The following is a 58,756-nucleotide window of genomic DNA, read 5'->3' on the forward strand; positions in this document are numbered from 1 at the left end:
TAAAACTAGAGAAGAGGTCCAAATCCTGCTCCTGGCTTTTGTGGGGGTGGAGAAAAGCAGAGTGCCTAGGGAGAGGTTGTTACAAGCAACAAAGTGGTAATTTCTTCCCCAGGGTGAGGAACGTTTTTTCCCATCCCTGCCTCTAGCTGCAGTAGTGCAGTCTGTTACCTTGGACACCAGCTAACACTTCGCGACAGGGCAAGCTTCACTGTTGCTTGGAGGAACTAGAAGCGGGAACCAGGAAAAACAGAGTGCTGGAATGACCAGGGCCCTTCTCCCAAAGTTGGAGAAATAGAGAAATGCAGGTGAGGTTGAGAGTCTCAAGTATTGATAGGGTGGTAAGAGAGAGGGTGAGGGAGGCCCAGACACGAAGCTCTGGGCTGAGTGAGAGAGACTCAGGGAGCCTGGGTCTTAAGCACCTGCTGTCTACATGCCAGGCATTGTGCTAGAGGCTGGGGGTACAACAGTAAAAAAGAGAATAATGGGAGAACTGTGACAGTTTGATAGGAGACAGCCAGAGGGCAGGACTAGTAGGAAATTATTTCCTCCTTAGGGGTTGGGGGCAGCAAATGGGGTTCAGGAAAAACTTCTTGGGTTTTCTTATCAAACTTTTGTTGCAAAGGCATTTCTAGAAGTAGATCCAACTTGAGCCAAGAAGGGAATGAATTAGCAAAGTGTATAAGTGAGGTTATCAGGGTGCACAAAAGGATGCAAGATGAGGTAGAGAGGTGAGTAAAGAATAGAGGCAAAAGGAGTGAAAAGTCTTTGAAGAAGATCTGGTCTGCTTGTCTACAGTACTGAGGAGCCACGGCAAGGTTCTAAACAGGTAATAATACAGACAGTTCTGCATATCAGAAAATCATTCTGGCAGCAGATTGTAAAATGGATCGGATCGGGACAAGACTAGAGGTTACTTGGCAGTTAAAAATACAAACCCTGGGTGTGGCTTTATCCTGGATAGTTAGGAGAATCCTAGATCCAGATGTTAGCACATCAGGAACTTAGCTGAAGATTTTCTTTTATCTGCTAATCAGGGCTACCTCTCTCCCTTTGACAAGATGTCGTTTCCTAAGGACCTGTTTTGCATGTTCTCTTCCCCTCCTGTGACCAGTCTCCCAAGGTAACGTGGCCCACATTTGTCTAAACTCTGGACCTGCCCTGAGTACATTTATTCAACAAATGTTTGGGGGGCAATGTTTTTGTAGGCAATGATTACAAAGAACCATTCTAACTTAGTTATGTTAACTAAGTCCCTGCCCTCAAGGATCCTACTTTTAGTGGACTGATGGGTAGGGGAGAGTGGAGCAGAGACATAATAAATATATAGAACATCAGATGATGAAATGTGCTGCAGAGGAAACTAAACAGGGCAGAGGAGGTCCTGTCTGAGGAGGGGCAATCAAAGAAGACGTCTCTGAGGTTTCATTGAGCAAAGGCCTAAGGGCAAGGGCTGTCCAGCTCTGCCTCCCCAGTACCAGGTCTCTCCTGCTCTGAATAGGCACTCTATAAATGTACACAGATGGATGAGTGCTTGAGTCACATGCTGAAGTGCTTGAAGATGTGGCAGGTTTTAAAATGGTATTCCTCATTCATATAGTACTTTGTATTTTACAAAGCTCTTATATATTCTCAGTTTCATCTGAGCCTCTTGATGGAGTTGAAGTTACTATTATCCCCATGCCCTTCTGCCGATGGAGAAACCAAAGGTCCAGTGCTCCTTTTAGCACGCCACATTGTTATGTTAGTTTTATGCAGCCCAAATACCCCTCCATCAGCCAACACAAGTCACCCCAGAATCCAGTTGTGCAAGCCTCTGAGTTCATTAGGTTGTTAGAAAAGAGGGAACTGAGCCTGATGGGGCATCCAGTGTTCACGAGGCCTTTCTATTCCAACAGGCTCAGCCACCGAGAGTTTCCCGGCTAACTGTAAGTAGAGCCAGCTGTGGTTCGAGATATTGCCACACTATCTTGGTGCTTCCCAGAAAAGAAAACTCTTCTGAATAAAAGATTAAAGACCCAAAGGAGAAAAACAAGTTGCTGAACCATCATTATGTTGCTATGTGTGTGCTTAGTCGTGTCTGACTCTTTACAACCCCATGGACTGTAGCCTACCAGGCTCCTCAGTCCATGGAATTTTCCAGGCAAGAGTACTGGAATGGGTTGCCATTTCCTTCTCCAGGGGATCTTCCCAACCCAAGGATTGAATCCGGGTGTCCCACAGTGCAGACAGATGCTTTACCATCTGAGCCACCAGGGAAGCCCCTTTACCACTGAGCCACCTGGAAAGTCCCTGAACCATCATTAAACTATTTAATGTTTGTATGAGAACACCCACTCCGATATTAACCTTCAACTCCATCTGGAGATTCCCACTGGCTGTGTTTTAGGCAATTTTTGTTTGTTTGTTTGTTGTTTGTTTGTTTCAAATAACAAGAAACCTAAATGAAGTTGCCAGGCAGTGCTAGTGATATGGGTTTGATCCCTGGGTTGGGAAGTGGAGTGCAACCCAGTCCTGTATTCTTGCCTGGAGTATCCCACAGACAGAGGAGCCTGGCAGGCAACAGTCCAAGGGGTCACAAAGAGTCGAACACGACTGAAGCAACTTAGCACGCAGAAAGCAAAAAGGGAGGAATTAGAAGGAATTCCTACAAAAAGGGAGGAATTAGGAGGAACAAGTATCTAATGGAACCCAAGAACAGGAAGTGAGGTCAGTTCTTCAAAAACCAAGGTTTACTTCCCCTCCTCAAAATATTTACTGTCTACCAGTCCCTGCTCTCATGTAATTTATAATCTCACGGGAGAAAGATGCCAATTTTAAAAAAATCACACTAATGAATGTATTGTTCTAAATTAAGTACTTTCAAAGAAAGGAGCACAGTTCTGTGATAGTTTACATAACACAAGAAACCTGGAATAGAGTAGGATGGTGGGGAAGACTTCGCAGAAGAAGTGAAATGTGAGCTGAAGAGTCAAGGATGAGTAACTGGGGGCAAGGAGGGGAAGAGAATGTTCAGAGCAAAGCCAGCCCATGAAAAAGTCCTGTGACTAAAGGAAATGTGCAGCATTGCGGGGTCTGAAGGGGAAGGGGAGCTGTGGGACACAGACATGGTGAAGGGAGGTAGGGTGGGAAAGCTGGAGAGGTCAGTGGACAGCGGCCAGAGCCTGTGAGCCTCAAATGCCATTGTTATTATCTTAATCTTTATTCTAGAAATAAAGGGAAGACTTTGAACAGTTTTCATCAAGAGGCAGAAGAGGGGGTGTGACTTTGGGTCTGTGGGGTTTTTTGGCTGCAATTTATGGCTTGTGGGATGTTAGTTCCCTGATCAGGGATTGAACCCAGACATGGCAGTGAGCACACAGTATCCTAACTACTAGTTCACCAGAGACTGCCCTGAATTTCTGTTTTTAAAAAGTCACTCCGACTTCAGTGAGAAGAGATTAGATGGGAGAACTGAGGGGATATAGGGAAGCCACTTAGGATCTACTGCAGTCATCTATGGCAGAGGTGACAGCAGCCTCAATGCGAGAAATGTCAGTGGAGACAAGTGGTGAGATTTGAGAGAGGTAAAATGTACAAGGTTAGCGACTTCCCTGGCAGTCCAGTGGTTAGGACTCTGGCTTCCACTGCAGGGGGCACAGGTTCGATCTCTGGTGGCAGAAGTAAGATCCCGCATGTGGCACAGCGTGGCCAAAAAAAAAAAAGCAAGATTAGATGATAGAGTGGATATGGGGAATGAGGTTTTCAAGAATAATTCATTTCTGACTCATATAATTAGATGGATGGTGGTTCTTTTCTCTAAGTTAGAGAACAAAGACCAGAGGTTAGTGTGTAGGAAATTCGAATTCAGTCTTGGACGTGCTGAGTCCAAGTTGCTCCAGGTGGAAATATCCAGTGTAATTGAACACATAGGTCTGGAGTCAGAGTGAGAGGTCTGGGCTTTTGACATGCAACTGGGAGTCACTGATGTACAGATGACAGTTGAAGTCAAGGACAAGGATATTTGCCTAGGAAAAGAGAAGAAAGTGAGAGGAGAACTGTGTGCATGATTTAGCCTTGAGGAACACCAACTTAAAATGCTCAGGTAGAAAAGGCGAGCCTGCAAAAGAGACTAGGAAGGGGCAGAGAGAGGAGGGAGCCGGGAGAGAAAGGTCCCAGGGAAACCAAGGCCGGGAATGGCCCTGCCCTCAACTTGGCTCTGAAGATAGCCTTTCCCTGCTTCTGAATGTACATGGTGGCCTCACAGCTCTTCATTCTGAATTCCCAAAGGGAGGATCTGATTGATCTGTCAGGCCCGCGTGTACCACTAACCCCATAAGCTGCAAGCAGTAGCTACACGGACCCACCCTCTGAGTGCAGAGGCAGTTATCAGAGGAAAAACTCGGCCTCATCTTAATGTTTTCCCTGTCCACTCCCCCATCCTCTAAGTCGTTATGGGCACTTGCTGTCTTCTCTGCCTACTTCACTTGCTGTCCCCTCTGCCAGACTTTTCATCGGCTACCTCCTTTTCATCCTTCAAGAAAGCCTAAGCTCAGGCCTCCCCTGGTGGTCCAGGGGTTGACTCCACCTTCCAGTTCAGGGAGCATGAGTCAGATCCCTGGTTGGTGAGCTAAGGGACCACATGCCATGGGGTGTGGCCAAAATTAACAACAACAAAAAGGTCTAAGCTCAAAAGACACCTTCACTGACCACCCTACCTATGCAAAGGAGATTCCTGATTACTCTCTATCCTTCCTTCATAACACGTTCCACAGTTTGTTATTACTATATTTAATTTTTAAATTTTATTTATTTTTTTGGCTGCCCTGAGTCTTCACTGCTGCACAGGCTTTCTCTAGTTTGGGTGAGTGTGGGGGACCTACTCTAGTTGCCGTGCGAGGGCTTCTCATTGCAATAGCTTCTCTTGTTTGGAGCACAGGCTCTCAGGCTCGAGAGCTCAGTAGTTGTGGCTCCTGGGCTCTAGAGCACAGGCTTAGTAGTTGTGGCGCATGGGTTTGGTTGTTTCATGGCATGTGGGAATTTCCTGGACTGGGGGTTGAACCTGTGTCTTCTGCATTGGCAGGCAGATTCTTTACCACTGAGCCACAAGGGAAGCCCCTACTATATTTAATTTTTAACATCAGTCTCTCCTTCTGGCAGGACAAGGACAATGTCTAGCTCCATGATTGTCAGCTGGGGATGACTGTGCTCCCCAGAGACATTAGGCCACGCTTAGAGACATTATTAGTTGTTACAACCTGAAGGGCAGGGATGCTCCTGGCATCTGATAGGTAGAGCATTCTTCAGTGCACGGGACAACCCCACGACAAATAATCATCCAAAATGTCAGAAGCCCTGAAGTTGAGAACACTTTTGTCATCTTCTTCACCATTGTATCCGCAGCATCAAGTAGGCGTTCAATAAGGACTTACTGAATGAATGAATTATAGAGTTGAGCTGAATATATATGCCCTCCAAGGCCATTGCCTACATGTTGCACTCATCCCTTTCTGGTATTATTTTGCTCCCTAGGGAAATAAGCACTGGATGTTTTTATAATGGCCACACAAATTAGTGATGTCTTCCATAGTCAAGACAGTACATTTCTGGAAAATCACTGGTAAGCATCTTCTCTGATTTTTCCAAATGAAATCAACAACAGTAACATTTTTTTTCTTTTCGTGAGAGTTGAGGGGGAAATACGTGCCTTTAAGTGAGACTGGGTAAATGATAATTGCATCATCTTACACCTGAGGGCTTCAGTTACCTAACAACCAAAACAATAAAATAAAATGCCTTATGAACTTGGAGCCCACATTTTATCAAGATGTACACAAGAAACTTCCCCTGTTACTACACAGAAATAAAAATGCTTCTGGAGGCCCTGACAGTGTGGCATCAATGTCTGGCACCAGGGCATTGATCAAATGACTTTGTGTTTTGTAGCATGAGGAGAAACAATGACAGAGATCCGAAGAAGCAGTTGAACCAGAAGAATATCAATGAACGTGGCCAAAAGCTAGACAATGGACTCCTGGTTACGCATGTTAACCAGACACAGGACTTACTGGTAAAAACCATAAGTGCTTCTACTGAGCAGCCGTGTTCACAAATCATAGCTGGGAATGCAGAATGTATTTCTTTCTTCATGTAGGATCTCAGGACTAGTTAAGAATTCATCTCTAATCTCCTGTCTTTAAAAATTACTAAAGAATCTCTATGCTATTTATAGAAATAGTATAGCCTTCTTGGCCATATCATCAAATATTCAGGAGGGTGTGAAGATGCTGTCCTTGTTATCAAAGCTTGTAGACTAAGGAATTTAATTCTAAGATTCTCCTTCCTGAGATTTGTTTTTCTTGTAGGATTTCCTAAAAAATCTAAATCCAAAAATCAGTTTCGGGAAGTGCTATTGGAGTGAGAGAGTTATGGCAGGAGAATTAACCTCTAGAATAACCAGAACTGTGGTCTTAGGCTGACTCCCAGCATGTTGATGAGCTGTCTTCTCATGGTGTTGAGTGGATTGTCTAGAACTCACAGCTCACTCTACCGTAGAAATAATTGTCATCGGCGGCTGTCAGCGCAAGCCTGGCCCATAACTCTCTACCTATACTAGAGTTTAACAAAAATCTTTTGAAATGATAATCAGTCAAAAACAATACAATTTTAATGCTGGTGATTAAAAATCAGGAAAATAGTTGTGTTTTACTTTTCTCAAATATTGGCACTAACAGGAAAGCAAGTTTAATTACAAGAAAATGAGCAAAGGTCAGTAGTGTCTGGAGATTCTGAAGCATTCTCTCAGTGACCTTAGATGTTGATACTAAGAGTATCTATTTCACCTAATTTCTTATCAAATACATGACTTCCCAGGTGTACAAGGACCACTCTTACTTATCAGCCACAACCGGGGCCTCATTTACATCACAAACAAATTGCAGTGAGAAAGAGAGAATGGATTGCCCCAACAAAGATCATACTCTTCTGTATGTCAAGCACTTCCTTTAGCGTGTCATCAGTATGTCTACAGTCAAAATCCATAATGTGTTTAATGGTGCTCGGTCGCTCATTCGTGTCCAGCCCTTTGCCACTCCATGGCTCCTCTGTACTTGGAATATCCCAGGCAAGAATACTGGAGTGCGTTGTCATTCCCTTCTGCAGGGGATCTTCCCTATCCAGGGACTGAACCCGAGTCTCCTGTATTGGCAGGTGGGTTCTTTTCCACTGAGCCACCAGGGAAGCCTGTGTCTAATAGTAACTCTTCAAACATCAGCAATACAAAATCCATGTCCTAAAGCATGATGGAACATTTCAAATGCAAGTAAAATGGAAGAAAAAGGGGAATGAGAAGTCTACCTATTTCTGTTACAAACTAGGGAGGTGGTTGTCCTGAAAGATGAGAAGAGTGACATCTAGTGGTTATATGATGTACAGCAGCAGCTCCCTAAGTGTGGGGCTAAGATTACAGGCAACATTAATTAGCAGAGAGAAATAATGAGAAAATTGTCTTTTCAGTCAGTTCTCTCTCAATCCTTCACAAAGACAGTCAGAGTTTGGTGGTAAATTTAAAGGCCATATAGTATGTGTGATTGTGAGCATGACTCAAGCTATACTGCTTGGCTCTGAATCCCATTTCCACCTCTTACTAGCTATATGACTTTGAACAAATTACTTAATCCTCAGTACTTCAGTTTCCTTGTTGGTTAAATGAGGTTAACAATGATGAAACCTGTTTCACAGACATAAATAATATATGTGAAGTGCTTGTCACGTTAAAGCAGCGCTATTAAGTGTTGCTCTAATTATTAGCGTTTTTCACACTTTAGCAGTTGCTAATTTCCTTTTGAAACAGAGGGTGAGCAGGCCTCAGGCACAGATGTAAGGCACCCAATGCTGTCTAGCTGGAATAGGGCAGCAGCCGTTTATTTTCACTGTCCATTTGTTCGTTACCTTCTCTGTGTGTGTGTTGCTCACTCAGTCAAGTTCAACTCCTTGAGATTCCATGAACTGTAGTCTTCTGTCCACCAAATATGAGGGGAAACAAGAGTCATTGTTAAGCACTGTTTGGTGTAGGAGATGCATGGCTTGCCCAGCATCACAAAGCTAGTAAGTGGGGGGCCCAGGACTGCACTCCCTTCTTTCCTCTCTTTCTTCCTCTGCCCGTTCCTCCTTCAGAATCCTCTGTCAGATCTAATTCTGTCTAAGGCAGCTTGGTCAGCCACAGCAGGTAATTTCATCCCCTTGTCCACCACCTCACCCTCTGCAGTGACAGCCCGACAAAGACAAGCCCAAGCAGGACCCACTCAGGGTTTCAGCAGGTGCACAGGAGACGGGCAAAGCCATCCTTGGGTGTAGACAGGGCCGTGGTGGGCTAAGCAGCGCAGGTCCTTTCCACAGTCATCGGACACTGCAGGGTGGTTTCTCACTGTGGGTCTGAGCCAGCCTCCCCTGACGATGGGATTCCTCACCCCGAGTCATGGCCAACCCTGGCAGCATGTAAGGCCCATTGACTCATTCAGACAATGGTGCTTGTGCTGGAAGCTCTCGCAGAATCCCTGTCTGAGCCAGGCCTTGCACCTTTCCAGGCTCCTCTCGTGTCACACACACCCTGTGTTCACTACACACTCGTCACCGTGGCCACCCTTCTGTTCTGGAAGAACCCTGACCCAGCCCCAAGTCTGCCTCTGCCTGGAATGTGCATTCCCAGGGTCGCACAGGGCTGCCTCCTGGACTTTCAGGAGGACCTTCTCTGACCCCCATCTCAGCTAAAGTGACTCCCCATCTCCACCCTAGTCATTTTCTGTCACATTCTCTTGCCCCACTTTCTTAATATAACTGTTCCTTGCTAAAATTATATACATTGATTTTGCTTTTCTTTACTAACCCTCTATCCACACTAGAATGTGAGCTCCAAAAAGACAGGAACATTTCTATCTTGTTCACACTGTAGCCCTAGCACCTCAAAACAGGGCTCAAAACAAGGAAAATGGGCTCAGAGCCTTATGTCAGCTCTCTCCCACCTTCTGGCTCCCAGAACATATCAGCGATGTTGAATGCTTGCTGGCAATGACTTCAGCTCTATCACCAAGGCCACCACCCACATCCTGCGCTTAGCATTATGTAAGGGACACAAGCACCACTAGGCACAAGCAAGGGGGTTTGTTCATTTCATGGCCAGACTCCTGTGAATTCTAGGAAATTCTTCCACTAAAACTTTTACCCTCTGCTCTTGTTTCTGGCCTCTGGAACAGACAGGGAAACTTATTCCCTCTTCTATTAGTCAACAAATATTTGTGGAGGATCCCTCAGACTGAGAGGGAGGCAGAACTCTTATATCTGAAAAGATACAGAGAATGCAAATACAGAAATAAACAAACACACCACCGTCACTTGTGTTTGGCAAAGACTCAAAGGCAGGCAGGGAAATAGGTAAACTTTAGAGTGAAAAGAATGAGGAAGCTTCAGGTGTGCCCTGAAGGAGCAGGCACACAGAAGCCAGAGATGAGCTAACTAGAAGCTGGGCATCTCCTGTGACTGGTTTGGGAGCATGCTTGGCTTTCTCTGGCTGGTCCTGAGCTGGAAAAGGGGATGAAATAGGAAAGGTGGCAGCCCCGTCACAGTCCTGACCTCCTGATCCAGTTGCTGGAGAGGTTATGGTTTGGCTCCATGGACTGGTTGCTACAGAGGATGTGGGTCAGAGTCCTGAAGTCATGCAGGGTCTAGCCACTGTGTGTTTGTATATTCAGTCTCTCACAAGGCAGGATGTGGTGAGTGACCCTTGACTCCTCTGGGGACATACTGGGCATGAGGTGAGGGATGGGAACCAGTATCATCGGGGGCAGGTGGCCCACAGCAGGCCTCTCTGCACATGTCTGTTGCCTCAGCAAGGCGAGTTCCTGAACAGACTCTCTTGGGTAGGACCAGTCAGGCTGGCACCCCCGGGGCTCCCCATGGAGAGACCTAAAACACTCTGAGCTTTGCCTTCTCTTTTCCCTGTTTTTGCCTTGACTCTGGCTTCTGTTTCACAGAGGCTGCAGGGGGATGAGACCCAGCCTTCAGTCTGGGAGAATTCAGAAGACTGGCTTTCAATGCACAGTTTAAAGTCTAAGAAACTCACTTTTGCTGACCTGATATGCCAGAGCACATCCGTGCTGTAAGTCCGAAGCCACTCCCCTCCCCAAAGCCTGTGAGACACGTCCAGCCCCCTGAGCCCAAGAGACCCTTTCATGAGACTTTGCTTCTTCAGGGAGGAGGCCAGCAGTGTCACAAAGAAAATGCACTTCCCCACCCAGACCGTCCACCAATTTGAAGCCAAGCTTTCTGAGTAAGTATGTTTCTCGTGTCCTCCCAACAAGCCCAGAGCTCAAGAATTACCTGGTTTCAGCTCTCTGAAAGTGACTGTGTTCAAAAGACAGGCTCTGTTGGACCCGTGGGCAGTTCTCTTCCCAGTTCTGGCTTCAATGTCTTCTTTTGTCAAATAAAGAAGGTTGAACTATATCAGTTTTTCTCACCCTCTTAAAACCCATGGCCCCTTTGGATGAAACCTCACTGCCTCATCTGATGTGTAACGATTAAGAGTGACAGATTGATTGGGTTCATATCTTTATAGATATATGTTAAAAATATTCAGGTCCCCCCACTTCCAAACCAGTGTTGTTGTTGTTGTTTTAATGTGGACCATTTTTAAAGTCTTTATTGAATTTGTTACAATATTACTTCTGTTTGCGTTTTGGTTTTGGGGTCATAAGGCATATGGGATCTTAATTCCCCAACCAGAGGTTGAACTCTCAGCCCTTGCATTGGAAGGCTAAGTCTTAACCACTGGACCATCAGGGAAGTCCCTGAACCAGATTTTTTTTAAAGCTTCTTTTTACTTTTTTTGGCTTCACTTCACAGCCTGTGGCATCCTAGTTCCCCGACCAGGAATCGAACCCAGGCCCTAAGCAGTGAAAGAGCAGTGTCCTAACTCCTGGACCACCATGGAATTCCCCCAAACTAGATTTTGTTAGCACCATCCCCTGTGTAGCAATTGCTTGCTTGATTACTGCTTGCCTGAGATTTCTTCAAAGGTTAGAATAATAAAGAACCAACATTTATTCATGTGTCAGGAATTCTGCTAAAGGCTGCACACATTATCTTATTTAATCATCACAACTCAAAAAATAACATTATTCTCAAGACAGTTAATGGAAAATCAATTGCTAAATGACCAATTTGTCAAATTTATCAAAGCACTTTAACTGTAACCTTTATAGCAAATTTTATTGAGTTGGAAGTTTAAACAGATTTTAAAGATTTCTGTAGTATTTTTGGTTGATTGGTTTTAATTGTGAATCCAGCATTTTAAGGAATGTTCTATTCAGTTAACTGGTCATTTGGCAAATTGATTTTCAGAGAATTCGTTTCAAGTAGACTAAATTTCAGCAAACTGACTTGAATAAAGTCTTATTATTATCTTCACATTGGAGATGTTGAAACTGTAGAGTTTACCATAGCTGTCCAAGTCACACAGCTAGTAAACAACACAGCTGGGTCTCAAAGACAAGCACATCTCATCATGGAGCCCATGCTTTTTGCCTGCACCTACTTGTGTGTCTTATGACTCTGCCCACTGCCCCTCATCCATGAGTTCATGACCAGAGGCCCATTTCTGGGCCCCCCAAATCCCACCTACCTCAATGAGGTCAATTCAGTTAAATTCAGATGACTGAGCCCTTCACTTGAGCACGTGTTACAGGCTGATCTCCAAATAGCCATAGGAATAGTCTGCGATGAGGGAAACTCTAGAAGTTCCCCTGGCCACTTACTATTCAAAACCAGTTTTTTGTTCATCAATCCACTGAGAAACTAACGCTGAGCAGCCTCAGTTGTGCACTTATTATTATGTCCAGGTGACTAGAAGTCTAACCTGAGAAGACAGATTTGAGAAGAGCAAGAATGTTCTTCCATCTTCCTCATGAGAACCTTCCCCCATCCTGCACAGACTGACCCTCCCTTGAAGCACTAATCCTTTCCACAATCCCCTCCATAATTTGCCCCAGCAAACAAAGACCTTCAGTTTTTTCTGGGCTAGATTTTGCCATATATTCTCCCAGTGCCTTAAACACATTAAAAGAAATAAATTCCCACTGCATTTTCCTTTGGTATGTGAGTGGGCATTGCTCGGTGCTGGAACTCACCTTGGGTGACAAGTCTTCCTTGTGTTTTAACAGAGCTATTGAACTCTATCAACAGAGAATTCAGTGGCTCACAGAAAACAGCAAGAAGGTAATAGATTTTTTTCTTTGCCTCCTTTCAGTCATTGCATCTGTATTTGTTGGAACCCTTTCTGTTGCAAGTAATAGACCTCCAATTTACATTAACCAAACCCAAAAAAGGAATCTCTAGACCTACAGAAATGAAAAGCCCAAACACAGCTGTATCCTAGGGTTCAAATGACGTTATTCTTTGTCTCTGAGCTCTGCTTTCCTCTGAGTTGGTTTTACCCTCCGTAAGACTCTCCCCAGTCTTGGGAAGATGCGGGTCACCAGCAGCTCTCAGCTTACATGTCACTGAAGTGGTGGCCTTCCTTTCCCAGTGCGCCCTCCCAAGTCCTGGGACTGACTCTCTCTGGGCCAATTTAGACCAATCCACCATAGCCAACAGGGTGAGATACACTGACTACTTAGGCCCGGAACTAGTGCTCACTCCTGGGGAAAGACAGGGGTCAGGGTAGTTGGGGAGAATGGGTGAGATCTCCCCAAACAGACTGAGAAAGGGAGACAGATTGGTACACTTGGAAAGCCAGAGAGCTGTTACCAAAAGAGGAAACATCCTGGGTGAGAACTGCTGAAGCTCCCCTGGACCATTTAAGCTCAGACCTTTAGTGAGATTTACAACTAAGGCTGATCATCCAGAAGTAACTTTTGAAAGTTTGATTAAATGTTTCCCTCAGACCTAAAGGGTAGAAGAGTGTTCATAACAAATTAACCTTGATTTTGCTTCCCTATTTGTTTTAGCCTATGTTCTTCCAATTGATGCCTTTCTGGCCCACCGTTTGCTTTCACCTTAGGCAATCCTTAGCCACCTTGTGGCTTCCCTGGTCACTCAGATGGTAAAAAATCTGCCTGCAATGTGGGAGACCCAGGTTCAGTCCCTAGGTCAGGAAGATCCCCTGGAGAAGGAACCAGCAACCTACTCCAGTATTCTTGCCTGGAAAATCCCAGGAGTCTGGCGAGCACTGAGGTGGCCAAGAGTCGGACATGACTGAGTAACTACATGATATGATGATGTGATAGGCAATCCTCAACTCTTTATTTATTTATTTACTTCTAATTTACTTTTGGTTGTGCTGGGTCTTTGTTGCTGTGCACAGGTTTTCTCTAGCTGCGGCTAATGGGGGCTATTCTTGAGTTGCAGTATGTAAGCTTCTCTTATTGCAGACTTCAGTAGTTGCTGTTGTGGATTTCAGTAGTTGTGGTGCACAGGCTTAATTGCCCCGCAGCATGTGAAATCTTCCCACACCAGGGATTGAACCCAAGTCCCCTGCCTTGGTAGGCAGATTCCTAACCACTGGACCACCAGGGAAGTCCAATCCCAAACTTTTGTTTTAAAGCCTGAGATAGGTGAGTGCTGAAATTCATGCTCCCCAACCCCAGCCCCCACCTGTACACAAGCCCAGTAGGTGACAATACAGTGCTAAGGCTAGCTGCCTGAGCCGATTCCAGGGTGCCGTCTACATCTCAGATCCAGAACCCTCTTCTCTCGCTTAAGACAGGTCAACAGATGCACATCTCCAGCTGTAGTACGCCCCCTCTGGTCGGTCACGGTAACACAGGCAGAGAGGGACGACAGCCTCACCTCCTCTGTAAACATCAGTTCAGGGAACGCAGCTCTCTCACCCGGTTACGCCCATCACACTTGTCCTGGCACGTTCGACAGAGGCGCAGGGATTGCTGGTTGGGTCCTTCTTCCCCTTATCCTTTTCTGATGGAGTTATTGAGGAGCCAGGAAAATAAGCCCCAGTTGGATTCCAGGGAAGGAATCACTTGTAAGTGAACTCACGAATTCTTTTGGGTGCTTCCGCGCCTGACGTGATGCATAGTCCATCACTTGACCCAATTCTGGACTCTGCTGTCCCCAAAACCACACTTCCTTGGGTGTCTGTTTCCATGTCTGCAGAGGATAAATGCAGGGGTTATAAACCAGTGGCTTGCAGGCAAATCTGGCCCTACAGCCTTGTTTTTCCTGGCCTCAGTAGTTTTAAATATTGTTTAAATTAGTTGTCAAGATTTTTAAATCCTGCTATTTCCCTTTTATGTCTACTTTCAGTCTTCTCTTGAAAAAACTTAGGGCTCTCTGGCATCACTGGGTTCCAGTTCCCTCTCATGTACTCTTCCAGTTTTTTCTCTGGGATAAATTTCTGGAATTTCAATGGCTAGGTTTAAGGGAATGCGTTGGTCAATTATTAAAGTTCTAAAGTCAGCTTTCTCAAAATTTTAAGGGATAGAACTGGCCCCAAATTTGAACTCCTTCTGGCCCCTGAAAATTGGCAATGTCCTGGAAAGCTTCATACTTCATCTGTTTTTAGATGAACAAATATTGTTTGAGTGATTACAGCATATCAGACACTTTTTCCAGGACTGGGGATTCAAACATGACTAGTACAAAGCTCCCACTTTCATGGAATTTATGGTCCGGGGGAGAGGACAAATCGCATACAAAGTTAGTTTGTGATGGTGCTATAAAGAAAAATAAAGCAGGATGAGGGATGAGAGGGAGGGATAGAAGCAGGGATGTTTAAATAATAGGATAGTCCAAGAGGAGACATTTGAACAGACACCTAAAGGGAGGGAGGGAGTGATGTTGAGATTGAGGGAGAAGGTTCCAAGCAGAGGAAACAGCTAATGCTAAGGCCCTGAGACAGGAACATATTTGACCTGTTCCAGAAGCAGCAAGCAGGCCCATGCAGCTCTTGACTTTGTCTCAAGAGCCCAGAGTGAGCATTTGGAGAGTGGATGGGGTTAGGGGCAGGCTCAGATCAAGAAGACCTTGCTGAGTTCAGATTTTATTCCAAAGATGAGCGTTTTAAACACGGGAGTGACATGATCTGACTTCAGTTTCAAAAAGATCACTCTATATGCTTCATAAATTGACCATAGACAACAAAATCTAGGCGGAAAGGATGGTGGCTTAGATCCAAGGGTCAGGTATGGAGATGGGATGAGAACTGATGGATTCAGGGTATGGTTTGGAGGCAGAACTGGCAGGACTTGCTGATGGATTGGGTAAGTTTAGGGCCAGAGTGCCTAGGTGAATGTTAAATGCCATTTACTGAGGTGGGGAAAACTAAGTATGTAACAGATTTAAAGAGGAACAATAACTTAGATATCCAATAAAGCAAGATTTAAGGCAAGCATCCAGTGGAACCTACTGCCCTAGAGAACTGTCAATTTCATATGAATGAAAATTCCAATTCACAATGCAGCTATAACAGGAAGAACAGTTACGAGGTGAATCAAACAGCATTGACATGTAGCTAGAAATAGCTGTTGGAAACATAATTAGAAATTCACAGAAATACCACTGCAGCTAGAGAACTTAACACATCTGCTTTTGATTGGTAGAATAGGCAGAAAATAAATAAGGATATAGAGAAATGAAATAAGATAAGCTGATGTAATTAGATGTCAAACTATCTTACAAAGGCTGCTTTTCTACAGTCTCCAAACTTTCTTTAATGAACACGAATTACTTTATAAAAGTGGACAATAAGTATTAAGGGGAAAAAACTTTAAATAAGTTGTCACAAATAGAAGCAGATAATGCCCAAAACTAAAACCAAGACACCTAGTTTTTGCGCTCTCCTCTACAAAATGGGTCTTCCTTGTGTGGCCTCTTGTTGAGGCTGGAGTGCGCTTGACTTTCTGCTTCAACAAGCTGCCCAATGAAAGGTTTGCAGAAGCACAGAGCTGCGCTGGTTGTTCTGCATGCCCTCTCTGATTTTAGGCATTTGGCCTCATCAAGGGGGCCAGAGTTGGCATTCTCATTGACGTGGCAGCTGTCAGCAGTGACCCTCAGCAAGAGGAGTTCCAAAATGACCTCATGGTAAGTCTCTCTGGCACAAAGAAGTACCTGGAACCACCACCTCCTCCCCACCCTCTATCCCTAGTTCCTCCCCACCCTCCCTTGTGAGCTTGCTAATGGCTTTGTTGATAGCAAGTGCAAAATGGAGTGTTTCGCAAAGAACAGTTCACACTTAATTAGCACCTACAGTTAAAAAAATATGTTGAGTTCTGCGAAACCCAGCCTCAGAGTCATTCTCAGTTGCAGTGTGAGCCTCTAGTATTCACGCTGTGGCAGTCCCTACCAACTTGACTGTCTCAACAGCCTGTGCTCCCTGGAAAGAGGTTGCGGAGGTGGGGATCAGTTGGACTGACTCCAGCACAGTCTTCTAGCCTCTTCATGATGAGGAGCGATCCTGGTTGCTTTGGTCGTAACTGAGAACCTAAGAGCTCTAGGGCCAAATCCCAGGCACCTCCACCACTTCTGGGCTGTGCGACTCTGTTATCTCATCTGTGAAACAGCGACGATGACTCTCACCACCTCACAGGGTCGCGAGAGGACAAAAGGAGCCCAAGCAAATGAAGCACTCAGTACAAGAGTCTGGCATCGACAAAAGCCCCTGTAGTCTCTGAGAAGTGATGTGGAGGGTCTGTTTTCTTAGAGGAACCTCTAAGCTTTGAATGAGACCTGAGCAGCCGTAGCTGGTCCCAGAATCCTACAGAGGGATCAAGATGGGCCAGTTTCCAGACTTGTCCCTGTTCCTGGTCTCAGCAGGTGTCAGGGAACCAGTGTCAGTGCAGACGGCCTTCACAACATCCCTGGGGCCCAGTTTCCAGAGATACCCCTGGTGGCCTGGTTCAGTATTAACCAACGCAGAGCTCATGGTGGTGGTAACAGGTAATGGTTCTAGGTGGCCGATGATAGCTTATGGTGAACGGTGTTGGATTTGTGATCTCCGAAGGAGAAAATTTCTCTTTGGGACCAAAGACTTAGCTTCAGTCACTCAGAGCTTTGTTTTATTACAGTGAAGATGGGACAGAGAAAGCTTCTGACATAGACATCAGAAGGGGACAGAGAGTGCCCCGCCAGTTTGGGTGGGGCTTTATATACTCTTCCATTTGGTTACCAACAATAGATCAAAAGAGGATCTCAAGGTTGTAAAAGTCTTACCAGGCCCACTCCCACAACATACATCTTAAGATAGCAGGATTAGTCGGTGCTTTTTGTTCAGAAGGACAAACATGCCCTTGAGCAAGATACATTGCTGTTATATAATCATTAGCACAGAGCTTAAGGAAAAACATACCCTTGAGCAAGATGTGTTGTTTTGTTGTGCAATCATTAGCTCTAGGCTTAAAGAAAGTTAGTCTTAAGGCGAAATAGATTGTTGTCATAACAATGCAAAGTTTAAGGGGAGAAAAGTCTTAGGTGACTAAGACGAGAGAATGTAGGAAAAAAAGTTTGTCCCTGCCTCCTCCTCGAGGACCCTGGTCTCCTTATCAGTGTACCTAAGAATAAGCTCTCTCACTGGGAAGGAGAGGGAAGCGTTATCTTACTGTTGGATGCTCACCAGGCTGAGCCTGAGAACACCCAATAGGCTGGCTCTGCACCCATCACTCCATCACAAATTCACAGCAACCACTGCCCCCCCACCTCTGTGCTCCTCCCTGGGTGCCACATGTAAATGGTTCAGCCATTCCACATGCTGAAGTGGGTGTTCATCCCAACCACATCTATGACCCAAGTGTGCGGCAGTTGCTCCAGAAGAGGTCTTGGGTCTGCAGTCAGTGGGAGTGAAAGCCAGTCTCTGGAACTGGCTGACCACCCAGGCCCTACCGTGACCACGCACAGCCAAGGACAAGCTGGGATGGGCAGCTGGGGCACTCCACCTAGACCCCTGTGACCCCAGGGGCAGCAAGCAAATGTCAACTTGGGGCTGCTAAGCTGAGTCTTAAGCGAACCTGTTTCAGCACAGTTCGCATCTCAACCACAGCATGAGAGGTGAAGGCAAGCTCCGTATGATTCTGGGAGCCACTGATGTCCTCTTGCCCACCAGAACCTCATTGACGAGCAGCTGAGCCATAAAGAGAAGCTGTACATCCTGTCCTTCGGTGCCACAACCAGTGCCCTCTGGCCCAACCCAACAGAAGTCAGCACCTCCAGGTAAGTGATTACCTGGCCTTGGCCTGGGTGTTTACCTGGTCATTTTCCTCCCTAAAAGTGTTAATGTCTTTATCAAATGATTAAAGTGCAAAATAAGTGAGACAGTTCACAAAAACAGAAACACAGGGAGCCAATACCTTTTGGAAAAGTCATCACCCCACGAGCACCACAAAATGAAAAGACCAGATACCATTTCTATCCATAAATCTAATAAAGAGTTTTATTAGTATGAAAATGATACATGCTGATTTTCAGAAATTGCAGTATAGAAGGATAAAAAATAGCAGATGAGTCTCCCTCTCACCCTAGTTCCCCTCCGTCACCTCCCAATAATAGTTTCTTCAATCTACTTCCACAGTCTTTGCACATATATGCATCTGTGTGTTTATCCTCATTTATTTAAACATAATCAAGAGAACATTACACTTTTTTTCATCTTGGCTTTGCACCTAATTTTCTCTCAGTATGTAGAGATCAACCTCTTTCTTTTTAATAGCTACCCACAATTCCACAGTTTTGTGCTTCCCAGGTGGCTCAGTGGTAAAGAATCCACCTGCCAATGCAGGAGACTTGGGTTCCATCCCTGGGTTGGCAAGATTCCCTGGAGAAGGAAATAGCAACCCACTCCAGCATTCTTGCCTAGGAAATCCCATAGACAGAGTGGTCTGGTGGGCTACAGTCCAGGGGGTCTCAAAGAATCAGACGCAACTTAACAACTAAAATGTAACTAAATGACTAAGAATTTCTACTAACTTATGCCTGAAAGTAGACATCCCTTTTCCAGGAAGAGAATAGCCTTGATTATCCATCATGCTTGGCACTTCACACGTACCTCTTACTCAATATTTATAGCCAACACATGGAATAGGATTACTATCCCAATTTTGCTGACAAGGAAAGTGAGACTCAGGTTAGGGAACATTTCTGAAATGGTAGTCAGGACTGGATTCCAAAGCATAGAGCGGATCCCAGGGGAAGCCACATGCTTAGGTTTCTGGAACGGAGGTTCCCTTGTCCAGCACTGGCCGCAGAGGGGTGCCCTTCTGGGTAGAGAAGTGCCCGTTCAGGCAGCATAGGCTTTGAATCCCAGCTCTGACAGTTACTGGGGGATCCTGACTCATCCTTTAACTCTCTCATTAGCAGAATAAGGTGAGGATACCTGCTTCTCACAGAGTTGTTGCCATGGGAAGTGCTTGGCATGGGGAAGGCACTCAGCAGATAAGATTGTTTGTTTGTTTATCATTTATGATTTCAACCTCAAAGCTCCAGGATGTCAGACCTGGAAGTCACCTTGAGACCATCTAGCCAAGAGTTCCTCAACTGCAATTATTCCTGGATTTCCCTTGTGATTTTTGTCATATCCCTGCCACTTGTACTATTATTTACTCTGTGCAACTTGTACTATTATTGATTTTAAAAATAACCCAATATTTATTCTGAATGAAACTATCAATGCCATAACTGAGAAGCCTGTATCACTTGGCATAATTAGAAAGTTGCTATAAAAATAAATAGAAGGAAAGCAGACAAAACAGTAAGATTAAATTCCAGCTTGAAACCGATTGACTAGAGATGGCGCCAGGCCTGGGATTTGTTCTCTTTGTGAAAAAGGGAAATTCAAGCGTTACAATAATGAAAGAGGCTTACTGGCAATGAGCTGAGGGGTTTTTTTGGGGGGTGGGTGTCAGAATGAAAGAGAAATGGCGAGACCAGAGCCGTCTCACTAGTTCCATGTGAGACAGTGAACCAGGAGAGCTCGGTATTGAGTCATTCCCCTATTGCCAGTAGTGTGTATTCCAGCCCATGTGGGATGTAGCCACACAGCTGTAGTGTCTTCTCTTCAAGACTCTTTAGGTTGGGGATTAACCCCATGTTTCAGGCTGAGATCTGCCTCCAGAAGAGTTGGAGGGGAAAGGAGCTAGGTCCCAGACCCCACGTAGCAGAGTCGCCTGGAAATTCAGGCCCTTGAGTCACACCTGGATTGAAGTCTCAGTGTTTCCAGTTGCTTACAGTATCCCCTTGGGCAAGTCCTAACTCTGAGTCTCAGTTTCCTCATCTATAAAATGGGAATAAGGTATCCATCTCAAAGAATTATTGTTAGGCTCACACCAGCCCGTGTTTGTCCTGGGCCTGGTCCCTAGTATGAGTACTCTTATTAGGTTTTATCATTTTGCCTAGTCTCCAGGAACTCAAGCTTTGGGTGAAAAAACTGAAGCCGGACAGAGGCAGCAATCTGCTACAAGCCCTGAAGAAAGTCTTCGTTCTGAAGGGGCTGAATTCTCTGGTGACCATCATGGGAAGCTGGTAGGCCTCCTTTTCTAAGCTGATAACAGACCCAGGAAGTGATTGGAGAACCAAACCAATGTTAGAGAAAAGACCATCAAGCGTGATTCTTCACGTACTCTTGAGAGAGGGCTGTGTTGCCAGGGCGTTCATCTACAGGTTTTTATGGCAGGGGGCCAGACAGGCCAAGCCTGAGGCCCACTATGCCCTGCATCTTAACACAGGTGACCTGGGACACAGGTGATTTGGTAGAGGTTCTTTGGGAATTACCATCTTGCTGGAGTGCCCCCTTCTCTTCTTCCTTCTTCTTCCCAGCCCAGATCAGCCTTCTGAAATCCTGTCTGATTACATCCAACAGTCTACATTGGGAAGGGATCTCATTACCCACATCATCACCTACAAATGTGATGATCAGGTGCCGCCTGTAAGTACCCAAGAATCTTCAAGGCTTCCCTTGGATTGGCGATAGTGAGCTGGGCCAGCCTTTGAGGCCCCCAAGTTGTGGATCAGAATACAACTCTCCTTATATCTAGTTCTCCCATTGGTCAGCCCAGTTGGGAGGCTCAGACAAGGAAAAAGCTTGTAAGACTAGCGGCATTGCCCTAGGGAGGGCTGACTCTGTCTCCATCCCCACAGGCTGTTCTGAAGAACCTTGTGGAAGCTTTTGGGGGCTACTATCACTGCTACAGCCCAGAGACAGAGGTAAGCTCTTGGGCCAATACACTGCTCCCTCCTCCTATCCCTGCCTGCTTCCAAGGTTGTGCCTGGGGAATCTGGGCCAGAAAGATTCTTTGTGTGTACTGGCTTCCCTTCTCCCCAACTCAATGGGGTTACTCAAGTAAAATCAGATTAAAAAGAGAATGTGGGAAGAACAGAAACAACCAAAAGTCACAAGAGATTCTTTTGTCAGGGTGTATGATGAGTTGATTGGGCTACTCAGATCACTCAGTGGTAAAGAATTTGCCTGCAAACACAGGAGACATGGGTTCAATCCCTGGATCAGCAAGATCCACTGGAGGAGGAAATGACAACCCACTTCAGTGTTCTTGCCTGGAGAATCCCATGGACAGAGGAGCCTGGCAGGCTACAGTCCATAAGGTCGCAGAGTTGGATGCATCTGAGCAACTGAGCATGCACACAGTGAGCTGGTTGCATGCTGACAGAATTCTGAATTCCTCCCCAGTTGCCATCAACATGGGCCCCACCCCACCTCTGCTCCCACCAAAGCTCTGAGTCTGAAGCAGTTGCTTCAGTTCTCTCTCCTAGGTAGACTCCATTTACTGCAAGAGACACACAGCAATCAATTCTGAATGAGCAAGTTAATTCTGTAGCAATCCATCCATTAGTCCTTGTCGCAGTTAATAATAACGTCACACACTCTGTGTCTGTAATGGAGATGACAGAAAATGTGTGCGTAAATCCATATGGCAGATTGAGAATCCAGCTGTCTGTTGAGCTACAGGCTGTGCCTTGCCTGCTAACTACTAACTGCCTAGAGGAAATGAATGTTTGCATCTCACAAGTATGTCCTAGTGTTACAAAGTCTAGGTCAGGCAACATTCTCCTTGGGCAAAACCCCTTGTTACCTCACTGGCCAGACTCTGTAGGAGTGACGTACTCCAAGGCTAGGAAGATACTATGGGTGAGTGAATGAAACTGGCTGGTTTAAGAAATATTTTATCTTAAAAACCTGTGAACCTGTTGGCTTAGTTGTTGTTTTCCCACTCTCGATGGAGGTATGGGTAAAACAGATTTCATTGTTTTCTTTATTATGAGCAAAACAACAGTGCAAAGATGACAAAAAATTACAACTGAATCTGATGAGAACACAGCAGAGAGTGGTGAGGAATGTGATGAACAAAACAGCGCTTGCCCCAATGAATGAGACGCCTCTGCTCAGCCCTAGCCCATTATTAATTTGTTCTGCAGGAGTGACCCCCAGTGTTACCAGTCTTCTGATTTTCCAACAAGAGCCAGAAATCTGGATTTGTGTGTGTGTGTGTGATTTCCTTTCATTTTTAAAAAATTAAGGGACTTCCCTGGTGGTCCAGTGGCTAAGACGCCATGCTCCCAATACAGGGGGCCTGCGTTTGATCTCTGATCAGGGAGCTAGATCCAGCATACCACAACTAAGACCCAGAGCAGCCAAATAAATAAATAAATATTTAAAAATTGAGAAAATTCTCATAAATAAAGTGAACAACAGTGGCACTTTTTATACTCACAATGTTGTGTGACCACCACCTTTATTTAGCTCCAAAACATTTCCATCTCCCCTAAAGGAAACTCTGTACCCTTAAAACAATTACTCCCCATTCCCCCTTCCCTGCAGCCCCAGCTCATTGTCAATCTGCTTTCCATCTCTCGGGATTTACCCATTGTGGATATTTTGTGTCCATCTTTTTTCACTCAGCATCATGTTTTCAAGATGCATCTGTGTTCTAACATGTATCAGAACTTCATTCTTTTTATGGTTGAATAATATTCCATTTTCTGAATATACTACCTCTTGTTTATCCATTCATCAGTCAATGGATATTTGAACTGCTGTGAACTGGTATGATTATTGGTGGATAAGTATCTGAGTCCCTGTTTTCAATTATTGTAGGTACATAGCTAGGAGTAGAAATGCTAGGTCATGTAGTAATTCTGTTTAATTTTTTGAGTAGCCACCAAACTGTTCTCCACAGCAGCTGCACCATTTTACGGTTCCACCTGCACCCCTCAAGTTCCAATTCTCCAGTGTTCGCCAACACTTGTTATAGTCCTTTAATAATTATTATTATAGCTAGGGGAATCTTCAACTATTTAAAACACTGCAAGCCAATAATGTACAAATAGAACAGGCATTGGCAGGTTCTGTCCTGCACATGGATCCTGTTTATAACATCCGCTTTGAAGAGCATGCCACTCCGCCCTAGGGATTCATGTGGCGGCCTGCCCTTTCCCACCTCGGCCACTGCCGGTAACCAGGTGACTACTGGGTGACTGATTGTCCCCACCACCCCCAGGTCTGCAGCAGCCGGGAGGTGGATGAGCTCCTAGCAGAAATCCAAAAGGCCCAGAGTCTCCGGGACCACATGCAAGCCCTGCACCCCAAAGCCCCCTGTGAGAAGTCCACCAGCGTGATGCAGGAGGTAGGTGCTGAGAGCCGGAGCTCAGACCTTCCAGGAGGCAGGCAGCTGGCCTCACCATGCTCTCTCGCGTCTCACCTGTCACTCAGGGCGTGGCTGCCAGGCCCCCAAAAGTGGAGTAAAGCGAGGCCCCGCCCCCTTGCAGCCCCCACAGCTCTGAACTGCCACAGCCTCTGCTGGAAGGATCCTGGTGGATTTTCTAACTGGAAAAAAAAAATTTATTTCAGAGAAAGGCCATCAGGCCTCTGCCACCCCTTCCACTTAAACAGTGTCCCTCCCTTCCCTCCAATTTGGAGAATGATGAAAACCTCAGCTACACAGGGTAGGAGGTCTGGAGACATCTTCTCACCAGCATCTCATTCATTCGGGGCAAAGGCCCTGCTTGAGGGCATTTAATTTATCAGCAGAATAACTCAGAAAGTTTATGGACAAAAGCGCCATAAAAGACAACTTAGCTGTGGACAGAAGAGAACTGGAAACGCTTCTATAGCATCACAGAGTGAAGGTATGGACTTGGGATACCAAATGTTTTGACCTGGCTAGTTGTCATGAAAGAAACACAGCACTAGACTGAGGTCTTGAATTTTAGTTTCAACTCTTCTACTGATTACCTATCAGTTCAGTTCAGTCGCTCAGTCATGTCCGACTCTTTGCAACTCCGTGAACTGTGGCACACCAGGCTTCCCTGTCCTTCACCAACTCCCAGACCTTGGTCAAACTCATGTTCATTGAGTCGATGATCTCTCATCCTCCGTCGTCCCCTTGTCCTCCTGCCTTCAATCTTTCCCAGCATTAGGGTCTTTTCCAGTGAGTCAGTTCTTCACATCTGGTAGCCAAAGTATTGGAGTTTCAGCTTCAGCATCAGTCCTTCCAATGAGTATTCAGGACTGATTTCCTTTAGGATTGACTGGTTTGGTCTCCTTGCACTCCAAGAGACTCTCAAGAGTCTTCTCAAACTCCACAGCCTCCGGGACCATGTGATTACCTATAAACAATAACAATAATTAATGGTTTTCATTTCCTGAGTGTGTAGACACTTAAGATAGGCACAAGGCTTAATCTTTTAAAATGCCTTATTTTATCTTACGGCAATGGTCTCCAGCAGATATGTTATTTTACAGATGAGAAAACAGAAGTTGAGTTTAAATACTTTGCCTGAGATCGCAGAGATAAAAGCTGATTAGTCTCGATTGAACTCAGGTCTTCTTGATGTCAGAATCTTGCCAGGAGTTTCCCAAAATGAAATGCTCTTGTAGTTTTCAAAATACTACTTGTAGTTTGCAAAATAATGATAAGGTGATATACAGATTAACATTCTTTTAAATGTCATATATTTAAAACTAGCTCATTATGGTAGAAATAGAGCTTTCTGAAATTATTGAAGTACTAGGAATTCTCTGACAGTTTCAGTATTTCGGACTTGGTGCGTTCACTACCAAGAGCCAAAATTCGATCCCTGGTCGGAGAACTAAGATCCCACATTCTGTAAGGCATGGCCGAAAACAAAGTGTATATATATATATATATATATATATATATATATAAAATTAAGTACAAAAAGGGGTCCATTAAAATCAAAATAAATGTTAGTAAAATTAATAATTAAAAAGACTTAGTGTTACTTGTTTGATTTTTTAAAATATTGAGTAAATAACAATATAGGGCTTCCCTGGTGGCTTAGTGGTAAAGAGTCGACATGTAAATGCAGGAGACACGAGTTTAATCCCTGAGTCGGGAAGATTCCCTAGAGTGGAAGATGGCAACCCACTCCAGTATTCTTGCCTGGGAAATCCCATGGACAGAGGGGCCTGGTGGGCTGCAGCCCATGGGATCACAAAAGAGTCGGATATGACTTAGTGACTAAACAACAACAACAACAAATAACAGTGCGGTGGTACTCAGATATAGCAGATTTCATGAAGGTGGTTCTCAAATGTCTGAAGTTTGGAAATCGCTATTTTGTGCTTTCCTCATACACAAGCTATGTGACTTAACCTCTCAGAACCTCAGGTTTTCAGTTGTAAATGTGGGCAAGGGAGTCTAGGCTAGATCAGGGCTCCCTAAATGATTTGGTACAGGAGTTGCTTTTTAGTTCCCCGGAGCTTATGTTTTGTGCCCATGTCAGGGCCACTTGTCATCTTGGAGTCCGTGGTGCTGATTCAAATGGTAAGGGTGGGAAGTGGTTAGGAGGATGGACAGATGACAGAGGAAGTGAGTTGCTGGGTACAGCTCTGTCTTCTCCTGGAAATTCCACATATCTCTCAAGATAGGGACGGGACTATGGGAGGGAAAGGCAAAACTGCCTGTAATTTAACAGGTAATGTTTTAAGAGAGCTTCCCTGGTAGCTCAGCTGATAAAGAATCCGTCTGCAATGCAGGAGACCTCAGTTCAATTCGTGGGTCAGGAAGATCCCCTGGAGAAGGAAGGGATAAGCTACGCACTCCAGTATTTTTGGGCTTCCCTGGTGGCTCAGACAGTAAAGAATCTGCCTGCAATGTGGGAGACCTGGGTTCGATCCCTGGGTTGGGAAGATCCCCTGGAAGAGGGCATGGCAACACACTCCATTATTCTTGCCTGGAGAATCCCCACAGACAGAGGAACCTGGCTGGCTACAGCCCACGGGGTCACAAAGAGTCAGACACAACTGAAAGACTAAGCACAATGTTTTAAGATGCTCCCTTGGGTGGGTGGGGAAAGGCTGTGGACTTTTCAGCTCTATAATATGATTATGTAATGATGATTTTTCATTTCAACTTAGATTTCCACAGAGGTTGCAAAGAGTTCACTCATGAGCCTCTTGCCTAAACCCCCAAAGCATGAGGATCCCCTCATGATTGAGTTCCCAAACTTGGACATGACTTCTGCAGAATGGCTGAAGACCAATAGCCTGAAAGGTAAATCCCCAGAGAGGGAAGAACCCAAGATGCAGACGAATGACCGAAGGCATGAACCCTTCGGGGCTTCATGAGCCATGCCTCAAACCCCACCATTTATTTTTACAGCCAAGAAGCTAAGCCTTTATCAGGTTCTGGCACCCAATGCATTCTCTCCCGTGGAGGAATTTGTGCCTATTCTCCGAAAAACAGTATCATCAACTATCCATGAGGTAACTCAGATTCAGAGTTCTGTCCAGACCTTTGCCGTGGAGCTCCTGTGTGGTATTTCCTTTCTGAAATGTTCGGGAAATAGAGGTCATGAGACAGAGCCCAAGGAGCAGGAGCTGAGGGCTTGGAGTGGGATGCAGGCTTTCCACCCAGGACTCTAGAACTCTCATCAAATCTACCCTAGCTGCTGTTTTTCAAAGATACAAAAAATGAAACTTGGGAGATTGGGGAAAGAGGGAGTACATCGGGCACCATAGTCACCCCCTCCATGAAGGTTTCCTCCTCGTCATTCAGAACACGCTCTCTCTCTGGACCCTCACTCTACCTGATACAGACTTCTCCTATTGCTCCTGTGATGCGTGTTTGTGTGTATTTGTTACATGTCTAATGCCCACCGGGGTATGAGCCCTATAAAAGAAAAAACTCTTCCCCAACACTCTGTCCCCTATATGTAGTACAAGTAAGCAGTCAAGGAATGTCTGTGTGCGTGGACAGAAGGCTGGAAAGAGGAGGGAAAAGGCTGAGTGAGTGGATGGATGGAAATGATAAATGAATAGGTAAAAGAATGGATGGGTGGATGGAAATGTGAACAGATGGAAGGACAGATAACAGGATAGAACAAAAAGACGAAAGGATGAAAGTCAAGATTAAATGAAGGATAAAGGGTGGAGAAGTGGAAGGACAGCATAATAGGTGAACAGAAGGATCAGTCAGTGGAGGGACTTCCCCGGTGGTGCAGTGGTTGAGACTCTGCACTCCCATTACAGGGGCATGGGTCCGATCCCTGGTCAGGGGACTGTGATCCCACAGGCAGCGAGGCAAGGCCAGAGAAGAGAAGATCAGTGAAAAGACAGAAGAATGAAAGGAAAGAGACAGGGGAGGTCTAGTTCTGGCAGCCCATAGATGAATGACTAGATGGAAGGAGAGACAGAGATACAGATATGACAGCTTGATGGAGGATGAATGAACAGAATGAACAAATTTGATTTTCAAAGTGTGTTTCCCACGTGGGTTTCCAAATCTAAGAACTTATGACTATAGTATGTTTTAAATCTCCAACTCTGCTATTACCAAAACTTCTAACCATATCTTGTAATAAAGACACTGATGTTCAGAAGAGCCTCCTGAGAAGGGAGCTGGCTTGCGGTCAGACCTGGTTCATTCAGGGGACTGTGTCCTAAAGTCCCTCAGCTGCCAGCTCCAGACAAGTCAATGGCCTGGTGATGGGGAGGGGCACAAACCACCCGCAGATGTGTTAAGAGCCCATTTCCCTCTCTTGCATCTGACTTGGAGAACCCAGTGACCCATTTAAACTCAAAATCCTTCCTCACTTGTGCTTCTGTTCACCTGCTCCCCTCCTGGCCACACATGCATGCAGAAGGCAATGGTGCAGTTTGAATGGCATGACGGGACAGTGAAGAATATTCATGTGGACTTGCCCTTCTTGTACGAGTACCAGGTCAGTGCTGGGTCCCATCAGTCAGAATGTGGAGTGTGGGGAGGGGGATGGCAGGAAGGTGTCGTGGAATGTGGAGGCACCAAGCCAGTGACAGAACCCCCTCCTGTAAACAGACTGCGCTCCACCCACAGGCCCTTCTGGAGCTTTCTCCTCCTCCTCTCCAGGCAGGAACCCGGACGCCTTAAACAAAAACCTCTAATCCTTTTGGTCAAGATTTACCTCCTCCCCATTTGAGGCAATGAAATACTCTGACTCTTCCCTTCCTAGGCTTGTGACAGACGAGTACAGGCTTATATCTCTCTCTCTCTTTAAACAAATGTTCATTTATCTATCTATTTTTGGCTATGCTGGGTCTTTGTTGCTGTGCACAGGCTCTCTCTAGTGCTCCCTAGTTGTATTGCTGGGTCTTCTCATTGCAATGGTTTCTCTTTTTGCAGAGCATGGGCACAGTCTTCAGTGGTTGTGGCTCACGGGCTCCCAGAGTCGGGGCTCAGTAGCTGTAGGACATGGGTTTAGTTGCCCTGTGGCATGTGGAATCTTTCTGCACCAGGTATCGAACTGGTGTTCCCTGCATTGGCAGGCAGATTCTTAACCTCTGGGCCACAAGGGAAGTCCTAGTACATGCTTTAGAGGGATTTTTGTACTGCCTGGATACCCATGGCCTTGACACACCATCCCCAGAAGCCAAGTGGGGTACACTCACTTCCCCCACATGCTCTGTGCAGTGCTGACTGTGTATGACCCATGAGTTTGCAGAAACAGCTCAGCAGAGCCATGCGGATGTATGAGAGACGGATCGAGTGGCTCTCCTTGGCCAGCAGAAGAATCTGGGGCACCGTCTGTGAAAAAAGGTAACTTCCTCCAGTAGTGTTCTTGTCCTTCATGGTGTCGTGTGTGACACAGCACTCATTCAACTTATGAATTTCCTGTTGGTAGCATCAGAATCCATCATTTAGATTAAGGATCAATATGGCTCAGCAGAACCCCTGGAGGGAAAAGTCACCACCATTAACTACAACCTCAAGAATAGCATCACTGTGTCACTCAGGAGTCTTTGTTAAAAAGCAAAAGAAACTAAGTGCAGATTGAAACAAATCAGGGAAGTCTGGTTAAGGTAACTATATTCTAAAGTAGATTTGGTAGCTGTCTTCAGGCCTGGCTTGATCCAGAGATTCATATATGTCAGGAATTTCTTTCCAACCCTCAGTTCCATTTTCCTCTTTCTTGACTTTGTTTTTAGGTAGGCTGCCCCCTCTAGGTAGCAAGATAGCCACCCAAAGTTCCCAACTTCCTCCCTTCCAGTTTAGCACTTCCAGGGTTTAGGGCATGGGTCCACTCGTGAGCCACTTGGGCCAAGAGGATTTGATGTTCTTATTGCCTGGGGTCTAACATCCACTTTAAAGCTTGGGCTGGGGTCAGCTCTACTCAACTCAAGTGGACCATTACAGACAAAGGTATTCCCCCCCACACCAGAAAAAAAGATCAAGATGCTGTTTTGAGCAGAGGTAATGGATGCTGAGTAGGAAAAAACTGTAGGTATCTATTATATCATTACCATTCCATACCTTACATAATGCATTACCACTTATTTTATATTAGAAGTTTGTAATACCATTCATCCGCTCTAATTTTTAACTCTCAAAGCAACCCCTTGAAAAGTCTTATTATCGTTTATATAGTTAAATATGCCAAGGAACAGGCTTCCAAGGTGGTGCAGTAGTAAAGAATCTGACTGCTAATGCAGGAGATGCAAGAGACTCAGGTTCAATCCCTGAGTCAGGAAGATCCCCTGGAGTAGGAAATGGCAGCCCATTCCAGTATTCTTGCATGGAGAGTTCCATGGACAGAGGAATCTGGCAGACTACAGTCCATGGGGCCGCAAAGAGTCAGACATGACTGAGCATACACACAAACGCATGGCAAGGATCAGAGAGGTGCTGTGCCTTGCCTAAGGCCCCACAGAAAGTGGGACTCGAATTAAGGTCTTCTGATGTTATATCAGGTGAGTTTTCTTTTGCTAATCCATAGCTGTCTCAAAATGAGAATGAGGGGAGGAGATAGGACTATAAGATCTAAAGAGAAGGCTCAACACGTTGCTGCTGCTGCTCAGTCGCTTCAGTCGTGTCCGACTCTGTTCGACCCCATAGACGGCAGCCCACCAGGCACCCCCGTCCCTGGGATTCTCCAGGCAAGAACACTGAAGTGGGTTGCCATTTCCTTCTCCAATGCATGAAAGTGAAAAGTGAAAGGGAAGTTGCTCAGTCGTGTCCGACTCTTAGCGACCCCATGGACTGCAGCCTACCAGGCTCCTCTGTCCATGGGATTCTCCAGGCAAGAACACTGGAGTGGGTTGCCATTTCCTTCTCCAATGCATGAAAGTGAAAAGTGAAAGCAAAGTCGCTCCGTCGTGTCCGACTCTCAGCGACCCCATGGACTGCAGCCCACCAGGCTCCTCTGTCCATGGGATTTTCCAGGCAAGGGTACTGGAGTAGGATGCCATTGCCTTTGCCATTGCAAGAGATCTTAAAACAGAGAGAGAAAATAAAAAGATACATCTCCCCAAAGGCCCCAGTTATACCTAATTCCCCATCTAACTTGCTTGGCTTGTTTGTGTTCCCTTCACAGACCCCAATCTACTGTCGTATCGAATGCTAGTGATTTAAAACAAGGAAACGTGTGAAATCATTATATGCAGTCCTGCCCTTAAACTGTCCACCATGAGGCTTTATTCCATGATAGACCTTCCTGCAGCAAAGGTTCCATGACCCTCAGGCTACTGCCTGTGTTGACCTCAAACCACGGAGAAGATTTGGCCAGGGGTGAATTTGGCGTGCAGAACTCCCCTGGAAAAAACGTTAAATAGTAAAATGGAACAGAATAAACATTATCTGAGAGATTCGGTTCTCCTCTTAAAGCTTGTGTTTCTTTTTAGGGTGGTTATACTGCTCGATATCTCCGTGACCAATTCCATGTACATTATTCATATCCAGCACTCCCTGCGCCGCCTGCTGGAGGAGCAGCTGTCCAACAAGGACTGCTTCAACATCATTGCGTACGCAGCAGCTTCTCCTGGTGGGGAGGTCGTGGGCACTAGGCCGCCATCGCCAGGCTGAGGCTTCTGGCAGGATGACAGATGTATGGGTAGCCGGCCTCCCAGGAGGGCTGTCCGTTTATCTCATTTGAACCATCTTGTTTGGGGCATTGAATAATTAAATGGTTGTAGGACGGTCCCCCTGGGCTGAAGGTGATAAGCAGCCCCAAAACACACTGTTTGATCAGCCAGGATAAAGTAACTCAGCCCGTTGCCCCATTTGGCTCCCAAGCTGATAAACACAAAAGAGAAAAAGAAGGGTCCCCAGGCTTGGCTCCTACCTCAGTTCTAACAAGCCATGATATTTTAAATATTCAGAATTCCAATTATAAATTTTAATTGTACATAGATCTATCAATATTATTATATATAGTTATATGTCATATAGATTATATACAGCTATATAGAATTAAATTATACCTTTATATATAAAACTACATGGTTCCATTATGTATAAAACTATGTGTTTAAGTTATATATAAGTAAGTGTGCGTGCTGCATGCTAAGTAGCTGCAGTTGTGTCTGACTCTTTGAGACCCTATGGACCCCCATGGACTGTAACCTACCAGGCTTCTCTGTCCATGGGCTTCTCCAGGCAAGAATACTGGAATGGATCACCATTTCCTTCTCTAAGGGCTCTTCCTGATCCAGGAATCGAACCCATGTCTCTTATGTCTCCTGCATTGGCAGTTGGGTTATTTTTAACCACTGGAACACCTGGGAAGCACTTATATAAGTATGTATAATATAAATTAATACTATATAGCTATATATTTAAATTATGTATTTTATACATAATTATGTATATAATTTTAACTATAAGTAAATTTAACTTAAAGGATAAATATTTAATATGTAGTTTTACTACATATGTTTAAATTATATATGACTATATAATAGTATAAGTATTTAAGTTATAGGTCTATCTACATAGTTACTTATATTTTTATCTATAAAGTATATATAATTTAAATATATGTAGTTATATATATATATATATTTACACAACTTCACATCATATAGGGAGTATTCTAAACCTACTAAGTCAGCAGTTTAATATTATATATTAAACTGTACCAGAGCCTAATCATTCCCTAATAAATTCTACAGAAAAATGCTTAGAGAAGCATTTTGGACAAGATTTTCATTCACTCATCCCATTCATTCATTTAACAAACTTTTATTGAAAGGCTGCCATGTACTGTAGGTATGCTAGGCATTAGGGATATAGAAGTTAACATACATGATACCTGTCCTTAAGGAACTTATCACCTAGTAGTAGGAAGCAGAAATGTTAAAATATAAATGCTATTAAATGTTTTCTGAAGGAATAAGTAGAAGGCAGGATATGGGACCGCAAGTCCCATATCGACTCAAAGGCAGAGTCAGTTCATTCACCTGGGAAGAGTGAGGTCAGGAAATCTTAGCTGAGTCTTGACAAAGGGCAGGTGTTTCCCGGCACACAGAAGAGACGGGGAATGTGGAGAAGGGGCCTTCTGGTGCAGGGAGCAGCGTGAGCAGAGCACAGAGGTGTGATGTGTGACACAACCTTGGGGGACCTGCAGTGTGAGTAGCTGAGTGTGAACAAAGGGTGAGAGAGAGAACCGGATGGCCCAGAAATGAAAGGAAACACCAGCTGATGGAGGCTTTAAACAGGAGCTTTTATACTGGAGGACATACAGATATTGAAGGATTTTAAGCAAGATAATAATCTTGAGACACTTGAGTTACAAGGTGAAGAACAGGCTGAAGGGATGCGATACTGGAGGGGAGATCTGAGCCAAGGCAGTGGGAATGAAGACAGGGGGCCTGTGAGGGGTGCCCAGGGTTACATATGCAGAATGCAGCCACTGCTTGGCTGTAGGGGACGAGGGAATGGTGAAGGGGTGTGCCAGGTGGAGCAGAGTTTGGAAGATAAACACAGTCTGAGATCCTTAAGAGTTTGGAGAGTCTCCTGGTTGGAGCTCTAGCCATCAGCATAAGTGGAAGACATGGGAGGGCATGTGTTGCACCTGTGGAGACGCAATGGAGGAGAGATGCCAACCAAGGTCAGAATTGGGGACAAGCTGCGATTTAGATGGCAGAGAAAGGGAACCACCTAAGAAACAAGAGGAGCAGTCCAAGAGGCAGGAGGAAAACCTGGAGAGAAAGCTGTTTTCCCCTTTCCCGAGGGAAAGGAGGATCTTGGAAAGAAACAGAGTTAGGGCCTGCAGAAGCAAAGTAGGAAGGAGAAGCAGGAATTCTCTGAATCTGGCAATAGAGCTCCCTGACTGGAAAACAATGAGACATAATGGTTTTGCAGTTCAGTTTGGCAAACATTTAAAAGATTGATAGTACCCAATGCTGATGATAATTTGGTGAAAAGGGCGCTCCTGGAAAGTATTGGTGGAAATGTAATTTGGTACAGCTCTTGTATTACACTTTTTTAAATTGGAAGTATAGTTGATTTGGTGCTTCCCTGGTAGCTCAGCTGGTAAAGAGTCTGCCTGCAATGCAGGAGACACGTTCGATTCCTGGCTCAGGAAGATCCCCTGGAGAAGGGATAGGCTACCCACTCCAGTATTCTTGGGCTTCCCTGGTGGCTCAGGCAGTAAAGAATCTGCTTGCAATGCAGGAGACCTGGGTTCAATCCCTGGATTGGAAAGTTCCCCTGAAAGAAGGCATAGCAACCCACTCCAGTATTCTTGCCTGGAGAATCCCATGGACAGAGGAGGCTGGCAGGCTCTAGTCTATAGGGTGGCAAAAAATCAGATACAACTGACCACACAAGCACATAGTTGATCTGCGATGTAATGTGAATTGCAGGTGTACAGCAAAGTGATTTAGTTACATACTATATAAGTGAAGTCGCTCAGTCGTGCCCGACTCTTTGCAACCCCATGGATAGTAGCCTGCACCAAGCTCCTCCATCCATGGGATTTTCAAGGCAAGAGTACTGGAGTGGGTTGCCATTTCCTTCTCCAGGGAATCTTCCCAACCCAGGGATCAAACCCAGGTCTCTCACATTGTAGACAGATGCTTTACCGTCTGAGTCACCAGGGAAGTCATATACTATATACATAGTTTTTCAGATTCATTTCCCTTATAAGTTATTGCAAAATATTGAGTATAGTTCCCTGTGCTAAACAGTAGGTCAACAAGACAGTAGGTCTTGTTGGTTATTTGTTTTGTATATAATAATGTGTATATGTTAATCCCAAGTGCCTAATATTTTGTGCATCATCTTCACACAGGGGCCATGCTAATCTTCTCTGTATGGTTCCAATTTTAGTATATGTGCTACTGAAATAAGCCCTGAGTCAGTATGGTCTATGTTCCTTCAATTAAACCTTTATGAAATATCCAAAGGAAATATTAAGATGACTGTGCAGAGATTACCTTGAAGGGATTTTCAATGCAGCATTCTGATAATTGACAAACCTGGAAAAAAACAAGAGGGAATTGGTAAAATAAACCTGACTGTAGAATTCTATGCAACTATTCAAAAGAATGTGGGAGAGTTATGTGAGTACATTTAGAAAACTTCCTCAATAAGTCCAAATGAAAGGAAATAAATAGTATAGGTTATGTAATTCCATTTCTTTTATCTTGCCGGAAATTTTTTTAAAATTATTGTGTAAAGTGAAAAAATAACCATGTTAAGCTGACGCCCACCCTCTTTCTAAGTACCCCCAGGTTTCCAAACTCTCTTCACAAACTTGCAATTACTATGCATTAGGCTGTAACACTGATTTATGGAAGAAAACAAGGTCACCAGGGTGGGAAGAAAGGCTATAATTCCACTTCTATCAATATATCTTTATCTAACAGGTTTTAATCCGAAAAGAATATAAAACAAAGAGTTAACAGAAATTTGGAGGGAGGGATAACATTGAAGGAATTTTCACTCTCTGTATATTGTTAGAATTTTTATTCAACTATAATAGAGGATTTATTATCCAACTATAATAGAGATTTCCATGGGATTAGGAAAGGAGGTCATCATTAATATTTGCCAGAGAACTGCCCGGGGTGGAAGCTTGACTGCAGAGGCTTGAGAAGCAGATAGTGAGGAAGTGGTAGAAACATTGTTTTTCCAGGGAGCCTGTCTGTGAAGAGGAAGAGGAAAGAGAGAGGAGGAGCGGCAGAGTGGACCCTGGTGGAATGATAGTTAAGAGAGGCAGAGGGGACGAGGGAAGTAGACCCGGGAGTGGGCCTGGGAGGGAGGTCGCCACGGGGCAGCGTCTCAGACAGGTTGGCGGTGGTCAAGTAAAGGACCCAGGTGGAGGAATTGCTCTCAAACCAGAGAGGGGACAGCTTTTCCTTGATAAAGGAGATAAATCTTCTTCTCAAAGATTTTAATTCTGTCTCATAGAGAGAATGAGCTGATGCATATGAAAAAGAGAAACTGTAATACAGGTGGAGAGTGAAAGCTTTGAGGATGAATCGTGCTCTTTGCGACCCCCATGGACTGTAGCCTACCAGGCTCCTTCGTCCATGGGATTTTCCAAGCAAAGTTATGGGAGTGGGTTGCCATTTCCTTCTCCAGGGGATCTTCCCAACCCAGGGATCAAACCTGGGTCTCCCGCATTGCAGGCAGACGCTTTACCATCTGAGATACCTGAGAAGCCCTGAATCCATGCTAGGGGAGCCAAAAAGAGAGCAGCGACTCCTTCCCTGGAGGTGGGGAAGTTCACACAGGGGAGGAAGTACCTTCCTCAGGGAAGAGGTCTGGCCAAACCGGTCCTGGCAGGTCGGACAGAGGGCCCCTGCTCTGCTCCCACCATGAATATGCTGGGACGTGTCCTGACCAGCAAGGAGCTCGCAGGTGACATCCTAACATTTGGGGGATGTAACCAGAATTTTGGGCTCCCCTGGTGGCACAGCTGGTAAAGAATCCTCCTACAATGCGGACGACCTGGGTTCGATCCCTGAGTTGGGAAGATCCCCTGGAGAAAGGAATGGCAACCCACCCCAGTGTTCTGGCCTAAAGAATTCCATGGACTGTATAGTCCATGGGGTTGCAAAGAGTTGGACACAACTGAGCGACTTTCACTTTCAACCAGAATTTTGCCCCCTTAAAATCCTGGGAAGCCCAGTGAGCTGGGGCACATATCTCTCCACTAAGAACAAGCCCTCTTTCCCTCTCTCCAAGGTTCGGAAGCACCATCGAAAGCTGGAGGCCTGAGATGGTTGCTGCCAGCCACAGCAATTTACAAAGCGCCTGGCGGTAGGTGACCTGCTGGTCTGACAGCAGCTTCCCTGGTGCTACTTTCTCTGGCCCCCTTTCTCCCCCAGCAAGTAGCTCTCTCTAGAACCTTTGCCCTCCGACAAATGGCACAGATGCGAATCAGGAAACATCCCCCTTCCATCCCTCACCCTCCCCTCTGGGGCCTGGCAGCCCCCTGCCTCAGCACGGCCTCCCTGCCTCCCAGGTGGGTCCTGGACCTGCAGTGTCAGGGCAGCAGGAACATCCTCAGCGCCCTGCGGAAGGCTGTGGAAGTGGACTTCAAGGACAAAGAAGAACAGCAGTCACAGGGCATCTACCTCTTCACAGGGGGCATCCCTGACCAAGACATGGTGGGTGAGCCTCGTCTCGGCCTCCCTTATCCTCCAGGACCCCCACATCTTCCCCTGCGTGGACACCTAGCAACCAGTTTCTCCAGCATGATTTTCCCATCTAGACTTTATCACCTGGAGATGTTGTTCAAATGCAGAGGTGGTCAGACCTGGCTCCCAGGGGCCTGAGAGTCTGCATTTCTAATGAGCTCCCAGGGGATTAGAGGCTGCCGGTCTAAGATCTCAGCCCCAGCTCCCTGCCAAGATCTATTAAGATAGTAAGAGAAATGGTGACCCAGGCTCTTCCATCTTTCCCTCCTCAGTGCCATGTACTAGACCTGGTACACAGTAGGCCCACAAGAAAGAGACTGGGCTGAACTGACCACGACCAGCAGCTTGAAAAGCCCTCAGCCCTGGGCCCCTCCTCCCTCTCTGCCCACAGGCCATGCTCAGCGCCTACATGGCCGAGGCCTGCGGGGGCTGTGACTTTCATCTGAACGTGTGTCTGTTCTATGTGAGTGAGTCACAGACGGACACCATGCCCCCTGCCTGCTATGCCAGCCACACAGACACAGCCGCCGCCTACAGGGAGGTCACCCGGGCTGCTGGTGGGCGCTTCCACTGGTTTGGAGACACAGGTGAGGGAGTGGTGCTGGTCCCTCCACCTCTTTCTTTGCAGACAGTAGTCTTGGTACCGACATAGCTCCCTATGCCATAAACATAGGGATAGTTTAGGGGTGGGGAAGGAGGCTTAAAAGGGAGGGGATAATTGCATAATTATCTCTGACTCATGTTGTACAGTAGAAAATAACACAACATTGTAAAGCAATTATGCTCCAATTTAAAATTTTTAAAAATACATTTATTAAGTAAATTATGGTTTAGGTGATATGCAGACAAGGCAAAATTGTGACGTGATTCAGGAAGGATTGAAGCTTGGGACACAAGAGTGCCATTCTGATCTCTCTGGTTTACAAATGAAGAAATGACTCCCAGGGACATGAGTGGTATAGCTGGGGCTGGAACTCATGAAAAGTGCCAGGCACATACATTTAAGTTATTATTGGTGATTATTATTGATAATAGCAAGCATTTATAAAATAGTTATTATATGCTAAACTCGGTTTTAAGTGTTTTAAACATGTGATTCATTCCTCACAATAACCCTATGAAATGGGTTATGATTATTACCCCATTTTGCAGCTAGTGAAGCTGAGACACAGAACCCAGAGCACAGAGATAGTAAGTAAGGAACCAGGAGCTGAACCCAGAGTTTGTCTTCTTAGGCATCACACTCTAGTCCCACTCAAATGAGTCACATTCGAGATGCTGCTGCTGCTGCTGCTGCTAAGTCGCTTCAGTCGTGTCCAACTCTGTGCGACCCCATAGACGGCAGCCCATCAGGCTCCCTTGTCCCTGGGATTCTCCAGGCAAGAACACTGGAGTGGGTTGCCGTTTCCTTCTCCAATGCATGAAAGTGAAAAGTGAAAGTGAAGTTGCTCAGATGAGTCTGACTCTTAGCAACCCCATGGACTGCAGTCCACCAGGCTCCTCCATCCATGGGATTTTCCAGGCAAGAGTACTGGAGTGGGTTGCCACTGCCTTCTCCTATTTGAGATATTACTCACTGCAGACATTAGCTACTTTAAGTAACCTCAAGGTGGATCTTATTCACTGGAGGAGCAGGACCTTTCCCTGACCTACTCTTCTGTGGGTGAGAGCTCATGGCTGGGTGCCAGGGTGCTGGGTCCCAAGGCTGGCTCCACTCTTGGTACCCTCACTGTACCTGCCCATCTCCTTTACCACCAGATAGTGTGGGGTGGGGCTGGTCAGCTCAGCCCATTAAGACCCCAGCCTGCCCCCTGGGCTGAGGTCACCTCCACGCGGCCCTTGTGTTTACAGATATGGACACTTGCCAGAATCTGTACCCCTCCCCCACACTCATGATGTGCTTTGTTTCCAGGTATTTACGAAAGTGATGATATCAACGCCATCACGTCTGAGATGGAAAAGGCTCTCAACTACTCCCAAAAGGTATGCCTTATGCATGGGGCAATCACTGACTACACTGGCTTCTGTTAGAGTCCTGGGGCTGTCATTAAAGGACCACAAAAGAGGTGGCTTAAAATGACAGATATTTATTCCCTCACAGTTCCAGAGGCTGGAGACTAAAATCAAGATGTCTAAAGAGCCATGACCTGCCCCCCGCCCAAAGGCTCTGAGTAGAATCTCTTTACCTTTTCATAGCTTTGGTGGTAACTGCTCTTAAAGAAATGAAATTTCACTGGATGCTTGTTCAAAATGGCAAGGAAGACACTGTTCAAGATGACTGCAATCAGGGAGAGAGGTTGAACTCAACTCTGATTATACAGCAAAGATAGCTGGGGATTTATAGCCAGTGAGCAGAGTGAGAGGGTTAGTGGAATGAAAGTTACTAAGATGAAGTTGATTAGATGTCGAGGGTAGAGAGATTCTTGCTAACAGTATTCTTTGCTAAAACTGGGTTCAATAGTTCAGTTCAGTTCAGTTCAGTCACTCAGTTGTGTCCAACTCTGTGACCCCATGAATCACAGCCCGCCAGGCCTCCCTGTCTCCATCACCAACTCCCAGAGTTTACTCAAACTCATGTCCATTGGGTCAGTGATGCCATCCAATCATCTCATCTTCTGTCGTCCCCTTCTCCTCTTACCTTCAATCTTTCCTAGCATCAGGGTCTTTTCCAATGAGTCAGCTCTTCTCATCAGGTAGCCAAAGTATTGGAGTTTCAGCTTCAACATCAGTCCTTCCAATGAATACTCAGGACTGATTTTCTTTCAGATGGACTAGTTGGATCTCCTTGCAGTCCAAGGGCCTCTCAAGAGTCTTCTCCAACACCACAGTTCAAAAGCATCAATTCTTGGGCACTCAGCTTTCTTTATAGTCCATCTCTCACATCCATACATGACCACTGGAAAAACCATAGCCTTGACTAGACAGACCTTTGTTGGCAAAGTAATATCTCTGCTTTTTAATATGCTGTCTAGGTTGGTCATAACTTTTCTTCCAAGGAGCAACGTCTTTTAATTTCACGGGTGCAGTCACCATCTGCAGTGATTTTGGAGCAGTCAAAACCCAGTCAAGAAGAGGGCTCAGAGGAACATGACCAGAGTTTGGTCAAGTAGGGCATCCTTATCACCAGCACTCCTTGGCATTCCTTGGCTTGTGGCAGCCTCACTCTAATCTCTGCCTCCATCTCCACATGGCTCTCCTCCCTCTGTGTGTGTGTCTGTGTCTCTTTTCTTCTAAGGACATCAGTCATATTGGATTAAGGGCCCACCCTTCCAGTACAGCCTCATTAACTTACATCTTAATTACATCTACAAAGGCCATGTTTCCAAGTGAGGTCATGTTGACGGGTACCAGGAGTTTGGACTATGTCTTTTGGGGGACACAACTCCCCCTACGTCAGCTTTCCACCTTTTTGCTGATCCATAGACACCAAAGGCTTCCAATGAAACATGAGGGTTTCCTCTAAGTCACTGGTTTGGGGTCTATGTGCTCTGCATCCTGGCCTGTACACCCTTGAACAGGTCAAACTCATCCCCAAATTTGTCTTTGCACCTGCTATGTCCTCTGCCAGCTGTGCCCCTCCCAGCTCATCCATATCATTCAGGGTTCACTAAAGTGTCACCGCCTCAGAGAAGGAGTTGAGCAGCTCAAGGTGAGGTGAGAGAGGGACCAGACCGCATCAGAAGCAATGAGAATGGAAACAAAGGAACAAACCTGAGATCATGTTTTTAAGGAAGAATTGTCCAAACTTATGGCTGATTGAATGCACGGGGTGAGAAAGAAGAAGAAATACTGGGGTGACTTGCTGGGGACCTGGTAGACAGTGGTGCCATAGACCCAGAGAGAGAAATCAGGACAGAGTTCAGAGAGGCTAGAACAAAGGTGAGTCTGTGGGACTTGTGAGATAATAAGTGGGGGCATCCTGCTGGCAGGTGGGTAAAGATGAGGGCCAGACATAGAGCTGTGGGGCAGTTGAAGCCAGGAGATGGACAGAGCATGTAGGCGACTCACATTTCAAGTACCACCACTGCCAGAACTGCCTGTCTCCCCAACTACATTGTGAGCTCCTGGGAGGGTGGGGCCATGGATTGGCAGACCTGTGGCTCCCCGAAATGTGTCTGAGCTTTCCACCCTGAAAGGGCCCCTCTTTGGTGTTTTGAAAAAAACTGCTTCTCAGGTGCCCGTTAGTCCTGCTCCCTCATTTGATAAACTCGTCCCCAAGGTGTTAATGGGCAATACTGGTTTAATCCACCCTCCTATGGTGTTATTTACATTCAAGTGGTGTTTTCTAGTGCTTTGATTGAGAATAATTATTGAAGAATCTTTCAGGCAGCTGAGAACTAGGTAGGCAAAGGAGCCAAATATTACACCACCATTCTGTGGGCCCCCAGGGTTGGCCGTGGGCACAGGGTCCACATAGGGAGTGAAACTGGCTTTGGGACAAGGTCCACCTGAGAATGAATGGAAGATCCATTGTATACTCGTAGTAGCCTCGGGCAGGTCCTTTAAGTTCGTAAGATTTACTTCCTCACCTGTAAAATGGGATAAGATGGCACTTACGCTGCCTGTGTAGTCACACGCCTTGTGGACAAGAGGGTTTGAGACCCCCAGGCACGAACTAGCCCACTAACTAGCCTGATGCATCCCAGGACCTCTGTGCTTATTATTAGTAGGTTTGACCACAGAACTCTCAGCTCCCAGCAGCACTTTAGGGGTAGAAAGAAAAATCCAGGGGCCCCAGTGGCCTCAGCCACTGCTCTGTGTGTGTGTGTGTGTGTGTGTGTGTGTATGTGAGCGCGCGCGCGCGCACACTCCCTGTGCGGAGGCACCGGGCTGACTCCCAATCCCCGCTGCAGTGTGCCTTACTCGTGTCCTCCCTGAAGAACCAGTCTGGAAAAGAACAGCAAAGTGCGGCCCTCCTGAAAGAGAAGCCGAATGTGCTCAAGCCGGGAAGCCAGCCCAGGAAGTTCTGTCCCTCCAAGCCCGCAGCACCCTCCGTGGCCAGAATGGTTTGACTCCCCGCCCACCACCCACCCCCCCTAATAACACACAGAGGATTTTCTTTCCATCTTGTCTCTTGGTCTTTCCTAGATAGTGAAGTGGCCTAGGCCAGGTCCCCAGGTCCCAGGGGCAGTGAAGGCGGGGGTAGTGTCCTCAGTGGTCAGTGGCCCAGCCTCCAAGGGGGAGGAGACCCCCGGGGCCTGCTTCTCAGCTCTGACCACCCCGTCCACTCCAGCTTTGGCTCTGCCTGGTTGTCCTTGTGGTACTAAGGGTTCTGTAGAACTGGCACCCTAGCACATGCTGATTACAAGGCAGGAGGGCTCATCTGGAGGGTCTCTCAGGGGCAAAGGAATTAGGGTGGTGTGGCATCTAATGGGCTCTTGCTGCTTTGGCTCAAGGCTTACAGGGGCCTGATTGGACCTGGGTCTTCCGCAGGGTTGATCCTTGTTCACAGCCTGTCAAAATCTGTCCTGCATAAAATGTCCACTGTAACAATCACAGGGGGCTTCGGGGGGTATGCCTGGGGGAAGACCCCAGACTCCTCAGCACTTGTGAGCAGCAGCCGCAGTGAGGTGTGTGAACTCTTCAGCATTTCACCAACCGACAGACTCTGGTGAACACAGCTCACTCCCTTTCCGGGGCTGCACCCTCAAGAGGTTCTATCCACACGGGTACTGGTGGAGTCAGGAGCCAGCACCTTCTCGTCTTCCCAAGTTCTGAGGTGAAACCCCAGGGTCTCGGAGTCTGCCGGTTGGGCCTTCAGTGTGAGGGGGCTTGGGTTTCAGGCCTCCTGAAACGAGGGAAGGGGATCTGGGTAGGTGATGGGGGTCAGCTGGTCCCGGGCCTGGGTGACTTTGTTCGACTGTCGCCACATTCCAGTTGTGCCCAGTAATGAAGGAACCCCTCCCCTAAAACTGAGGGGCCCGACATGGTAGAGAAATTACTGAGTGGTTACTGGTCATTCTGGAGGCCCAGAAATCCCAGTCCAGTAGGAAGAAGGGCAGGTACCTGATGAAGAAGGTTCGGCTCTGGGCAAATCCCCAGAGCTGTCCTAGCAAGCTCGCTCTCTCTCTGGCCATTTTTCATGGCTTGTGGCGTCTCAGTTCCCTAACCAGGGATTGAACCCAGGCCACAGCAATGACAGCTCCAAGTCCTAACCACTTGACCACCAGGGAATGTCCATAGACCCTCTCTCATAACACACACACATAGGCACACACCCATTCATATATATGCACACACACACACATGCACACACACATATTTTTCACCTCAAACACCAGAGTCTTCTCTGTATCTGCTGCAGGAGAGGGGTGAGCATATGAGAAAACTTCTTCCTCAGGCCTCTCCATGCAAAGGCTCCTACTTGACATACTGGGGCTGGGGTGATGGGGGTACTGCCCACCATGGAGAACAGGCCTCTGAGGGGAAAGGCTGCCTGTTTTCTAGAGTGTTAAAGATGACCCTGACAGAGAGAAGAGGCCCCCCTTGAAAGCTCTGCCATGGCGTCCACTCGGTGGCAAAGCAGGCATCCCCCCAGGTAAGGCATGGCCACGGGGTGGGAGGGGCGGACAAACACAGCTAAGACATGGATGAGTGATGGCATCTCTAAAGTGATCAGTGATCGTGCACCTGCCCTCTGCTAAGGTCATCCCCTTTAAAGCTTGTAACCATCCATCCTATACAGCAAGGAATCTATTAGTTCCTCTGTTTCACTGATGAAGAAATTCAGGCTCAGAGGGATTAAGGAGAGTGTCTGGTGCCAGCCTGTCATGACAAGGCGCTGGTATTTTTCTGAAAGTATTCAGCTTATAGAACCGAACACCATGTGTCTCACTAACGTCAGAAACACAGCAGGGCAGTTCAGAGCAGAGTTCTGGAGTCCTGGAGTTAGCAAGACCTGGGTAGAGTCTTTGCTCTGCTTCTTACTGACTCTGAGTGCCCCATGCCTCATCTGTGAGGATAAACCCAGACAGGAACCGGGAGGCACCTCGCACCAAGACTGGTAAGTAGCAGCAGCTCTAGCTTTACTGATCATCCCAGTGAGGCCAGAGTCAGGTCGTCCCAAAGGACCTCAAAGCCACTTTGGAGCCCCAGTTCTGAGGGCAGAACATAGCTGAAGTTGACAAGTCTCTAAGCCAAGCTGCACAGCTTCACTGCATAAACTCTCAAGGCTGCTCCAGACAACAGGCCAAATGTCCTCTAGCTGCAGCCCCGCCAGTGAAGAAAGGGACTGCGGAGCGGAGGAAGAAGACCCAATCAAGGGATGCAGAAATAGCTCTCTCGCTGTTCTACACAGAGACAGGGAATAACGTGGGTAAGTTGGTGGCTACACAGATGTCTGGACAGCCCCCTTACCCCTTAAGACCTGGAAGGTGATCAGGCCCCATGGGAGGGTTACCCCTCCAGGACACAGACAGCAGTGCCCCCAGAGTAGGCCTATCTTCAAACCACTCAGATCTCCCAACCCAGGGAAGTGAGTTCACAAAGTCTTGACACAAAGCAGTAGAATGGGAAGAGGTGATGTCGGCATTCCCCCAGGTCCCTGGGTATAGCACTCTGGCTCTGTTCACAAGGGGTGGTGTCCTCAGACTGACTGGGAAGGAAGTGGGCATGAGTCCCCCAAGTCAGCAGGACTGATAGCTCTGGAAAGGCACAGGTCCCAGTAGCAACTCATTGAGAAGCGCGGAGGTGGGGTGGAGTGGGGTAGGGTGGGGTAGGGGGTCCCAGAAGACCTCCCTAGGTCCCCCCAAGAGTCCCTCCTATCTCTCAGCAAGTTGCACCTAAGGAATGTTACAACTGACTTGATTGACAGAAACTGACATGGAAAAGGGAGGAGAGGGTAAGAGAATTGCATAAGATAACTCTGCTCTCTTTTTCCCAGGCTCGGTATACAAGAAGTACCCTCAAGGAAAGAGACTCAGAAGGACTAGATCATCTATTGAGTTGCCCAGAAAGGATACAGTCTGCTCCAGCCAAGAGGTATTATGCTGTTTATACCAGCATGTCCCTCCCAAGCAGTCATTCCTTCCACCAACCGTTATATCTGGGAAGGTGGACATACTTGGAATTGAGACCAAATCTGCTTAGAATGACTGTGGCAAGTGTCAGGATAAGGATTAAAGAGAACTACGGGGGAACCTGAGTCTACCACTTCCTAGCTGGGTGACCTTGAGCTAGTCACTCAATCTCAGTGTCTTCATTTATAAAATGAAGACTCTTGTACTTAATAGGATTGGTGATTAATTGAAGTATATTTTGTGTAAAGCCCTTAGTGGTATCAGATCCTTTTGGATGCAAGTACCAGAAACCCCCCTTCTTGTTCAGATCCAAAGATAGGAATATCTTTTCTTCTGGCAACCATCAGTTAGTCTGAGCTTGGTTCTAATTTGTCCAGTCCTGGATGCCATACGCTGATTGCTTTAAACCTGATCATTCTTGTATCTCTTATTGTGATATCTTGATTGATCTAAACTTGAGACCAATCAGGGTTTCCATTCAAGTTTCATGGAAGAGGCTGGAATGGAAATGGAAGAAGCCAGAGGGTTCACCAGACAGGGAGTAAGTAAGTCCTCAGTAAATTTTGTTCCCTGGTTCCCATATTTCTTTGAATCTCTCTCCTGCACCAGGGCAGGAATGTGCATATGAGGTAGTCTCGGTGAGGACCTGGGAAACCCCACATTTCAGATACAAGACAGATTTCAAACATGAAGTTTTTGAAAGATGAGTCAATCATTCCATTAAGCCAAAATTACCCAAGATAATCATTCTTTCCTTTATTCCAAAGTGGGTAGCAAATTATGGGCTAAAGAAACTAAAGATGGAGGTCTCCAGATACCTTGGTCCCAACTGCACTCATCAAAAATCAGTACAGACGTCGGCATCAGCCAAATACTGCAGTGTCTTCCCCAGCATAGAGATCAATGTAAGTCGAGATTGGTTTTGTTTTTTTCACTCCCAGCTTCTGTCTCTTCTCAGACACAGATGGCTGCGTGTGTTAGGGGAAAGTCCACACGAATGTATGAGCCCCCAGCTTTTATTCCTCCTGCTAAGAACCCCAACCCCCCCAAAGGGGGATTTCCCTCAAGGAATAGGATACAGAGCCCTGCTGGAAGAAAAGCCAGCCCCTCAGAATGCCTGAGACCATGGTCAAGGTTCTAGGGACTCACTGGGGTGAGAATTAGTTACAGTTGCTGAGATCACAGGCCAGTGGCTAGAATACTCACCAATAAGAACTCTACCCCGATTCTGATGGTGGTTCTGTTAAGATGGCCAGAAACAGGGGTTATGGCAAAAGATCAGGGGAGCTTCTCTATTTCCTAGTTTTGATGTAGTTTTTTAATTTATCTGACACTGGAACAGGTATATTTAGTACAAAATTAAAATCTAATCCTGCTTTAAAAAAAAAAAAAAACATTTTCTCTCCTTACCCTTTAATGTGACATTGTCAACTGTAAAGCTAAAAATTATCCACCATACAAGTTTCATGGGAGTTTAATCACACTGTCTGCCTCCTCCATCCGAAGTCATCTTTTAATGTAAAATATATCGACCTCCCATTCTACCATTAAGGGTTTTCTATTTAAAATTTAGAGAGACTATTTTAGTTTTTAGTTATGACAGTGACCACATTTGACACAAAAACCATCATCCCAATTCCCCCATATCTGCCTAAACCCTTGCATTTGATAGTTTAATAAAAGAAAAAAAAAAAAGCTTTTAAACAAACAAACAAAAATGTATGCTTTTACAATGTTGCAAAAATTGTGAACCACAATAGACTAAACTGTTTTGGGGGTGATGGGGATATGAAGAAAGAGCTGTCAGGGGAGTATTTTTCTTTGCTTGCTTTAATCCAGGGGACAGTGAGACACATTGAGTGCACCCCCCGGGAAATGGAGGTGTACATCACACACCTGGACAAGCTGATGCGCCGCTACATCCAGAGGCTGCAATGGCTGCTGTCTGGTGAGACTGCCCGCTGTCCTGGAGGGCGGGGGGCATGAAGGGAAGGGGGAGGGCAACCCCAGGGACCCCAGGGTCACTCCTTCCAAGACTAAGCACTCACAAACTGTCACCCAGCAGCAACATGACTTCTGGGTTCAGAGGTCAGGCATTGTGCTGGATAACAGGAGGTGGAGCACGGACCAGAGCATCAGAGAGAACCAGGTCTATCCAAGAGGCCTCCCAGACCCCACCTCCTGGGTGTGACTGAGGGGCCGGCCCTCGGGAGCCTCAATTTAGCATTGATTGGGCTCCAAAGAACTGGTCCATGAAGGTAGAGATAGGAGGGTCTCCAGCAGAGAGGATGCTCCTATTCTTTATAGAGAGCACTGAGGACCCTCTGGAGAGGCCAGTGGCCGGGCTGGCTGGGAGCCAGACTCACATCCTAGAGGCAGCTTCAGGAGGAATCAGGATGGTCTGCAGCATCAAGTCCAAAAGGCCGGGCGGTTGGCTAGAACTGAACGGGAAGGTGTTTAGGCTTTTGGGCCCGGAGAGTTCCTGGGATAATAGGAAGAAGCATCCCAGTGTGGGCCACTCGGGCTCCTGTGCAGATTCATTAAGTCCAGTCCTCTGCAGTAAAACCTGGTATAAACAGTCCATGGTCTGCCACAGCTCTCCAAAGCCTCTGGAGGGGGCTGCAAGTCCCAGATGCAGCTGTCAAGTCAGAGGCTGAATGTGGGGCAACAGTAACATTCTGTGCGCTCCCCACTCTGACACACACTTCCTGCTGGGAGAGTGAGAAGGCCAGCTGTGCAGTCACTCCTGGTGTAGTACGAGTTGCACCCCCACATCACAGAGAGCTACACACCCAACACCATCTAACACCTCAAAACATACCCAGAGGATGCTGCACTGATTCACTCATTCATTATTCAGCAAATAGTGTCGTTCTCCCGCTCCATGCTGGGGAGGTGGTAGAGGAAACACCCCATGTGGTCCCTGAGCTCATGGAGCATACGGTCCAGAGGAGAAGGATGTTACCCAAAGAACAGTGATGACGAGTGTAAGGTGGAGACAGGCATGGTGCAGGGAGAGGGGGCAGTGGGCCTGCACAGGAAGATCATGAAGGGCTTCCCTGAGGAGGTGATCTGAAGAATGAATAGACATCACCTGAGCAAAGAGAAGACTCTCAGGACGTGGCTGAGCTGCTCAACAGGGGACCAGGCTGAGTACAAAGACTGAAAGGAAGCCAGATTGGCTGAGAGTAAAGGGTGCATCCATCCCGAGAAGATGAAGCCATGGCCTAGATTTTATCTTAAGAGCAACGGGAAGACACTGAGGTTTTAAATAAGGGAAATGTGATCAAGTTACAACCAATCTCTCTGGTTGCTGTGTGGACAGCAATTGTTGAGGGGATGGAGTGCAATCAGGGGAACCTAGTAGGAATCCAGGAGATAAGAATAGGATAACTGGGAAGGTTAGTGATGATGGAGACAGAGGAAGAAAGCAGAGTTAGATTAGGGAGACAACCGCAGGGCTCAGTGGCTTGCACGGTGTTCCCTTCCACTGTCTGGTTCCCAGGATGGATCGGCCGGCCTTTTGTGTGGGAGGCCCCTTGACAGCTGGCTGGCTGTACTCACAGAACATCCCCCACGCTTTAGGATGGCTCCCCTCCCATCCTCATGTGGCCATGAGCATTGCCAGAGAATACCGCACGTGAGTCCTGGAAGATTCCTAGGTGCTGGGTCCAGCCAGCTCAGGCGGCCTTTTCCTGGAGAGCAGTGAGCCCGTTTTGCAGCAGGTTTCCATTTTTCCTACTCCTGCCTCCAGTGAGATCTGAAGTGTGATTTAGGAACACTTGACACGCCATCTTCTGCTCTTTGGCTTCCTCCGTGTTACTTCCATTTAGCCTTGGGGCACCAGAAGGGCTGGGGCTAGCTGTTGCCTTAAAATGTGGATCAGAGGACCTGGATATGAATCTCGGCTTCGCTGCCAGGCTGTGTGACCATGGGCAAGTCACTGACCCTCTGTTTCCTCTTGGGATAATTCCCAAATCCTGTACCAGCCGCTCCAGCTTTATCTCTGTCCAACCATGGCACACTCTTCTCCCACTCAGAGCTTTTCTCAGTCTGTCTGCTCCACACATACCTCCTCTCCTTGGCCACTGCTCCTCATCCTTCAGCCGTAGATTGTCTGCCCCCCACCCCACATCCATCAGTTTCAGATTCTCCCCAGTGTGCGTGCCTGTAAGTTTGTCAGAACCGTCAGCAGAGTGGTAGCTGTTAGTATAACATCTGTTTTCCTTTACCGACTGGCAGCTCCGTGAAGGCAGGGAGCCTCCCTCATCTCCACTGCACTTTGCTCAGCGCCGGGCACACAGTGGATGCTCACTTGATTTCTGTTGACCAATGTACAGATTCTCTGTTCTGTAATGTTGCTTCCAGCCCCAAACAGTGCTGTGACATCACTTAACTCAATCACCTAACATTAGGGGTGAGGAAGCTCAAGCCCAGGGAGGTTATAATCAGGTAATCTCCGGCAAAGTCATAGCGGAAACCTTGACCTCCCAAAGCCCAGGCCACTGACCTGCTCTGCCTTTGGATGGTGACCATTCTAGCAACACCACAGAGGCTATCTCCCGGCGGGTTCACATCTGATCCACAAACGGTCAGGCGGTGGGTGTGGTGTATTTGATAGCTGCAGTGGGAAAAACCACCCTCGCTCCTTCCTGGCCTCTGCCCCCACCCACCCTGGAGCAGGCAGCCGCCGACTGTTCGGTGTCATTTTGGAGAGCAAAGTGTGCATCCTGCTGGACACGTCGGGATCCATGGGCCACTACCTGCAACAGGTGAAGGCGGAGCTTACCCTGCTGATATGGGAACAGCTGCGGAAGCACTGTGACAGGTAAGAGGCAGGGGTTGCATGTAGATTGGGGCAAGAAGATCCAAGTGATAGTTCTGGATGCTTCCCTGGCCAAGACCACTTCCAAAGGGCCTGGAGGGTTCCAAACTGCTCAGCTGAATAGCGGGAAGGAACACTGCCTTCTATTGCAGAAGTGGTTTTTAGAAATCGTCTCAGGTCCAGTGACAGATCAGAGGAACCACCAGGCCGCCTTGAACTGTGGATTTTTCAAGAGAGGGTTTGGTGTGGTTTGTTCTCTCTACCCAGAAGGGTTGACCCCAGAGGGACAGTTGGAAACTCAGACCCCAGGCTGGGACTCATTCTTGCCTTAATATTAAAATGAGCAGGCATTTATAGAGCTCTTTCCTTGTGCCAAGCACTTTACACGCATGAGGTCATTCAGCCTGCACAATGATCCTGTTATTATCCCCATTCTTCAGAAAAGGAAACAAGGGCTTAGAGATTAAGTCATTTGCCCAAGGTCGTATAACTACTAAGTAGCAATTACTGAGTGCGGATTTAAATCTGTCTGCATCTAGAATTTTCACCGTGTACCTTCTCAAACTCGGTTGGTCTGCAGGGGGCCCAGGGCTTGCTGTAGGGTCTTCAGGGATAAGCATGTGTCCTCATGGAGGTTACTCCCCCAAGATCAAAATAGACTGCACGCATGCTCAGTCGTGTCTGACTCTTTGTGACCCTATGCACTGTAGCCGGCCAGGCTCCTCTGTCTATGGAGTTTTTCAAGCAAGAATACTGGAACGTGTTGCCATTTCCTCCTCCAGAGAATCTTCCCTGACCCAGGGATCAGACCCACGTCTCCTGCGTTGCAGGTGGATTTTTTACCACTGAGCCATCAGTGAAGCCCTCAATATAGACTGGCGCATGCTAAAAAATCTCTTTTCCCTCTCTCCACCCGCCACTTCTCCCTGTTTCCCAGTTTTAACCTGCTCAGCTTTGCAGAGGGCCTACAGCCGTGGCAGGACTCTCTGGTGGAGACCACAGACGCAGCTTGTCACAAGGCCATGCAGTGGGTGACCTGCCTGCACGCTCAGGGGAGCACCTCAGTCTTGCAAGCACTGCTGGCAAGTTCCACCACCAAGCCCAACCCAGAAATACTGTCCTAACCCCTAATCCTGACATTGCATGATGCTTTAGAGTTTACAGAGAGCACTTTGGAATTTACTAAGTGTTCAATCACTGCATCTTCCCAACAATCCAGTGAGAATGAGTTTCTCGAATTTCTGACTTTATAAATGACGACGCAGAGGCTCAGAGAGGTTAAATGACTTGCTTGGGGTTAACCAGCTCTGGAGTGAGCGGCATTCTTTTTCCTAAACTTCAGCAGCTTCCCGGTCTGTCATTAAGTGAAAGGGGAGGCTCACAGTCTTAATGACAAGTTGGTGGGATCCAAGCAGACTTGGGGATAGCAGGTCCGTGGTTTCTGCATCCTGGTTGGCCCCTCCTCTGAGCCAGACAGCCTATGTGCTCTTTCAGAAAGCTTTCAGTTTTCCTGATGTAGAAGGACTATACCTCCTGACTGACGGGAAGCCAGACACAAGCTGCAGCCTTATTCTCAGTGAAGTCCAGAGACTCAAGGAGAAGAGAGACATCAAAGTGCACACCATCTCCGTGGACTGCTCTTGCAGGTGGGCAACGAGGAGGCAGCCGAGTTGCACCACTTACCTACCGCCACGTGTCTGAGGGGCACGTGGCCGTGAGCTGAGCCATCCTGGGCCCAAGTCCCGTGGGTCAGCCACTAGGAGGCCCCTGAGCAGGCATTGCACCAGAGAGGGAACCCCACTGAAACCCTGCCTACCCGTCAGCAGGGCACCCCGACTTTCTCCAGTGTAGAAACAGACTTGCACTGGTTCCCAGTCACACGCTGTGTTCTCCCACTTCGTCTTTCTTGGGGGCACATTTGTGAATATTCAGGGGTAAAAGTGTAAAGTAGCTATGGCTATTTCCATAAACAATCACCATAGAAGAAAGAACATGTGTCAAACGAGAGATTCAGCTCCTTCTGAAAAAAAAAATTTAATGTAATTGGCAAAGCTGTGATTACGTACATTCATATTTAATCTCTCTGTCCAAACCACGAGCTCCGTAAAAGGCACAGTGTATCCCTGCCAGGCCAGACACATAGTCAGCCCTGGACAGATCAAGGAATGGGGCCATGTGCTCAGAGGGCGACCCTGATACGGTGAATACAATTCACACAGCAGCACCACTGCCACCCAAAAACCATCCTGGAGAGCGGGCTTGTGATCATGACACGGTCCCAAGAGCACACAGCCTCAGGGTCCAAGACCCATTACCCCACTGACGTGACTTCTCCAGGGGCTGGGGGCTCACAGAGAGCTTGATGGGCCTGACCCCAGCCCCCTGTTCCTCCCCACAGGACTGCTGCTAGCTTCTTGAGAGACCTGGCCGCCCTCACCGGGGGGCGCTATCACTGCCCTGTTGGTGAGGACTTGCTTCTCGAAATGCAGGGCCTGCTGACCAGGGGCTTCATCCACCAAAGGGTAGGTTGTAAAGCCGCGGGGTGAGTTCTGTTGAAACGGTGCAATACAATGTCAACAAGTGTGGTTTTTTTCTTCCTAACCAACAATTAGCTCTTTGTAAATTATCTCTTTTAATCCTACCAACCATTACTGTACCCATTTAACAGATGAACGAACAGGCTCAGCCAGGTTTAGGAATACACCTAAAGTCAGAGTAAATGGTAAAGCTTGGAGTCCAGACATCCACGCTCCTAAGTTCTGTGCTTTAATTCCTGGATGTTTCTGTCTTCTCACCATAAATTCATTAAAGTACAGATATTCAAATGTGTGATCTGTTAAAAGTAAATATAGTAAAGTCGTAGATTTTATCACACATATGGAATAAGATTTTACAACCTGCTAGAAAGATTATGTATCTATTCATACCTTCTAGGGATGTGCTGCTGTGAATTATAACATTTCTAGGCCAACAAATCATCCAGTAGAACAATCAATGAGAATTCTAGATTTTTTTTTTAATTAAACTTTACTGTCACAGGACATGGCAAAATTTTTGAAGTTGAGTGCTTTGCATGATTTCTTTGTTTGAGTAACAGTTTGGGGGCAGATATTACTAATGATATAGAGGTCAGAACAAGTAAGAGTAATAAATATTCATCCATATCCTACACACAAGGAAAACACACTTGATGATATTGGGAAGGTTCTCTGTTTAATGCCTTATCAAATCAGATTCTTTGAATAGTTTCTGGGTGCAGAGTGGGACCATTGCCACTACCGTTTCCAGGGAGAAGGAACACTTTCATCTCTCTTAGATTCTCTTATTAATTGTGAGAATTTGTATTTTTAAGGCTAAGCTCTGGAATTTAATTAGTTGACATAAGAAAAAGGTATGTCTGTGGAGCTGTTTTACTAGAAGAAATAGAGAAGGTGCTGGATAGGTTTTACTGGTTGACAGTGAGATAAGGTGTATATGCCACTTCTGTTCTACAGGGCAGAGCAGTGCTGACTTCAGTGAAGTCCAGGGCCCATCTTAGTTTCCACTGACTCTCAGACATCTTATTGCAAAGTGTCCCCTTTACAGAATGACTGCCTTGACAAATAGTAAGCTCTCTGTCTCTGGAAACATGCAATCTGAGGCCCACAAGATTTCCTACACTGGGAGGAAGGCTGAACTGAGTTCACTCTAAAATTCTTCTCCTGAGATTTTGAATTTTCATGTCCCACCCAGTCATTTAATGGATCTAACTTCAGACTCATTTCCCTCTTTCAAGGATCCTGCGCTGCCACTATTTGAAGGAGATGATTTAAGGAGATTGGCGCAGGAGATCACCAAGGCCAGAGGCTTCCTCTGGCAGGCCCAATCCATCAGGTATGCCCTTCAAGTAGGCCCTCTCCCCTGCCTCATAGCTCTAGCCCACCCAGACCTGGGCCCCACCCCAGTCATGACACCCTTGCCCCAAGAGCTCCTGCGTGCCAGGTCCAGAAATCTGGGCATCTTCCTTCATCTCCTGTTCACTAGGTCCCAACTCCAGAAGAAAAACAACCCAGAACCGAAGGTCACTCTTTTTTAGAGAAGCGTTCTCAGGTAAGAGGAGGGGACAAACCCTGTGCAAGCCAGGCAGCATGCTCTGCTTTGTGGACAGCAGTAACCATGGGGAGGGATCAGAAACAAGGATTCCTCTACATAGAAAGGCCATCCTACAAAGAACCACATACTTGCTGTGAGCACAAGGTGCTCTGGAAAGCTGTAACCGCCAGATCAGCAGATCAGGCACCAGGACTCCCTGGAAGCTGCAAGAGGAAAGCTGTCTATCCCTGGGTCAACCCTAATGTTCCTGCCTTGTCCCCAACACACCCTGCACTTCAGTCACAAGACCGTTCCTTGCTGGAAGTCCTGCAAGGACTCCAAGCCCCCTGTTTGGAGCACCCTTCTGCCACCTTCTGCCTGGTGACTCCTCCTCATGCATCAAGGCACAGTGCAAATGGCGTCAGGTTCTCTGCAAAGATGCCCCTGGGATCCATCAAGAGCTGGGAGCCTCCAGCCTTCCCCCCATAGCATTCTGACCACTCATCTTTCTTTTTAGTGGTAGCACTTACTACACTTAGCAGGCCACATCGTGCTTCCTGGCTTCTTTGTCTCTTCTCCCTGACCATGAGCTCCCGCAGGATGAGGCTGGTGTCCTAACCATCTCTGGGTCCCCAGAACCTGCCATGTGGCAGACACGTAGTAAACTGCGAGCTTGCCGCTTAGTTATGAGAGCCCCGCTCTGGAGACCGGCCGGATGGGATCATTTCGGCCCCGATCCTCTTTGCTCTGCGCTTTCCCACCACCTTAATCCACGGATGCAACACAGACTCAGCATCAGCCCATCCTGGAAGAAGAAGAAATAAATGAGTCTCACCGCCACCCCCACCCCTGCTCAAGCAAACTGGACTGCAGTCTGCTCTGGAGCCCAATCCAGAGCAAATGCTAGGCTCAAGCCTGTGAAAACTGGGCTGGATCTTCTGGGCCAGCCCCACTGTGGACACACGAAATGAATGTGTCATCGGGGGTCATTTCTAAGACACAGAAAATTGCTTTTATATAATTAATAGGATCAAAGGTACTTTTAAACTGATGTGATCATTGTGGCGTGTGTCTGTGTGTAAATTTTTGGTGAGATAAACTTTATTAAAAGACTCATCTATGTTTTTAACTTTTTTAATGAGAAAGTGGTATATGAGCTTTTCTATGTAGCTATGTTTATTTTATTTGCATCTTAAAAAAAACTGTGATCATGGTCTTTCTAGTATTTTTTATACTTTTAGCTCTTGTATCATGTAACAGCTAACTTATTTTAGATATTACAAACTTACATATTCAAATTGTGTGCAATTTTTATTTTTTCTATAAAATTAAAATCACACTTAAAAAGAAGACTCATTTCTAGATATATGAACTCCAAATCAAAAGATAAACATCTTAACTCTTTTCAATGGACAAAAGTTTCAAACAGATATAAATTAACTTTATGTATATGAATATAGGTGTATATATAGGTGCTCAACAGCCCTATCCATCAGTGGAATGCAAAATAAAACTACAGTGAGAACCACCACAACATCCACTAGAATGGTTAAAAATAAAGACTGACAGTATCAAGATAGGGAGCAACTGGAACTCTCACACGTTGCTGGGGTGGAAATAGGGCAGTGTAAACTGATCCAACCAGTCTGGAAAACTACTTGGCAATTTTTGCTAAAGTAAAATATATGGACTAAAGTAAAACATATGCACTTCTCTGGTGAGCCAATGGTTAAAAATCCTCCTGCCAATGGAAGGGACACAGGTTCAATCCCTGGTCCAGGAGGATTCCACGTGCCACAGGGCAGCTAAGGCCATGCACCACCACTGCGGAAACCCAAGCCAATAGAGCCCATGCCGCACAGCAAGAGAAGGCCACCGCAGTGAGAGAATAGCCACACCCAACTAGGGAGTAGCCCCTGCTCTTGGCAACTAGAGAAGTCCTGCAGGTAGCAACAAGGGCCCAGTGCAGCCAAAAATAAATAAATTAATTAAATAAAGATTTTTAAAAGTATGCTTCCTCTCTGCCAGCAGTTCCACTCCTAGAGAAACAAGTGCCCACGTTTGACAGAAGACATATATAAGAATGCTTATAACATCTTTATTCGTAAGAGTCAGAATGTGGAAACTAATTAAACGCCCATCAGTGGTAGAATGGACAGATAGATTGTGATACATATTTGGAGCGGAATAGTACACATCAATGTAAAAAGAATGAATAGCTATATTCAGCAAGCTTTTATGAACAAATTGGGCAAAAGAAACCAGACACAAAAGAGCACATACACTGCAGTCCCATTTATATGAAGTTCGAGAGTAGTCAAAACTGGGGACTTCCCTGGTGGTCCAGGGGTTAAGACTCGGTGCTTTCACTGCCGTGGGCCTGGGTTCAATCCCTGATTGGGGAGCTAGGATCCCACAAAGTGTGAGAAGTACCAAAAAAAAAGAATAGGCATAACTATTGTTGGTGATAGAAGTCAGAAGTGATTACCTTGTGTGTGTTGGAGCCGCAGGGCTGTATCTCAGTCTGGTGGTGGTTACATTAATAAGTAAAAATTCATCAAACTGTTTAAAAACAGTTTACTAAAGGTTGACAAGCCATGCCTTTGGCCAGGCTCTGTACCGGCCCAGGGAGACAGCAGTGACTAGAGTCCCTGCCACAGTGGATATCAGTCTGGTCTCTGTCTTGGACAGCTGCCCTCTACGTCATCCCCATCCGTGCGGAGAAAGCAACCCGCGGTCACTGTGTTATGTCACTCAGGCTGTCGAGACAAAGTACCACAGACTGAGTGGCTGAAGTGTTGTCTCCAGCTCTGGAGGCTGGAAGTCCGAAATCAAAGTACAGTGCTCCCTCCGAAGGCACTGGGAAAGGCCTGGAACAAGCCTCTCTCCTGGCTTCTACCAGTTCCTTGCTTCCGGCAGCATGCTTCCGATCTTCCCATGATGCTCTCCTATGCGCATGTCTGTGTCCAGAGTCCCCATTTTTATAAGGATGCCAGTCATACTGGGCTAGGGCCATACTCCCGTATGACCTCATCTTTAATTACATCTGCAATGACTCTTCCCAACTAGGGTCACATGCTGAGGTGCTGGGGCTTAGGACTTCAAGGGTGGCACAGTTGAACTTGAGGGCATTCAGTTGATGAACTTGAGGGTGGTACAATTCAACTGTAACATCTATTAACAGTTGCAAACTATGCTTTTCCTAATGAGACTACACTTGGGCCTGGAGAACAAGAGTCCTCTGGCCCTGCTGGTGGGAGAGGAAAGGCTGGTCTTCGTGAATGGAAGGACAGACCAGATGCACGGTTTGCAAAGCAGCAAATCACAGGTCTTGGGACTGAATCCCAACCTCTCATATAACAATGATAACAGCTACCACTGGTTGAGTGCTGACTGGGCAGACACCATACTCGGCATTCTGTTATGGTACCTTGTTAGCCACAAGTCTCACAACACCACAGCTGTAAAATACACACCAGTTCTGGTTTATGGGTGAGGAAACTGAGCCCTGTACTGCCCAAACACACACGAGAAAGTGACAGAGCCAAGATTTAAGCCCAGGACTGACCCCAGATGTTCAAGCTGCTTTAGAAAAGGCAGAGGAACAAGAGATCAAATTGCCAACATCTGCTGGATCGTCGAAAAAGCAAGAGAGTTCCAGAAAAACATCTATTTCTGCTTTATTGACTATGCCAAAGCCTTTGACTGTGTGGATCACAATAAACTGTGGAAAATTCTGAAAGCGGTGGGACTACCAGACCATCTGACCTGCCTCTTCAGAAATCTGTATGCAGGTCAGGAAGCAACAGTTAGAACTGGATATGGAACAACAGGCTGGTTCCAAATCAGGAAAGGAGTACATCAAGGCTGTATATTGTCACCCTGCTTATTTAACTTATATGCAGAGTACATTATGAGAAACGCTGGGCTGGAAGAAGCACAAGCTGGAATCAAGATTTCTAGGAGAAATATCAATAACCTCAGATATGCAGATGACACCACCCTTTTGGCAGAAAGAGAAGAAGAACTAAAGAACCTCTTGATGAAAGCCAAAGAGGAGAGTGAAAAGTTAGCTTAAAACTCAACATTCAGAAAACTAAGATCATGGCATCTGGTCCCATCACTTCATGGGAAATAGATGGGGAAACAGTGGAAACAGTGGCTGGCTTTATTATTTTGGGCTCCAAAATCACTGCAGATGGTAATTGCAGCCATGAAATTAAAAGACACTTGCTCCTTGGAAGGAAAGTTATGACCAACCTAGACAGCATATTAAAAAGCAGAGACATTACTTTGCCGACAAAGGTCCGTCTCGTCAAAGCTATGGTTTTTCCAGTAGTCATGTGTGGATGTGAGAGCTGGATTATAAAGAAAGCTGAGTGCCAAAGAACTGATGCTTTTGAACTGCGGTGTTGGAGAAGACTCTCGAGAGTCCGTTGGACTGCAAGGAGATCCAACCTGTCCATCCTAAAGGAGATCAGTCCTAAGTGCTCATTGGAAGGACTGATGTTGAAGCTGAAACTCCAATACTTTGGCCACCTGATGCAAAGAGGTGACTCATTTGAAAAGACCCTGATGCTGGGAAAGATTGAGAGCAGGAGGAGAAGGGGACAGCAGAGGATGAGATGGTTGGATGGCATCACCGACTCAATGGACATGAGTTTACCCAATGGACAGGGAGGCCTGGCATGCTGCGGCTATGGGGTCACAAAGAGTCGGACACGACTGACTGAACTGAACTGAACTGAACTGACCCCATGGCCTTGCCCCACTACACTCCCCCACTACACCACTTTTCATCTCTCTGAATCTGATTAATGAAGCAAGCAGCGCTAAAACAGAGTTGTGAGACTTGAACAAGACACCTTACCACTTGCCACATGGCATGTGCAGGCTGAGGTTTTTTCTCTTCCCCGTTCCTACCCATGCACACAAAGGAAGTTCATACAGGTGAAGCCCCTGCAGTAGCCCTCTCCAAAATAAGCAGCCCTTGGTGGT

General features: G+C 46.5%; 1 protein-coding gene and 1 non-coding gene across 3 annotated transcripts; one reads left to right on the forward strand and one right to left on the reverse strand.

Annotated features, from left to right (window-relative positions):
• The first annotated feature begins 219 nt into the window (after nt 1–219).
• On the forward strand, nt 220–55,056 carry VWA3A (von Willebrand factor A domain containing 3A). 2 transcript variants are annotated; one of them, XM_069569451.1, is made up of 36 exons: nt 220–305; nt 796–826; nt 1,896–1,925; nt 5,509–5,596; nt 5,923–6,046; nt 10,005–10,129; nt 10,223–10,300; nt 12,189–12,243; nt 15,964–16,062; nt 18,077–18,183; nt 20,362–20,487; nt 20,782–20,890; nt 21,103–21,168; nt 23,478–23,603; nt 26,360–26,495; nt 26,604–26,707; nt 28,084–28,164; nt 28,921–29,015; nt 31,097–31,216; nt 36,390–36,464; nt 36,670–36,814; nt 37,236–37,431; nt 38,757–38,827; nt 41,698–41,850; nt 43,292–43,382; nt 44,049–44,159; nt 44,727–44,824; nt 45,630–45,767; nt 46,702–46,810; nt 49,546–49,690; nt 50,625–50,769; nt 51,182–51,333; nt 52,086–52,209; nt 53,463–53,560; nt 53,711–53,776; nt 54,276–55,056. In XM_069569451.1, the coding sequence occupies exons 4-35, from the start codon at nt 5,535–5,537 to the stop codon at nt 53,760–53,762; spliced, it is 3,516 nt and encodes a 1,171-aa protein (XP_069425552.1). In that variant the 5' UTR covers nt 220–305; nt 796–826; nt 1,896–1,925; nt 5,509–5,534; the 3' UTR covers nt 53,763–53,776; nt 54,276–55,056. The 2 variants fall into 2 exon arrangements, with proteins under 2 accessions (XP_069425552.1, XP_069425553.1); XM_069569452.1 differs by lacking the exons at nt 50,625–50,769; nt 52,086–52,209; nt 53,463–53,560; nt 53,711–53,776; nt 54,276–55,056 and having other exon boundaries at nt 51,182–51,289.
• LOC138429812 (U6 spliceosomal RNA) lies at nt 34,443–34,550 on the reverse strand. The gene has a single exon (XR_011252902.1). It is a non-coding gene; the product is annotated as a U6 spliceosomal RNA (small nuclear RNA).
• Nucleotides 55,057–58,756: the final 3,700 nt, after the last annotated feature.

The sequence above is a fragment of the Ovis canadensis genome, chromosome 24 (genome assembly GCF_042477335.2).
Source record: "Ovis canadensis isolate MfBH-ARS-UI-01 breed Bighorn chromosome 24, ARS-UI_OviCan_v2, whole genome shotgun sequence".
Lineage (NCBI taxonomy): Eukaryota > Metazoa > Chordata > Mammalia > Artiodactyla > Bovidae > Ovis > Ovis canadensis.

Bases quoted from the DNA above. Each gene is read 5' to 3' on its own strand.
- VWA3A (XM_069569451.1), top strand. From the start codon at position 5,535: ATGGCCACACAAATTAGTGATGTCTTCCATAGTCAAGACAGTACATTT. The intron at 31,217-36,389 runs GTACGCAGCAGC...CCTCTCTCCAAG, and splicing joins GACTGCTTCAACATCATTGC to GTTCGGAAGCACCATCGAAA. The intron at 43,383-44,048 runs GTAAGGCATGGC...AATGTCCTCTAG, and splicing joins CAAAGCAGGCATCCCCCCAG to CTGCAGCCCCGCCAGTGAAG.